The 72,089-nt window shown below is 38.4% G+C and overlaps 3 protein-coding genes across 3 annotated transcripts; 2 read left to right on the forward strand and 1 right to left on the reverse strand.

Moving 5' to 3' along the window:
* Positions 1 to 1,678: 1,678 nt before the first annotated feature.
* Positions 1,679 to 27,206, reverse strand: TMEM207 (transmembrane protein 207). Its single transcript, XM_053460373.1, has 7 exons — positions 27,159 to 27,206; positions 25,944 to 26,027; positions 10,203 to 10,358; positions 8,494 to 8,528; positions 8,357 to 8,401; positions 2,793 to 2,932; positions 1,679 to 1,816 (listed from the first exon to the last, which is right to left on the reverse strand). Exons 1-7 carry the CDS (start codon positions 27,204 to 27,206, stop codon positions 1,680 to 1,682), a joined length of 645 nt encoding a protein of 214 aa, XP_053316348.1. The 3' UTR covers position 1,679.
* An 8,168-nt stretch (positions 27,207 to 35,374) lies between these two features.
* On the forward strand, positions 35,375 to 37,005 carry LOC128484057 (sperm acrosome membrane-associated protein 6-like). Its single transcript, XM_053460374.1, has 2 exons — positions 35,375 to 35,554; positions 35,929 to 37,005. Exon 2 carries the CDS (start codon positions 35,938 to 35,940, stop codon positions 37,003 to 37,005), a length of 1,068 nt encoding a protein of 355 aa, XP_053316349.1. The 5' UTR covers positions 35,375 to 35,554; positions 35,929 to 35,937.
* Positions 37,006 to 38,182: 1,177 nt separating this feature from the next.
* LOC128484058 (sperm acrosome membrane-associated protein 6-like) lies at positions 38,183 to 39,741 on the forward strand. The gene is made up of 2 exons (XM_053460375.1): positions 38,183 to 38,292; positions 38,665 to 39,741. Exon 2 carries the CDS (start codon positions 38,674 to 38,676, stop codon positions 39,739 to 39,741), a length of 1,068 nt encoding a protein of 355 aa, XP_053316350.1. The 5' UTR covers positions 38,183 to 38,292; positions 38,665 to 38,673.
* Positions 39,742 to 72,089: the final 32,348 nt, after the last annotated feature.

Genomic DNA, 72,089 nt, shown 5'->3' on the forward strand with positions numbered 1-72,089 from the left:
AGGCGACGTCAACCCGTTGCCCCGGCTGGAAGCACCGGTAAGAGAGGGGGGAGAGCGGGGGAAGGGGGGTGAGAGAGGGGGGAGAGGGGGTGGGAGAGGGGGGAGAGGGGGTGGGAGAGGGGGGGAGAGAGAGAGAGAGAGAGAGAGAGAGTGTGTGTGTGTGTGTGTGTTAGTTAAATGGGGGTATAGGGTGTGTGTGTGTTAAATGGGGGTATAGGGCATTTCTGGAGTGGTGTTAAGGGGGCATTTAATAGAGCACTCTGCCTCCTGAAATGCCTTATACCTCCCTATATGCCACTCTGCCCCATAATATGCCTTTTAACCCTCTAAATGGCAGAGTGGCATATAGGGGTATAAGGCATTTCTGGAGGCAGAGTGCTCTATACAATGCCTTTTAACTCCCTTAATGCCACTCTGCCTCCTGAAATGCCTTATACCTCCCTATATGCCACTCTGCCCCATAATATGCATTTTAACCCCCTAAATGCCAGAATGGGATATAGGGGTATAAGGCATTTCTGGAGGCAGAGTGGCACATAGGGGGTCAAAAGGCATACCATGGGGCACAGTGGCATATAGAGGGTTAAAAGGCATATCATGGGCCACAGTGCCATATTGGAGTGGCAAGCCTGGGGGCAGATGTGCGTAACTGGGGGACAGGTTGGAAAATACAAGAAATAAAAACAAAAAAAATATTTTTCTCAATCATAGCTTTTATTAAAAAAAATAGTTTACATGAATTAACATTTACTGGTAAAACTTTTTTCCTTTGGGGTCGTCTTATATTCAGGCTTTTTCTTTTTTTCCTAAGTTAATATTCAGATTTTGGGAGGTCTTACAATCAGGGTCGTCTTATAATCGAGCAAATACGGTATGTGTTCTTATAAAACCTATTACTTCTCAGAATCTAAAGATTTTCTGACTTCCGTAGGTTGTATTCAGACAAGGGCTTCAGCTGTGCTGTACCACGAATTGGGATACTCAGGTATTATTAAATCAGAATATAAAATTAATTAGTCAGCTCCTTTAAGATTTCACCTTTTACTGTGAGCCCTCAAGACTGGAGAAAAATCCCAGTGGTATCCAGTGTGAACCTCGGATGGTAACCAGGCATAGTGTTCAACAATAATTGCTTGCCAGCAATTTGAACAAACAAGCAGAATCTCTCAGACTTTCTTAATTGACGTTTGGTTTGTAATACACAATGTAGCCAAGTATCCCCTAGGGATTGACTAGCTGATAAGCTAAATCATGACAAAAGTTTAGTTTTAGGCTTAATAAGAGAGTCCCATTTTTATCTGTATGTATGTATCCTATTCATACACAGTACTGTGCAAATGTCTTAGGCAGGTGTGAAAAAATGCTGTAAAGTGAGAATGCTTCCAAAATAGACACGTCAATAGTTTATTTTTTTTTTATCATTTAATAAAATGCAAATTGTGTGAACAGAAGAGAAATCTAAATCAAATCAATATTTGCTATGACCACCCTTTGCCTTTAAAACAGGCAATTAATTCTTCTAGGTACACTTGCACAAGGTCGGTGATTTTTTAGACATTACATTTCATTCATGCCAGTACATTCATTTTAATGCTGACTTGGCTATATTCCGTATAGAATATAATCTAATAATAGATAATAATTATATAATATAATATAATATATATCTCAAAAATGAGTTAGAATTTCCGTGTGCTAAACAGCTCTTCATAGGAAGGTGGAGCTCCTGATTCTAAGCCTCCCAAACACACAGTAGATGTCAAGGTCTCATTGTTTGGAGAAGGAATCCATGCATGGCACATAGGAGATTCAGTTACTGTAGAAAAAAAGTGGCAGTAATTCGGTTATGTTTTTGAGAGGATGATAAGTGCCACCTGCTGAAAAACCAGAGCATTACAACTGCTAATTCCACTTAAACTTAAAACAGTGAAAGTTATCTTCCCCCAAAGAAATGAGAAATAGCTTACTTATGTGTAAATGCATGCATCAATTCTTAATTATTTAATTAGCCCATTGAGCTGCCCTAGGGTGGTCATTCACCCCCTTGTAAAGTAGCTCTGGAGGTCTAGCCTGCCTAGGTCAGAATGTGTCACTCATGACTAGCAGGACATTGTATACAATATCCACAATGCAACTATATTACAAAATATGTTGTATGACGATATGGCTCAAAATGCAGCATTATCCTGTTTTCCCAGAGAATGCGTGATAATCTTTTAAATTTTTCTGTGCAGTATTGCAAAAACAGAAATGTGGCTGCAGTCTTTGTGGCAGACATCTTATTAAGTGACACATTGGCAGCAAATATTTCCAAACCCTTCTCAAGGGCATTAGTGACACAAATCAACAAGAAAGGACACATTTGCTTATTTGTGGCCACCCATTATGCTTCTGTGTGAATTTGAAGGTTTTGACCAAACCTTAGGGTTGAGTTGCCCCTTCTGCCACACAGGTGCCTCATTAATGGTGTCCAGAGAAGGCTTTAAATTCTGAGTTAACGTGCGGTTCAGTCCTACTCATTCAGCTCCTTGGTAAGCAATTTAAGCAGAAAAATTAGACAGGACTTGCCAAACTTGACGTACTTTGATGTGGTGGCGGGCTAAGCTATACATGACCATATAGTGTGACTGAATCCCCAATAATTATGCCTTATATATGTGTTTTCTGAATGGTATCCGCTGGGTATCTGATAGATTGTTGCTTTGTTTTGCTTCCCAACTCTTAGGACCTTGGACGAGGGAGAGCATGCACACAGATTTTAAAAAAATGTTTTAGCAATAAAAACCATTTACCGCATAAATCTGAACTGCTCAACGTGACTACCGTGACTGCATGCCTTGAAGAAAACCTTGTGCGTCTCTTCACCCAGCATTGTATGCAGCAAGCAACCATGCAACGCAAAACCAGAATCGCTACAATAAGTAAAAAGACCCTGAAAAAATCAAAGGCATATATGTTTAAACTGGTTTAAAACGTATGCAATTATAGCTTGGATATATACATATATATATATTGCATTTGGATTCGTACAATTTGCAAATTACCGGATTTATATGAAGCCCCAAAAACGAGGGTGGTCATTCACCCCCTTGTAAAGTAGCTCTGGAGGTCTAGTCTGCCCAGGCCTATGTGTCACTCGTGACTAGCAGGACATTGTATAAAATATCCACAATGCAAGTATAATACAAAATATGTTGTATGATGATATGGCTCAATATGCAGCATTATCCTGTTCAAATTCATGGGCCCACATACCCTCACGCTCTTTCCCTTTCCTTCTCCCGCTTTCTAAATGTTTCTCTGCCTATTTCTGCCAAGCACTTCCACTTTTGCCAAGCACTTCCACTTCTGCTGAGCACTTGCGCATCTTCTTCGTTCTCTTCTCTTTTCATCTTTTATCCTCTATCTTCAATTTGCTATCTTCTATTTTTCTCTACATCTCCGCGGACATAACCAGGTGGGAACTTAAGCCAAAATGGTGGATCTTGCGGAGATGTCCTCTCCCTGATCTTCCAATCAGGGGAGAGTACATCACATAAAGCGCCATCATTTTGCTCTCACTTGAACTCAGGGCAATATGGCGGCGTTTGCTGTGACGTCACTGCATGCACCCCATTTTGGCAAAAGTTCCTGATGGGTTATGCCCGTGGAGATGTGGACAAAGATAGAAGAGAGGAGATAAAAGATAGAAGATGGAGGTGCAGAAGCGGAAGTGGAAGCGGTGAGCAAACGTGGAGTGTGACAGTGAACAAGAATGGGACTGTGAGAGTGGTTGTGGGGACTGGGCAACGAATTTCATTCCCAAATTAAAGATGTGCCCAAGTACCTATGATCAAATATCTTTTTATCTTTCTCTTGTTAACAAAATATTCAGGGATACACACATTTTAATAGCCGAACATCATTCACATGTCTTGCCAAGATAAAGCTCATTTGGAGGGGGCTAGAGTTCAATTTTTATTTGCAAACTATTATTGGCAAAAATATCAATCTGTCCCACACTTGAGAAGGCCCGGTAATTGCAGAACAGTGTCAGCAAGTCTGCAATGTCTAACATAAAAGAACATGCAGCTCAGACTAAGAACATTGCATCTTCCATGCATCATTATTTTGAAGGAACAGACCCTCTATAGGACCCAAAACCATCTGTCCCTATTTTTTGGGATAACAGAATGTTTGCTAAATATGACACAGTGTATATTGTAGATTAAATATGATTTTCAAATGTTAGTTTTGTTCTAAATGATTTTCTCACTTCCAGAAAGTATAATTAATGAGTTATAAAGTCACCTAAAAATTCTCATGCACAAGCCGTGACCCCTATTTAGACTGTTGAAAATGTTAATGGGTATACAAGACCCTGTGGCGCTAGCATAATGAGGGGGACGATGAAAAACTACCAATAACATTAAAAATGACAATATACATATTTAAAGATTACATGAACACATATTAAGACATACTGCAAGCTTACAATATTTTAACTAAAACTTTAATGTTCTACAAATTTAGTCACTTACATTTTTTCCCCAGCAGATCAGAACTGTTTTAAAGTATGCCAGGGCCACTAATGTAACAGAGCTAGCAAACAGACTAGTTAAACTGATGATCTACCCTTTTTTCTAAAGAGTGTGTCATTATTCACACTTAAGGAATCAGTAAAACATTAAATTGTATCATTCTGTTACTAAGAAGTAACGTTCTGTTATTAAATTTCAGCGCCCCGTTACTACATGCACAGAAAGTGATAGAATACTCAGGTACACTGGAACCCAAACTTACACCTTATTTATAGCATCCTGCTGGTAGTGAATCAACACATAATTGGTTTATTGTTCCAGCGTGGCGTAATCCAATTTTGATTTAAATCACAATTTAAATCAACAATAGAACAAATCTGATTCAAATTGTTGCTTTAAATCAATTCCCATTGACAATAGAACTTATATTTCTGTCATAACAAAATGTGCCTGTCATAATAAATTTCTTCTAAAATACCAACATGCACATTTATTATTCACTAGTTGGCTCGGGCTTAGGCAGTCCAATGGCAACATGATCTTTTCAACGTTTCAATGGCAAGTGCAGTGACAAGTTCACTTACAAGTAAGCATACATCATGTCCAAAAGTAGGGGTGCGCTAAAATTCTCTTACTCCCTCATGCCTGGTTTTCCGCCTCTTTTGACAGTCATTGAACCACTGCTGGTGTCCTAGGGCGCCCCCATGAGAAAGTGTGGCTATATTCCAACCCTGCATCTTCCTGTCCTCTTTCTTGTCCCCAGAGGCTTTTATCTTTTCTGTCTTTTTTTCTGTTTTTCCCTCCCATGATTGTCTCCCTCTCTATTTTTAGCTTTTTTTACATTCTTCTCCATTTTCCCATCTTTTTTTTTTCTACCATGTTTCTATTTCTCCCTGTCTCACATTTACCATCCCCACAATCCCACTCTTTCTCTCTTCTTATATCTCCTGCATTGTCTTTTTCTTCTGCTTTTTTTATTTTCTTTGTTACACTCTGTTTTTACCCCCTTCTGCCCTTGTATGTGAAATATGTTTTTTTTTGCCAGTTTCCTCTCTTCCTTCTGTCTCTCTGTCTTTGGTCTGCACTCTCATGTAACCTTTTCTGTTTTGCTCTCTTTGCACCTCAACTAAATAAATTAAACAAACTCACTAAGGGCCCCTTGTGCTTTCCTACCTTGGTTTTTCCTCATCGTTGGTTTGCTCCACCTACTTTCACAAAAAGTCAAATGCAGTTCCGATTGGCCTCTACTAAAAACAGGAAGCATACTTAAGTATACTTCCTGTACATGCTCAGGAGCACTCTCATCACAGTTAATGGCAGACAAGCTCACAATTAAATCAATGGGAATAGAGGCAACCAATTACAAAAGCCGAACAGTTTTTAATTCTCTGCTTTAAGTAGAAACAGGAAGGACAAGAGTTAATAAAACAACAGTCTATTTTTCTAACTTCAATAACTAACCTGTGTCAATTTGCTTAGAGCATGTGACATGTGACATAAGAGCAGGCACTTATAAGTTGCAGCTACAGAAATCTAAAAAAGTCTTTAAAGTTTTTTATTGCTTTATTTAATTATGCCTTCAGAAGAATAAACAAAATTACAAACAATGCAATTAATGAGTTCCCTAAGGAACATCACCTTTAAAATTTTGTTTTCATTTTCATAATTTTCATAATTGTTTCGAAACAAAGTAGCTTTTTTAACTAACAGATAACGATATGATATGCCGTTCCCAGGCAATTCCCAGATCAGCAGACCAGGCCAGGTGTTCTGACCACATTTTTTTTGGATGCAGCACAAATTATTAAATGATTAGGTTTCATAGCGCCATCAGTAACTTTTCTGTATATACTAATAAAAAAGTGTGTGCATTTTATTTGTATACTAATTTTAAAATGTGCTGAAACTTAAATGTCTATAATTTCAGATACAGATGAAAATTCCGCAATCTATCCCACTGCCCGAGTTTGCTGCTTCAATCTCAGTTCTTCCACGTCTCCTTTGTTTCACTACTTCAATCTACTTTGAATACCTCTGCTAGACTCAAATAATTTCTTATTACGCCAGTCCCTCCACTGGCTTCATTATCCTTGAGGCTCACATTTTAAGTCCTATTGCAAAGCCCCGAACAATACTGCATCTGCTTATATTTCTGTTCTTATCTCCAAATTGTATCCCATCTATCCTCTTCTGTCTACGACCTGCATTAGTGTCTCCAGGAGTTCACCTACGCCGTGGAATTATTAACCATGTTTTGCTAAATCTACTGGTCCTCCATCTTTAATCACTCACTGACAATTCTTATGCCTGCACAACTTTTAAACCTGCTCCCTTGATACTTTGTAACTTGCATGTGGGAAGGAGATAACCTGTCCCTACTTCTTGAGCAATAACATGTCCTGCGGACTGAGCCATCTGCTTGTTTACTTGGCATTCTCTCAAATCAATTCATCCTTGTCCAGTAAGTGCCTTTGCATCCAGTTTCTATCATCCACCACCTGCTAATAGATTGAACGCAAACAATAGCTGGGTCCTATACATCATAGCGCATTATGTACATTTATGTACAACAATGTGATTTCTCTTTACCCTCTGTGTACTTCCTCTAGGCCTCACTCCTAGTACTATATGCTTGTCCTTGAGTCCATATTTTAATGTAATGTGAGATATGCCCAATCATCTATTTTTTATACTTTAAAAATGAATTTGGGGGAGATTTCATTTTTTGAAGAGCAGCAATTTAGAGATCTCTAGACATTTATTTTTATATACATATTGACATTGTTTCTACTCTAATCGGATAACTCATACTATATTTAATTATGATTCATTGTTCATAGTGACATTAGTGGTATTCCATTCAGGAAACCTTTTATATGTTTTGGGTTTTTTTTTTTTTTTTTTTTAAAGAATGTTCTTTTATATTAAAGAAATTCACTAGTTCCCTTTTAATGTAATCTTGGAGTTCTCCTTTTGATTTGTAGGTGCATACAGAGTCTCAATGTTCTGTAATATGAGACATGGGATGAAGCTGTAATACGTCATAATCCATGATGTCAGTGAGACTGACAGCGCAAATCTACATAGATCCACTTGGCAATTGAGTGTTGGCATAGAGAGTCATTTTTAAGGACATGTCATCCCCTGCCACTCCCTTGGTTTCTAGACCTGCTGACATATATTTACAATCTCTGAGACTGCATTTCTAGGCTTATAATGTTCCAGTATCAGGACACAACTGGAAAAGGCCTCTGGTAGGGACGTTTTAACGGCCCAGTCACTATCACCCAGGAATCCCATCTCTATCACTACTAGGACATGTACAGTAACAACATTTAGGAGCGGAAACAAGGCTCTCCACCTCTCTTGCACAAATTAAAATACTGAACTTGGGTCCTTAATTAGTCATTCCCTCAATATGGCCCCAATGTGGCCCCATCTTTGTCCCTATCCTTGGTTTACCACAACGGTCAGAATAAACAATAGTACGTCATTCTAGTTAAAAAACCCCATCTAGCATGTGGTATAATGAGGTTTTATTTGAGCCTCAGTTATTGCTACCTCTTCATTCTGTGCTTGATACCTTTTTAATTAAAAAGACAACTGGCACTCATCATCCCGATACATTCTTTTCAATCAGCCTGCTATATTATGTGGCTGTAACAACACACAATTCTCCATTTAAATGTAACAAGTGCGAGCTGAATTAACCGGTTCTGGAAATATAATAATCATTTGTTCCAGACAGATGCAGAGCAGAGCACTAAGTCTTTGTAACACAATCATATATTCTCAATAGGCATGAAAAATGCTTTAAGTGTGTAATTTTTACTCACCATACATACCACACGTTCAATGGCTGCTCGATATAACTAACACATCTGAAAGTTAAAAATAAAAAGGGATTGTGTTGCTGATGAAGGCAAAGAAGACCGCCGTGCAGACATTGCATTAAACCAAGGGCCGGACTTACATTTCTGTGAGGTCACACGGGCTGGGACAGGCTGTCTAAAATATAAAATTACAAGAACACCAACAATGAAAGATGATAAAAAGCATAAATAATGTTATACATAAAAAGATACTTAAACACAATATTATTAATTTGTTCGAAATTGCAAGAACTTGGGGTGTTGGAATCCTAAACATTTTAGTTAGTTTGACAGGTAAAGACCACTCAGTTATTGTATGATATATTACACATTTGCTGTGGGTAGTTCTACCGTACCAAACATAATAAAATAGGAGAACGAGCTGGATGAGGTGACAATGTCTATTTAAAGCACAGACTCCAGTAGTCCAATTTTAATGGTTACTGTATGGCAACCCAACAGATTTTCCTGCTTACTTTCCTGACCTTAATCTTTGCTTGGCCTCATCTTAGATTCAGGACCTGCCCATCCCATGCATGTTTAAATTACCTCACTGTATTAACCCCTACCTCTTCAGCTGGGAGTCTGTCCCGCTTACCTACCACCTTTGTTGATATGCATCAAATTATTCAACAAAATGCCCATCTAGAAATTATAATGTCATCCATCTAGCAGGGCTATGTATATAAAAACATAGATTGTGACAGCAGGTTAGAGCCATTTGGACAATATTTGTTCTGTCAGCTGTAAAACCTTGGTCCTAGGCATATCCTTATGCCTTATGTTCATTTTCTGCTTTAGTTTGAACGTATTTCGAGATTGCATCTTTAAAAAGCGGGTAGCCCTAGACAATACATATCTTGGAATGGTTATTAAAAGTAACATCTTTTGGGTATAATTTCTCCTTGGGTTTATGGAATTTGAGTTTTGATATATGAAAAAGAAGTTTTTTCCACTTTATACTTTGAGCTCTGTTTCATTTTATACACTCGCTAGTGATACTTGTACCTTGTCGCTGTTGATAGGTTTTATACAATGTAATTGGAAATATTTCTTTTTTTTTTTTTTTTTCTCCCTGAGAACTCAAAACAAAAGTTGCAACATCTAAAAGCCATATGAAGAATGGAGCGAAATAAAACAGATCGATACACAGAGATGTCTTGGCTGTTTCCAAATAACTTTCAATCAACAGCTCCGGGGACTGGCACCAAGATCTTATTTTAAAGCGTAGTCTGCTGACACCGTCACCTAACATTTTGGCTGCCACAGATGTGACCAACAAGCTTAAACTTTTTAAGGGCTTTGATGATATTCCAATAAATAGTGGAAATGGGTTGGAAAAATCGCTATATTTTTTTACTTTATTTTTTGTAATATACAGATATAACATTTTGTCGCCCATCCTCTTAGCCATTTGGAAGGAATTTCAGCAGATATTAGGCTATTATCAGCTAGACTCAGCCAGTAGTAAGCGAAGGTAATGTTCTAGCCTCATCTGTCACAGTCGCTTCCTTTTGATTTTAGTGAATGACTCTATCTTCCTTTGACACCGTTCAAGGTCACACCAGTTGTTCTCGGAGACAGGCCCCGACCTGAAGGCTTTTTTTTTTGCTCCGTCATATGTTAGGGAGTACAGCATTACAAAAGCTGCCGAAAAACAAACGCGTGGGTTTACAATTTATGAGGGGATAAACATTCTAAAAGAGCTGAAAATCTTAAAAAATGTATCAAATGCACTAATATACTAAAATGCGCATATAAATATATATTTACACACATCTTAAGGTAAAGATAAATAAAATTGTGTTACCTGAGGAAGTGTTAAATAAACCATTCCAGTTATAGGGCTCAGGAAGAAGGAGCGCAATGTTTTCATCCTTATTACCAGTGTGAAAATCCTATTTAGATATGATCTCACAGCTGGTAAGTTGGTCTCTTGCGTGTTTGAAGTTCTCTGCTCTGGCTGCTGAATTCATTAGGGAGTTTTTCTGTGTGACCAACTGATTATGGGAAGCAGCAAGTGCTGGTTTACAGGGTGTTAACAGTGAAATGAACATTTGTTTCACATCATTAGACTCTGCGGCAGCAAGAAAACTCCAGACATCCATATATATATATATTCAAGCTCTGGACAAGTAAATGTACACACAGGAAAAAAAATCATTATACTTTGGGTATTAAAATACTCCAATATGCAAGGCAAGTTATGAAAAAAATACATACCGTGTTGTATAGCTCTACAGAATACGTTGGATATTTACAAATGATAATCCAATTCTATGTGACATGCATTATTTAATATGCACTGGTGTGAATAGATTGGAAGCGTGCAATAGCAGGGCCCTCATTTTTTACCGGTATATCTTCATTTTATAATTCTGCTGTCATTGTAACAGTGCTACAGAACATTCTACAGCTCTAGAAACTGAAATAATAATATACAGTTCAGAACGCATTGATTATTACTTTGGTCCTTTAAAATAATAGTTGGCTTTCATTCTGATTAGAGGCTGCACTGGTTAACGAGGCCCATAAAATTATTAGGAGACTATGGGTGACATAGGTCAAGTTTCAAGGAGGGTCCCGTCTATAATGCATTTGAGCTGAGAATATTTAACGCTATGTCTCCAGACTTCACCGATGATTAAAAGATTTCCATAATTCATTCTACTGTATAAAATTAATTTCAGTACATGGGCAACATGCAAGATCCATTGGACCAAAATGGGCTATAAAGTATGAAGACATGGTTTGCTAAGATTCTCCACAGAAGTAACACCTCTTCAATCCACACTTGATCCAGTTATTGAACTAAAAGCATTAAGAGTTGACTTCTAACGACCTTCACCCATATTGCACAGCCAATTTTCATCACTTAGAAATGACAGAACATATTTACTTTTTTGGGTTAGTGTAATAGCCACATCATTATTCAAACAGACCATTTTTCACGATCCAGATTACAATGAAATGTACTTCAACCTTACTGTTTAAGTAACCTTGTCTGTCAAAGGACTAACTCCAGGAGTGCTTGACTGCACTTAAAATGAATAGGTACTGTACTAGATGTGCTACATCCTCAGCTTCATCTGTAAATTGACTGACAAGTATTTTTCATTTTTAATGATTATATTTCTTCTGGAGGCTTCCCAACGGAATGACGAAAACAAGTAAGTAGTATGCCTAAAGCGAATACAATCTGTGCCTTAAAACCACAGACCTCTATGCCTGACATCCATACAGGGAAATAATATTTAAAGGGATATATTTCAGGAATTAATATTTTTAGTAGACGTAACATCAAATCACAAGCTGTAGATCAGGCCAACTGAAGGCACCTGCTTTCCATAGAAGACAGATAAATGAGAAATATGCACTAAAAGTTGATGTGCTCAACTGTACTTTGAATTTTTAAAAGCCCTTCATAGAATTGCTATAAAATGCCAAATTTTCCAGATTTTTGACATCATTCTTCTGAATGTATATATCAATGCTTTTTATATATATATAAAAAAAAATCATTTGGACAAAATGGAAATCTAAAAAGATAAATTCCACATGCATGGTAATTGGGAAAGTAAGGTGTGAACAGACAACATATTAGTACTACTTTATTAGCGAACACCTAACTAATGAACCCTATTGGCAAGCCCAGATTGGCCTTCGACATTTGCACCCCTTACTTACCGAGGCAGCCAATCCAGCAGATCAGGTCCTGCAGCGTGCGGCTGCTGGCTATATATGTTCAGCTTTACGCTGCTAGATAATAAAGTTTACTATTTTCCCAAAAAAGGGACTCTTACAATATATGATGTTCTAGATATAACTGCTTTGTACCAGTAAATAAATTGTTATTATGAAAAATTAGGTTGTTAGAATAAAAATAAACTCATTACACAATAATGAAATTGTCTAGACTTATGTAGTATGCCCTCTAAGAACAATAGAAGAAGCTGTTTGAATTATGAACTCATTATTCTTACTAGATAAAGTGGACGTGTGGCTCTAGATAGAAATGGAACTCTGAGTACTCTTTCATTTTGCTTTTACCAATTGCTCACGAGGTAAAATTAGGCATTGTGTATACACATAAGAAGTCAAGTAAAATGAAGGAAATTAAATCATTTACTCTGATAAATGCCCTGTCTTAATGATAATGGGCCACACTAAACATACACAGGCTCTTATTGTGTAAGAAAGTTTAATACTGTGTCTACTTAATGTCCACGCTAAACTAATTTGATGGAGGCGATAACTAATATGCTTGCTAATTGGAGTATTTATTCAAAGTGATTTGCAGAAATCAAATTGGGCAAGGATTCTTCTCTGTGGTCACAAAGTTATAGGGAATAAAGTCTAGCTAGTTTTACATATATTTAACTTGTACATTTTACTTATAAATTCAGTACATTTGAGCTACCCACCCACTCAACTGGAGCAGCCATCTTATTCCTCTAGTACAGCTGATGAAACTTCAGGAGTAGGTTGACCACATTGACCACCAATTTTTTCCAGGACAAATAATAACGTGACCTGTTGCTGGCCAGCACATGTTAAGTTATATCCTTCAGTATGCGGGATGCATAAACTCACAGAAGAGAAACATTCCCCATACTGCATTGATTTTAGTCCAAAATCTGAGATTGGCGCTCTGTAAATCTGAAAAACATTGGTATATTGGGATATTGTCTATTTTAGCCCTGCTTATAATAACATTCACACTAATACCTTATAATTGCTTGTAACAAATATTTTCATACGAGGCCATGATGTCAAAATTGTACGTGTTCCTTTAAAACGATTTCACTGTTATGCTCTTCAATACAAGTTTTACCAGTCCATACTGGCCATTATCCAGGGTATGTAATGCTCCACTAATTAGGCGATGAATGAGTTCATAATTAACATTGAGAGTGTTACTCAGAATTAGTTACCTCAAACTAGAAGTTATACATTCACAACGAAAAGCAATGATAGTTATTAATTAATACAGGCAACAAGCAGATGTACAGGTGTTTCGCTTGTACAAATAATGTTCATGTTAAAGATGCTGTTCCACATACTCTGTTTAATTTTAATACTTGTAACTATATGCAGCATTCACCATTCTTAGTGGAGTTGAATGATCAGACCTTTCCCAGAAGTAATTATTTAATCAAGTAAAATTGTGCTACTTTAAAAAAAAATTAGTGCTGGGAACAGTTAATTGTCATACGACACAAAAAAACAGGCACAAAACTGTTTCTTTGTTGTTATACCAATATCCATAGAGTTACTAAAATGACAAACTGGTGAGAGTTGATTTTGTATTTAAACATTGGCAATTAGTGCTAGTTATAACTAATGTGTCTGGTAGAATTGAGTAGATCAAATTGAATATTACACATCATTTGTCCCTGGTGGATAAATTATTATGGGCCAGATGATCCTTATTCCCAAATTATCTATATGTAGGCCTTTCTTGTTCGCCTGTCATTGACTGTATGTGACAAACAATGTTTGGGTTCATGGGTGGACAGCTCCTTTCTTTCCCTAATCCTTTGGGAGCGATTGGAGGGTTCAACGTGGGACAGAAGTGTAGGAACAGCTTTAATGCTTGCTCTCACTTTTCTGTTTATTCCCATCTCACTTGTTGTACTTTCATTTCTTCCGGCTATTTCTTTTTTCTTTTGCGTGGGAACATACATATCTTGGTTTGGCAGAAGACATGCAGACCATATATGATGGAAGACATTTGAGATGTAGGAGGACAGAACACTGCAAATTCTGAAGAAAGAACATGTTAACAACATGCAAGGTGGCCAACTACATTAGTGGACTCAAAGGTCATGAGTGATTTTGAAAGAAGAGGTAAATTACTTTACCTGTGGACCTAAACATTAAGAGCCTAGTGAAGGGATTGAAGGACAGAAAAGGTGTTTGTGGACATTGCAGTAGTATAAAGGAAGGAGAGAGAAACAAATACACATTTTACTTAAAGAAGAAAATAAGAAATGAACGTAAGGTATCATTGTTTTTTTTTTTAATTTCTATTTATAATCTGTACTTTTAACTACATATAAACAGATGATTTGGGGCGCAGGTACATATAGGGGAAAAAATAATATAATATAGTGCAGAGTGTATAATCAATAATTGATGTGAATTGTGTTATAGTTGCACTCACAAACGATATAGATGCTTCAGACCCACGAGAATAAAGTGGAAAAGTTCCTTAACTACAAAAACAGAAAATTAACTTGCAAAGACAATACATAATTATATGATTTTAAATCACAAATTAGGTTTACTTTGTGAAATGCGAATGCCATATTATCTAAAGGTCTGATGCAAGAGGACCACTGAAGGTACCTTGGGAACATTTCTGCCAGTGTTAGTTAATACCCAGTTATGGTCCACAGGAATTATTGAATTCTTCAATGAGCGTGTACATAAATTTGTAACAGTTGATCTGTTGCAAGTGACTTCTTGGGGGCCTTTGGGAACTTTTCCAATTAGATGTCTCTAGCAGCGAGCACCAAAACGTTTTCCTTCTCCCCCTTGGACATTTCTTCCTCTTCTCTCTCCCATTCACTGTATGAACCCCTGGCGCACCCGTTTTCTTATTGAAACATTCTATTACTACAGTGTAGACTAAGCCCTGGATACACTACATTCTTGTTCCAGATGGGCAGTAGTTTATCACACAGAAATGGTTAAGGTAGACTGTAAATTTTGACTGACAACTGCAAGGGGAAAAAATGTTATTTTTCTGCAGGTTTTCAATGCGATATGTAGTGTAAGAATATTTTTTTTATAGAATTTGCCTAAGCCTTAGTCTAGCCAGCTGCAGCCTGGAAATAATCACAATAATTACATTGTTCTTTCTTTCTTTTGAAACCTAGAAAACAATGTAGAATGTTATTTGTGCAGCGGTAACCGTACACCCACGCCGCTGTTTCTGCATGTCTTACGCAGGAAAATAAATGAATGAAGGTTATATTAAATTTATGCTTAAAATTTAAGGCTGGGCAGTAACTCAGTGCTATATACAGCTGCTCATGGCCAAAGTACTAACCAAATCATATCACAGTAGGAAGCACCAAGAGATGATCAGAAAACGCAGTCCTGTGTGCCTCTCAGCAAAAGCCATAATCAGAAAAAAAATGCTTTATGATGTTTTTCTTTCCTGGAATCTTAACACAAACACAAAGGTACCATAAGAAAATGTATCACAAAAAATAGGAATGTTTTTATGGGATGGTAAATATAACAATACACAGTGGAACTCACATACTAACAAATACATTAAATTATGATTTGCCTCATATGTACTGTTTAGGATACCTCCATCACGATGATGTTTTGATAATCTTTAAAAATACTTGATATCTTAGGGCTGCCCAGAATCTGGACCGTTATGCTACAATATCTCCTTCGGAGTAGATATATTGTAGTATCACGGATAACGGAGTATATGTTATATATCTACAATGGAGGCTTCTGGTGTTAGATGAGAGATATGTATCCCATCATTGAGGGCCACAAACCTGCCAGAGCTTAGAGATTACAATGCCTTTGTTGTATTTATAGCCTAAACAATTGGAGTGGGATTGACCAGTAGAAGAAGCGGTTGACATACTGTATGGACAAAGTGTATGAATGAACATTTTCTGTTATACAGTATATGAGAACATGGTACTGTTATGGATCCCATTGTGATTAGGGGTATAAATATTTTGGTATTACATTGCATGTCCAGGAATGTTAGATAAACTATATGAGCCACTGATGGTTGCCATACTTATGTTCAGCTCTTCAGGTAGAGTAGTGTCTCATTTGATTTTCTTTATTGTTTTGGATATTAAACATTTTCTGTTGTTTATTATGTGTTAAAACTACATGAAAAATTATTTTAATAACAACATTTGTATTGTTCCAAATGCTTTGATTTGTTACTAAATCATCTCACACTAACATGAAGATGTAACCTATTTGTCTTTGTAGAAATCTACAAGCATATTCATCACGCTCTAAAAAAAAATCTAGGAGCAGCAGGGAGCATGGAATTAACTCTCACACCCATGGAATCTGTCCAAAGTCATTTCTATAGCAGAAGCTAGATGAACACAAACACTAATAAATCACTGAGCTGCGTGCCCTCCAGATTCTTTGTACAATTTGGTACAATCTGGATTGAGAAATGGTGACACTATGTGGCTGTGGAAAGTAACACATATTTAGTCCGCATTCAAATGTAAACAGGTCACACCTTTTGGTGCAGTGGTTTACAGTTTACACATTGCTATGAATAAAACATGTCAGTTCTGACCTACAGCATTATAACAGATGTACATGAAAGGGAGTTCTAGGATGTCCATAGGTATGACATAGATATGTGAGAAAACTCTGACAAATCTTGTGTTATCCAATATATTTTTTGTCCTGACTTTTTATCCCTTCTCATCCCTTTTCTATTGCAAAACTTGCATGAACCAATCAACAACAATCAGCAACTTAACAATAGGGGAGGAATGATTATGTACAGCCTGACAAGTTAACATGGCTGCTCCCATGATATACACATACAATGGTGTTTATTTTAATAGAGATATTGCTTATGCTAATCTGTAAACACAATGACTTGGGTTTAATTAGTGTATTTAAAGGTAAGAGTGGAATGATCATCTGACTTCTGCAACAGTAAGGCCCATTAGTAGGGGTTGCCATATCACCAATTTTGAAGGGGAACATATAGATACATACAGATACATTTCACATGTTCATGACCAGCACATGCCATGCACTATGTGGGTTTCCTGTAGGTTTAAATTTTCATAGGGTTTGACAAGACATTCAATTGACTAGGTTTTGATTGATCTCCTTATAGCAGTTGCATGGTTCATGTTCCTGTGCTAGGAAGAAATGTGCTTAAATATGGCTTTACAGTGCAAAAGTTTTAAAATCAGCTCATAAGATATGTAATGATGTGTCTGTCTCACAAGATAAACTTCAAGACAGATGGAAAGAAAATGCATGCCATGTTTTGTGCTCTGAATGTGTTCCCTTATTGCGGCCAATTAGCTGGAGGGTTTTTATCATGGATGTCTGTCTGCCAGACAAACCTATAGGATGTATTGCTTTACGTAATTAATTTAATGTTCACCACCAAAGCCAATGTTTCCAAATAGTATATAGACGGCTACATAGAAGAATTCTGGTCAATGCTGCGCTAAATGGTTGGGGAAACCCCTTTGGGTCTAAGAGCAGCATAAAGCAGCCTCTTTGGCTAGAAAAGTAATAATTGCCATGGTGCAGTGAGGCGCATAACTCTACATATAAAAAATATTTGGGTTTGGGCTAGAAAAAGTAAAACTATAAAGGAATTTTATGTTCAAGCTAAGCCTACGTGAATGTACACCAATAGCTTCGTTCCCACTATTGTTATTTGCCAAAAAAAAAATATCAAGAGTAGTTTGAATCATCTTCTAACATATGACTTATAAGAGCTACAACATGTGTAGTTTTTTTGGCTGTACTGAGGTTTTTGATGGAGAGTTCATAAGTGGATACCTACATCTGTAGTGGTGGTACAGAAGTCCTTCAAAGGCAAACCAGAGTTCCTGGTTTAAATTATTGATAACACTCATAACTGCATATTATAAATCTGTCCTTTTGTACATAGTTTGCAGAATAACTATCATCATCTCCAGGTCAATGCAACAATTATTAAAGACAAGGATGTTACTCTGATATCTCAATGTATTACATGCTTAATTGCTGCAGGGATACAATAATAAATTACATGATCCCTTCTATCAAGAACAGAGCCAGTTATTCAAATTAAGAGCAAAGTAAGTTGCCACTTGTGCTGCCAGCGGGTTCAAAACCATTAAAAAACAATGATGGCGCCATGTCTGTTGGCAGGGAAGAGTTAAGAAATCAATACTTAAGGATGTGACTAAGTTAAATAAAAAAAGATTGATCCCAGAAGAAATATATTAGTAATGTCAAAAACTCCCTGAGGAGTTACGCTTTGTTATTATATCTTTATTTACTTTACTTCCCTTGTTTAGATTAATGATACTGTAAGTATGTGATGTTTCCAATAATATAACAAAGCTTGTGTTTGTGGGGTAACAAAGGGGCTTCTTACCTTTGCCATTAATTAGCACCAGCACTGGTTAGCTGTACACAACATGAGAGTGCTCCAAAAATCCTCCATTGTATGATCAATAACATTAAAAAAATAACATAAAAATCATAATATTTTTTAAATTTGACATTGCTGACATTTCATGGTCTGTTCTGTTATCATTATGTAGTCAGTGCTGTGTACCATATCAGTACATAGCAGCACCGACAATCTGTGTCTGCTTTCATGTTATCTTTTACCTTGTTTATCATATTGAACATCTTGTTTTAATGCTTAGAGGTTAACACAGTAGGAGAGTTTAAACATGCATGAAATAGGAAAATGGCTTTACTGAATCTAATACGAGGCCGAAGACTGATTTGAGTCTTTACAGTAGGAAAACAGACAGAGTAGATGGGCCTAGTGGTTTTTATCTGCTGTCTAATAATTATCTATGTATCAAGTTGACTTGGTTTTTTGTTCAGAACAGAAGTTTCAAGATCTAGTAGTAGCCATTCATCTGTAAAAGTGTAATCTATAACCTTACACTGTTCAACAGAGTATATATCAGCTTTCAATAAAAAAAGCTCCAAATTAGTGAGCAAAAAGGTAAATATTGTACTTGGTATATACCATTAAACATTGGTTACCTGCTGCCCTTTGTCCATAAAGTGCTATCCTTAAGGTGCCATCTAATCTTTTTTTTCCTTAAAAGAATTCCCATGTTGGCAGTTTTGTAAAGGAGGTTTCATAATTTACACTTGAAGAAGAATGCCTGGCATCCTAAATTAGTGAAGTGATTTTAGATGACACTCTCTAAAGGACGTTCTTGCCTTTTGCATTTGCTGGTTCATAACAGCAGTAACTGTGGGCAAAGGAGAAGTCATATACAGACATTCACTGACTAGGGGATATTCCACAAAAAAGAGCCTCTTCAATGAATAAGTTCAATGATCTCTCCTAGTAATTCACCTCTGGCTGTAGATCAAACCTTAACACTTGATATTCCCCTCATAGACATACAGAAAAGTAAAAACAGGGGATATAAGAAGGGTTCCAAGGGTTACTAGTTTGTCACATACACACATCTGACATGTCTTCATTGACTATTTATATGATCAAGTAGCACAACTGTCATAAATTACAAATCTCATGGTCTAGGACGTTTTTTAAAACACTCTTTTTTTATGAGATCCCTCCATTCCTGTGGATTCACCGGACTGTTCTTAGGATCATTAAAATAATCAGATCTGAGCTTTTACACTCCAGGGAACTGAATCCAAAAAGAAATCAAGTATTTATAAAATGAATCTCCAGCACTAAACAAGGTAATAGTGTATAGATGTCAGGGCTCATAAAGTTTATAAAAAATCTATATGTCTGATGCAGCGGTGTCCTGCCACTGTCTGCAAGCAGATATAATGAAGGTAGATGGTTACAGTCTAGTAATTCTAAACAGCAGATTTGTTTTATGTATACTTCCTATGGACTGGGTTTGCTTACATGAACTCGTTTTTCCTGAAGCCGGTGGTATCCCAGCATAAACTCAGTCATGTACTGCAGTTCTGACATGGTATATACAGAAATAAGTCTGAAGACAATCCTTAATTAAATCCCATTCTTAGGTTTTCAAAGTGGTGAAGGCCAACACATCTACACATGAATTATGGCGCAAAGGCCAGTCTGCCCCAGTAATTGATAATAACTCTGGGAGTAATGGGGCCAGAAAGAGCAGATTAGATTACATTTTAGTTTAACCTATAGCTCCATATAAAACTGGTTTGTTAAGGTTCTCTTTAAAGAAAATTATTGCAGAATTGCAAAGGAAGTAAGTCTGCCTAACATAAATCTGTCACTGGTTGATGGTGACATTAATCTTCCAGTCCTGCTGTTCAGAGGATAACATGTCAGATGACATAGGAGTCTCTCAGTAGGTAACCCTTTTCTGGGCATGTCTGATATAGCTATAGTTCCATCTTTTGTAAGATAAAGGAAAAGGTGTACTGTTGGGCAGGTTTCTTCATGTTGGGTAAAAAAAGGTAGAAAGAAAGATTCAGAAATGTAATATTGGGTAACTACTGGAGGGCTCAAAAGTGTACAGTTAAGACCAGAAGCCACCTGATATAAGCGTAGACTACAGCTATTTTTATGCTAGAGCAGTAGATCTGGTCAGCATGGGGTACTTTGTCTGCTGTGCCAGATGGGCCGTATGTGTGTGTATGACTTTTTATTTGACCTACATTTTTTGATCAGTCTTTTTTAAAAAAGGGGTAAATATTATTTTATGATATATCCACTGCCTGCATGCTGGACCATTTCGCACACAGCATGGAGGAAGAGAGACAAACCACTCTCGCAGGTAAGTGGTGTAGGCATGCCCCCCGGGCAGGTTGTTTGAGGGCAAACATGGCACAGGCAGGCTATTTGGGGGGCAAAGATATCACAGACATGCTGTTTGGAGGTCAAATATTACACAAGCAGGCTTTTTGGGGCATTGACAAGCTGGTGTCAAAAATTGCACAGGGGCACTGACAAGCTGCTTGGTGGTAAAGATGGCACTGACAAGCTGTTTGTGGATAAATATGGCATCAACAAGCTGTTTGGGGGCACTGACAAGCTGTCTGAGGCAAAAGATGGCACAGACAAGCTGTATGGGGCAAATGGCACAGACAAGTTGTATGGGAGGAAAGGATGGAACAGACAAGCTGTTTGGGGGCAAAGGTGGCTGTAACAGCTCGCAAAACTGTTACATTCTCCCTGTTACATTCTCTCTCCATCCTACATGCAGATCAAGGCTCTTAAGGGTTATATATAGTGTAGTAAGAAATCATCTCTGCTTCTTTGGGACAGGTCTGGAGCTACACACTGTGGGACACCATGTCCCGATGCTTCATTGCACTCCTAAGTGTGAGAAGTGCCCAGATGTCTACAGTCGACCTGCTACCCCTTTGCTGTTGCCCTAGGCTGCTGTGCACATGTCCTTGTAAGCAGAAATCCAAGTTAGTTCAGTGCCAGCTTGCAGCCAGCAGAGGGAGAAATATGCTATATTCCAATAAACATAAAGGATTATCATCTCAGTAATTATTTCAAGGTCATTGCATCTGCATGAGCAAATTCACAACTGTGCTTTAGAGATTATCCTACCACCAGGTGACATTGACCACACTTTTTCTCTGAGCCCCTGATGTTCGCCTCTTCCTAACTAAATCTTCATCATTAACCCATTAATAAAATAGGGCCTTTAGACATCCAGCAACAGCAGGACATGAGCTAATTCTCTTTGCTGCTACCCTTGGCTTAAGCAGAGGCAACATATATTTCCTACATCTCTTATAACAATAAAGTTCGGAAATAGAATCCATGTTTCATTTTCTCCCGAAGCAAAACTAAAATGCAGCGTCTGAAAGAAAACAAAAGAAGGGACATGATTGCATAGAAACACCTGTAGACGTTAATGAGAAATTCACTTTGATAAAGCACTTATCAGCTTTTAATAAATAAAACCCCTTTGTCACACTTGCCAACTATGTCCAGTCAAAACCGCATGGAGGAGATTAATATTTGTTCCTAACCATGCTTAAACCATTATTGCAAAATTGGCCATGACCCAGTAAAGTGGTGTATGAGACAGGGGATCTATCATTTTCACGCAGGATACCGATACCTGAGATCCAGTGCCAGGAAGGGGTATTTCATATATTTCAAATCGCTGGCAGGGAAATAATTGAATTAATGTTTCTCTGCAAATATCCAATAAAGGAATACTTGGCCATTGGTTCTATAAACTGCAATACAGATTTAAATATGTTTGTATGCCAAATGGTATTACAACTTATTACATAAATAAAGAGCCAATATCTTACAGAAGATATTGGCATGACTTCCAAACCCTTAGATCAGAAGAGATACAGCTATGTTAATGAGTGTCCAACATATTAATAGGTAGAGCCATAAATCTGGCTTCTTAGTTAATATATAGGCCAAATATATATATATTTTATCTCCTTTGTTCATATGTCTCCCATCTCTCTTTGTCGTATAGTTTACCTTCTTCTTTCTAGAACAAAGTCTTTGTTTTACCTCATTCTGATTTTCCCCTTTATCTTATCTCCTGGGTATCTCTTGTCCCAGTGCCCTTTCCCTTTTCCCCCTTGCTCCCAAATCATCTTTCCCCTCTGTGTCTTGCACACTTTACCATAGTCTCCTTTATTAGATTGTTCTTTTTTTGTCATTTTGATGTCTTCTAAGTGTTCCTACTCTAATTATTCTCCCTTCTGATGTGGATCCCAGTCTTTTTAATACTACTCTTTCTCTGTCCTTCATTTCCATCTCCTGTCCCCATTGCATTCCCTTTCTACAACATGTATTTGACAATCCTAGTCTTCCTCCTGATTTCTTGCAATCCAAGGCACTGGAGGAATCACTGGATTAAGAGGTTCATGGGCCTGGAGCTTCTTGTGTGACTATGACATCATACTATGCAAAAAAGAAGTCAAGCAGGCAAGTACACAATAGTGGCAGAAAAGCCTATTAAAATAAGTATGACCGTGACAGGTACTTTGGCAATATTCCATATTCCTCAGTACAGTACAATATGAGACCCAATCGTGTTCAAACTGAAAACATATTAGTGGAATGGAAGGATAATCTTCAAAGTTCACAGTCTAAGGAATTCCACAATGTTGCATTTATTTTTGCATGTTATAAATTAATGGTTGTGGTAGTAAAATATATAGAAGAGCTTCCGTTAACATTATTATTTCCAAAGAGGGGGTATATTTATACCCAGTGCACAGACTGTTGCTCTAAAGTGTAAGTATGATAGTATGTATCATTGTGATTCAAAGAGATCAGGGAGGTGAGATGCATTCCTTCCCACCACATCACCCCCCACTAATGCTGTTGACACCATGCAATTTCCCCACGCATCTAATAAATATGTGTCATGGTGTGTGTTAGACAGGACCCTGCATTAAAAGGATAACTCGCCGTCAGGCTGCCTCATTAAAATACATCGTTTTAAGCTTTCATTGTCTGCTGAAAAATCACATCAATATGGCAACTTAGGAAACAAAAAAGTAGTTTTATCGTCCCTCACTTATTTATGAATTACCAGTTCATTTAAATACATATTAAGTGAGGATTTGCATTATATTTCCAGGAGCTGCAGCTTCCCTGTTAATTTACAGTCACATAAATGTATGATGTAGTATGTAATTGTATGTGTGGCTCAGCTGTGAAAGTGTTAAAACAGACTTATGTATTAAAGTGTAAAGTTCTGTGTTGAAAAGACCAGTTTCACTGGAATCTGACGTCACAGTTTAACAGCATTTGGGTCAATGGTAGATTTTAGTGCTGATCGATCCTGGTTAAATTCTGTATGATCACTCGCAGCAATTTAACTCTTTGTCTTTTTGAGGCATGAGGTATTTTACATGCCGTTAATTAGTCTGAATTATTTAGTTTACTTAACAATGACATTATTTTAGGCAGATTCAAGTCAGTTTACATCCAGACATAGTGCTATGAGACTCACACAGCTATCTGGGCCATCTTGTAAGAGCCCCAAAGAGTTGTGTTTTGAGAGGGAGCCCAATATGCAGAATGGCCGCAGTCATATGCATGACAATTGCACGCATCATTGCCTTCAAACCCCCCCCCATTCAAATGCCTAAAATAAAGACACAACGCATGACAGGTTTGAATGTAATGGCCACAGGGTTCGTTAACAAATGTAAAACACAAGGCATCAACCAGAGACCCCCTCCCCGGGACCCACCCCTTCTTAAATTAGGACATCATTTGTGGCCAATCCGGCCCGCTCCCGCCACATTTGTGGCCAATCCCGCCCGCTCCCGCCACATTTGTGGCCAATCATGCCCGCCTCCTTACCTGATTTCCCGCGCAGTCCCGCGCGGCTGCCCTCGAGTTGTTCCCTTACGGCGTCCCTTCTCTTGCTCCGCCCAGGAACAAGGCGGAGTCACAGGAAGTGACGCCACATCACGTGACTCCGTTTTGTTCCTGGGCGGAGCAAGCTAGGAGACGCTGTAAGGGAGCAGCAAGAAGGCAGCCTTGCGGGACTGCGCGGGATTACCTGGACCCGCAGGTACAGTGCCTGACCGCCCACTCCCGCCCGCAGCCCCAGCAAGACCGCCCGCGCCCGCAAGTTTTTTGGCGGGTCCCGCGGGACCCGCAGCACCCGCCTCCCAGTGCAGTCCTCTACTACACACCTTAACACGCCACATGCATTACTCTAAACGCCCTGCAAATTGCTTTGACAAAGCTATGGCTATCAAAATATTGCACTAGTGCGGAAAAATCATTCGGCCCAAATCTAACTGCATCAACCTTATATTTTTCCTAACTTACCCATAATGTGAACCCCCTCCTAAATCGACCCAGCTTCACACACCACTCGTCCAACCCCCATATCCTGAGTAATTAACCCCCTTCTATGCCTACGGTGAGACTTGCACTGTCATGGAGCCCTTGCGCCTCCCCTGTGCTTCGTCTTCAGTGCTTACTTCCAGTACCAAAACAAGGACAAGTCCAACTCATACCTGCAGGATCCATGTTCAAGCCTAGTCCAATAGTTCAGGTGCCAATGCAGATCCAGATGGCAAGCAGGCGTGAGAAGAACCCAAAGTAAAGGACAGGGATATAGGCAAGCATAAAACAAAAAAAGAAACAAAACATACACGTAAGCTCTAATTATATTATATGGGAAAAGCAATCAAAGATATGTTACAACTACATGGGACTTAAATATCAAAAATATCTGTGCAGAAGAATGTGTTCAAACAAACTATATCATTTAAAGTGATATTAAAACAGAACGTGTCCATTCTCTTGGTCTGAGCTCTTTCGTCTTTCTGTGTTGGAGAACTCTTCGGCGTTCAGAAATGTTATCACTAATGATAACTGACATTGAACTAAAAACCATTTTCCCCATTTTCCAGCAAAATATCCCAAAACAAACTCTAATCCCTCTGGCTGAGAACCAATTAAAGAACTACTTGGTATAGGCTATTAGCATTTTAAAATTAATTGGAATTTTGCTATAGATAAGACATACTGCTACAAGAATGCAATATGTATCTGATTAGAATTCTGCAACACGCTCAGAAGATTTCATTCAAAGAAACAGTAATTATAATTCTTGTTTTTGCATTAGGATAGACAGATTAGGATAATACACATGGCATAATGTAAAGCGGTTACACAAGAGTAAGACTATTGGACACACCTTCGAGCAAGGAGTTAAATAGTAGTCATACATTTTTGGGGAAGCGACTAATCTTCCACTGGCCAAGGCATTTCTTCAACTGGGAATTAGCCTTGAAATAATTCATGTAGAATCTATCTTTACAAGGACAACTATCAATTGACTACCTTTCAATGAGCTACTGATGAAGACATTAGGTGGATCTACTTTACCTTTCCTATAGCAAAGCCTATTGTTTCCAGAGCAGTCAAAATCAATGGCACAGCCAGAACACTGCTAGATTTATTGCTGTAAACCTGGGAAATACATTGGAAGCACATGAATACTGTTTATACATTTATATTATGTTTATCTATTTATATTATATTATGTTTATATATTTGTTGCCAACTTTATTAGGGTGAGAAGCGCAGACAGTATTTTTGTTTTTTGTATACATTGTACAGCCAACACACTGTATTTGCAGCATGCTCACACTGTTTGGTAGGCCTCATATTATACATTTGTATTATTTGAGCCTGAGACTAGCTTAGCGCACCGACATTTTTTCTTTTCTCATAATGTATGTGAGTCCATGGCATTGGTATGAGTCTAGTGCAACTATTAGAGATGCTGAAAAGGATTAGCCCTTTATCCTCAGATGTTGAGCTTTTGGATACTTTGCAGCCTCTGGGACATGGAAACCAAGGTGAAGTATAAAGGCAAGGGATAGTCTCGTAAACTAAGACTACCAAAGGGTCAAGGCATGCAGATAATGATCTGGCCATCTGGCAAACCAGGCCTGGAGCGCTGATGGCTGACAGCAGCACTCACTCACCTGATCTGCTGCAACGTGTGGCCAGGCATATCCAGGTGCGGCCAGGCATATCCAGCCGTCAGCGGCACTTAAATCATCATACGGCCGCTGGTCTTAAAGTGCCAGGGCCAACTCATCATCGCCATTGCCCATTTATATCATTCCATCCACCTTGATCACTTGAAGAATGGACGATGATGCTGAATACGCTGTCCAATGCCAATATTCACAGTATATGGAAAGGGAGCGCTAAGATAAAAGAAGGTAGATATTAGACTTATGCATGGCAAGCAAAATAGATTCAGACCAAATTTTATGATAAGTTAGAAAGGTAATACAAAATACATTGGTGTAAAGGTATCTTTAATATAAATTAAAAATATAAATAGAGTAAAAAGAGTCAATCTGACCAGCAAAAAAGAACTTACATTAAGTCCAAGCACCCAAAGTGCATCAGTGCGTGAATGTAAACAAACCACTGATTCTGGAATGAAAATAAAGTTCAAATGAGTCCTTCCAAACGCGTTTCGCCAACTTGGCTTCTTCAGTAGAAGTATTCTCAATTCGGTGAGTAGTTTTCTTCTGTTTCTGTAGTATTTTTATAAATATTTCCGTATAGGTGTTGTCCCACGTCATCCCTCTCTCGTCCAATGGTTTCGTTGCGTGCTGTGTACGTCATCGCGTCTTGTTGCGTATGGATGTATTATGTGCTGTCCGTTTTTTCTTTCTTTAAAGGTGGTCGTATTCCGTATATGTCTGAATTTCCGTGTACGTCATCACGCTCTGTTGCACGTTGTGTGCGTCATCGCGCACCACTCGTCCCTCCTCTTTAATGACTATCGCGTCTCGTGTATCTTTAAACCCCGAGATCGACCAGAAGTTTCAGCCTTCGTTTGGGGAGATCATGCCGCGATTCTCCCAATACATGGGAAATGAAAGAATACAAATGGTTAGAATTAATCTAACAGGTAAGTGAACTTGTAATCGACCGCTATATCTGAAAAAATGGACCGGACGGGAGGAAGACGGGACAGGAGGAAGACTTGGAGAATACAGAAGAAGGCAAATACCCCGAGTGTGTTACAACCCTTTCTAAAGTGTCTATGCAAATATTAAATCATTTGTGTTATGAAAACTACGTGTATAATATTTATGACTATTATTCAAAAGAAATGTGCTTAGATAATTAATTTAATTAATTTAATTTATTCATGTAAGAATATCATAGAGTGTGATATGTTAATTTATTTAAATTATTACTGTTACATGTGGCTGTGTTTTTAATACATTTATGTGAATAAAGTGAAGAAAAATTCAAATAAATAAAAATAAAATAAATAAAATAAAGTGTCTGAATTTATTTTTGTGTATTTATATAAATGAAATGTATTCCATCTTTTACAATAGAGATTAAATAAACCAGATAATTATCCATGATAGATTATATGTTAAATATCATGGAAAAATAGTGAGATAAAAATAAAACATATTTTTAGGATAATAAAGATACTAAAAAGAGTGAAAATAGAAGAAGTGTCATATGAATATAGAGATCAAGGTGATGGGGATCTAGTTCTATTATTACTAAGAAAATTAGTGTTAATTTACTTGTATAAAATCGATAAAGGAAGTGGTTCTGTCTGTATAATATATTGCAAATCTATATGTACAAAGTACTACGATATTAAAATAAAATATTATAGTTAATACAGTATATTGTAAATACATATGTAAAAATGGCTAAGATATAATAGAAAAATAAGATAAAATACTATATTTTATTATGATGTGTGTTGAATATATATCGGAGATATTAAGATAAAATGTTATAATATATAATATATGTATTTTAGATGTAAAAATTTATAAATAAATATTACCCCAATATAAAATATAATATATTATACATCTATATAAATGTAATATTATACTAAATAGAGAGAAAAAAAACAATTTTAAAAGGTAAAATATAAATCTATTTAAAATATATATATAATATAAATAAGAAATGAAAGATAAGGGATAGAGTGGAGCTATAATGCAGCAAAAAAGGAGAAATTTTGTAATCGACTTTGAACTAGACACAGTGAGACAAAAACAGATATCAAAAAAGCACAATCAGATGGCAAAAACTGCTACATTATGCTCCAAGTAACTCTTTGAGAATGGGCTTTATGATAGTTGGAGAGTGACTCATGATGATACTAGAGACTACACATATTACTCCACACCCCACAATATGTACTCAAGAATTGATAGATTTCTGGTAGAGGAAAACATGCTACAACACATTGTAAAATCAGAAATTAAAACAATAGATTGGTCCGACCATGCCCCTATCACTTTACAAATTAAAGAACATTTCAACTCTCACACCCCCATATCATGGAGACTTGGAGATCATCTCCTAATAGGAGAAGAGAACACACGGTTAGTTGAGACGAATTTGAAAAACTACTTTAAAGAAAATAACACAGAAGATATTTCAAAGGAAACCCTGTGGAACGCCCATAAGGCTACCCTCAGGTTATTTCATACAAAGAGCATCCTTCCTAAAAAAGAAAGCTAGATCTTCTTCAATATCCCTTGAAAGGGAACTATATAACTTACAACAGGCGAACAAATTTGGTCCTTCAGAGTCGTTGTCTAAAATAATAAAAGACACAAAGGAAAAAATTGAAATCATAAGACTAGAACACACAGCTAGAATGATTAGGCAATTAAAAATCACATACTACTCAAAAGGTAACAAAGCCTCGTCTCTTCTAGCTTCCAAGCTTAAAAATATGTCGACACAAACTCGTATAGCATACCTAAAAAATGAAGATCGCACAAAAATCACACACCCCTCTAAGATAGGTCAAAAATTCGCTACATACTATAAAGGCCTTTATAATCTGAAAGATGATCCTCATACTTTTCAACCATCTATAGCAGACATACAAGGTTTCTTAGAAACAATAACTCATAAAAAAGTGAAGCAAAAGGATATATCCACCTTGACTGACCCAATATCAGAGGAGGAAGTAGGAACAGCTATTAAAAGTTTCCCATCTGGAAAAGCACCTGGCCCAGATGGGTTCACTATGCTTTACTACAAGACACATGCACCCCTACTAACACCACATATGACATCCATGTTCAACGAATACAAATCAAAAGGGCAGATGTCACAAGAATCTCTGACGGCAAAAATTATCACTATTCCCAAGCCAGGAAAAACACCAGACACATGTGCCAATTTCAGGCCCATTTCATTAATAAATAATGACTCAAAAATTTACGCCAAAGTAATAGCAAAAACACTATCTAATATTGTGCCTTACCTCATTGATAACGACCAGGTGGGATTTATGAAAGATAGACAACCATCTGACAACACAAGAAAATTTATTGATCTCACTTACTGGATGTCTTCAAAACAGATGCCTTCTCTGCTCCTTTCTTTGGATGCAGAGAAGGCGTTTGATAGAGTGCACTGGAAATATTTAGAACAGGTCTTAATTTACAAAGGTTTCCCCATAGAATTTATTAAAATGGTGATGGCCCTCTATAGTCACCCTGCTGCAGTCGTCTCCACCTCAAGTACAATCTCCACACCTTTCCATTTATCAAATGGTACTAGACAAGGATGCCCATTATCACCTATCTTGTTCATACTAGCCTTAGAACCATTGGCAGATAAAATAAGAGAAGCCGATAACATACATGGTGTCAGATTAGGTGACAATACCTACAAGCTAGGTCTATATGCCGACGATATAATGCTGTCTTTAACCCGCCCTGAAGAATCTCTAGATGCACTTTTTTCAATATTGCATGATTTCGGAAATATATCATATTATAAATTAAACATCACAAAGACACAAGCTCTTCCATATTATATACCTTCTGACACATTGAATTCACTTAAACAAAAGTACAGTTTTATCTGGCAAACTAAGGACATATCATTTCTGGGGATACAGTTAACTAAAAATTTGTTTAATCTTTATGAATATAATTTTAAAAAGATTTGGCCTTTGCTAAGAGAAGAACTCCGGTCATGGGGAAAATATGAGCTGTCCTGGCTAGGCAGAGTTGCCGCCCTTAAAATGTCTTTGTTTCCAAAACTCCTATATATAATCCGCACAGTTCCAATAATACTTCCCTCAACATTCTTTAAAATGATAAAAACAGATATCAGAAGATATATATGGGGAAAATCTTTCCCAAGAATAAAACTGGAAGTTCTACAGAGAAACAAGATACATGGTGGATTAGGCATCCCTGATTTCCATAAATATTAGTTAGCCACAAACACAGCCACCAATATAAAATTTTATATTCACTCTGACAAGCCAAAGTGGGTATACATAGAAAAATTTATATTAGGCTCACTTTCCCCATTAGATGCCTTATGGTACAACCTTGACAATAAAATAAACCAGGTGAAATGGCCTCCACCTCTTAGAGCAACAACTTACTCTTGGAATGCTTTATGTAACACACTCCAGCTCAAAAGAGGCTCTAGAGCCACCCCACTTACAGCTATAGCCCCGATTAAAACACCTGAAAATATTGACACAGATACATGGAACTCTTATGGATTTCATTATGTAAACGATCTTTTCTTGGGCAACACTATTAAGGCATTTGACACTCTACAGGCAGAATACAATTTACCAGAAACAATGCGGATTCAATATGACATCATACTAAATGTTATTAGAAGTTCCATTGATTGCCCTGCAGAAGACATGAAGGACTGGTCAATACCCCTCACAAACCTAGAGAACATCTGCTTAAACCATCCCAATAAAGCACACATGATCACCAAGTGCTATAGTTACTTCTCATCTAGTCTTTCTAATAAACATTCTCATATGATTAGTTGGGAAAAAGAACTAGGTTTTGAAATGGATCTGTCTGAATGGTTTAGGATTAGAAATGGTCTACAAGGGGTCACTCAGTGTGCTTCGCATTGGGAAAACCATCTTAAGATATTTTATAGATGGTATTTATATCCTTCTAAACTCAATATTATGAAATCATCTCAGTCCCCACTTTGTTGGAGAGGCTGTGGAGCAGTAGGACATATGGAACATATATGGTGGTCCTGTACCAAACTGACCCCCTTCTGGTCACATATTCTCACAATGGTCAAATTAATAACAACTTCTATTAACTCTCTGACCCCAAAGATGGTTTTATTCAAAGTGATTCCCAATGTTATTCCCAAAGTACAGAGAATTATCCTTTCCCATTTATTAATTGCTGTCACTTCTATTCTCCCTAGACACTGGGGTAAACAAACTGTCCCAAATACACAAGAATTGTTGACACTTTATAAAGAAAATAAATCTTTAGAACTCAGTGTACGTCATTTGACGATAGAATACCCTACATTAAAGTACCATTGGGATGAATTTGATAGGAAGCTTCGTAACAAATTTAGGTCAGAATGGGACTCTACTTGGGAAAAAAAGAAAAAAAGAGAAGTGTACTGTGTCATTTTCTAAGTTCAACTGTGATATATTAAGATTGTACCTTGTGATTGTACATCTCATTATACTCTCATATGGATGTACTACAGTATATATGAAAAATTTACATTAACTATTGTAAGTAGCTGAACCCCTCCCTTTTTTTTCTCTTTTTCTGTATTCCTATCTTAAAAGTTATACTTATCTGTTATTTGAAAAACCTTTCAATAAAAATTAATTGGAAAAAAAAAAAAATGTTATCTGTAACATAGTCTGTCGAATGTTTGTAATTCTTTTGCTACAAATTATATAAATAAAGTAACGTAAAATAAAAATAATTTTTTTTTATGGTTTAATTATTTTTGGATTAATATTTTTTGGGGAAGGAAAATATTTTGGGTTAAAGTGCACCATCCTAGGGGTAATTAGAGCTTGACATCTTTAGAACCTTGGGATTATAGCTTTGTGCAGTAAGATAAGACCATATTGGGTTTATTTTATGGAGTTAAGGTGAAAATAATAACAATAATAAATAATAATAATACAAATAGTAATAATAATAATTCGTGTGCATTCAGGTCCATACAAACTCTATTTTTAAGTAATTTGCTGCTTCAATGCCTTGTGGGTGATGTTAATAACCCCACAGGGTGCAAAAACCAGGAATGGATGTTTGGCTCGCTAATAAGTCTAAAGTTTTGTTTCAAATAAACCGAAAACGCAAAAGCCATATAAAATCTGATTCCTGAAAGCCTAGTAATAAGTCTCGTCATAGGAGTGATGCATTTATTGATTTTTCTTTTGAAATAGTAGTTACTACATAGTATAGCTTTCCAGCAGAGGTGGTAATTGGAATATACAAGGAGGGTTCACTACAGGAATGGCAGACTACAGAAGGAGCATCAGAATCTATTTCTGAATATTTCTTCATTTGTCCTTTAAAACGGGGAATCAGCTGGCAGCCGCTGTTCTAAAGCTGCCGTTCCTGGGACCGCGCACGCCGCCCTTTTTACGGCGGGCACCAAATATTCCTAAATCAGAATATTTCCCCAATTCCCCATTGTTGTTTTCTATAATAAATGCTACTTATACATGAGAAAATGATAATGCGGTTTGTTTCCCTCACCTGGTGGATGAAGCTGCATTCTATGCAGATAAAAAATGAAGTCATGGTCTGGATCCCAGGTGCCGATCGCATCATAATGAGGTCATTAGTGTCAAATGACATTAGTGCCCAGCCAGATGCAACACTTGGGAAAGTATCAGGTGCTGTCGGCCAGCGGCCCACCTGTATATCAGGCCATTGGTTACTTCATCGACACTTCCAGACCTCCAGGGAAAAAAAGCAACAAGGAGCAGAAATCTTAGAACCAAAGTTCATCAACTGAAACTAGAGGGTCAGAAGCTCAGATGGAATGTAATGAATTTTTATGTTACTGAGAGGGCAGTGGATAAGCGGAGCAGCCACGCAGAAGAAGTGGTAGAGGCTAATACAATGAGGGAATTTAAACACGCGAGACAGATGAAACACAATTAACTCTTTCAGCTCTAGACTGCTTTGCAGGTAGACATTAACACTTTACATTCACTGATCATTCCCAAAATACCCGAGGGGGAAAAAAAAGGGTGTTAGTTAAGTGACACTTTAACGCTTCCGGAGCTAGAAGGACTTCACCTCACTAACAATTTCATTTTGTAACCAAAACACATTAAAGGAGTTAAATGACATTTATACGTGCCCCCCCCCCCACAAACCCCTCTCTTCTAAGTTCCTGGAATCTATTTCCTATACATTTTAATTTATTTGGGATTTTATTTTGGGGAAAAAATATTCAACCAGAGCGGTGTCCTCATTTACCCCTAGCTGGAAACGCAGCAAAAGGATATATATATATATATATATATATATATATATATATATATATGTGTGTGTGTGTGTGTGTATATATGTGTGTGTGTATATATGTGTGTATATATGTGTGTGTGTATATATGTGTGTATATATGTGTGTGTGTGTATATATGGGTATGTATATATATATGTATATGTGTGTGTGTATATGTATATGTATATATATATCTATATATGTGTGTGTATTATATATATTTATGTATATGTATGTATGTGTATACACACACACATATATGTATACAAAGTACTGCGCAGAAATGTTTTAGACAGGTGAAAAAACATACAGTAAAGTAAGAATATTTTAAAAAATGTATGGTTTATTTTTATCATTTAACAAAATATTTTTGCTTGGACAGCCTGTGTGGGAAAACCAAACTTCATTTCTCAGGTAAACGCACAAAAGCTGGAAAAATATCAGAAAAAATATATGAACGATTAAAATAAAAACTGCAAAAAAAACCCAACATATATGTAAAAATGTAGCAAAAAACATACCTTTGTTTATTGAAGTAAACCATAATAATAGTAATAACAAAATTAGGAATATTACCCCCCTTATATAAAAAAATAAATGGTGAAATGTTAAATCACAATATACAAGATACAAATTATATAATTGCAATACATTCATTTTTATTTTTTTTACTTTACTAAGAGGGTGGTAGATAACTGGAACAGCCTCCCAGCAGAGGTGGTAGAGGGTAATAGAGTGAGGGGTATTAAACATGCATGGGATAGACATACGGCTCCTTAATCTGAGACGAGACAAGCGACTGATTGAGGTTTGAGTCTTTACAGCGGGAGAAACGGTTAGACTGGACGGGGGCCGAATGGGGCCGATCTGCCGGTCTCAACGACAATCAGACCAGCAGAAGAAAGACAATAATAACCCGTGAAAATAAGCTGTAAGTTATTTCATTACTGCCCTTCACTCGGCGGTAATAAGGAGGAGCTGTCCGTATTCACATTCATATCAATCACATCATTAACCCTTGGGTTCTATCATAAGACGTCTCCTCGTGTCCTCGGTGATCAGTGAAACTCCAGCGAAGTCTCCCGGACAGGGTCAGATATTCGCATATCCATAACTGCAAACAGGTCAAGCCAAATGACTAAAACTGATGAAATCACACAGAGACATCCAGAAAAACCTCGTCTTTGGGGGACAAATTTAGAATCAATGGCCTTAAAACAGCTTATCTGCGATCCCATAGGCATGTACTGAAAGGGTTAAATGACCCAGTAACGTCATCGAATGTTACAGTCTGTGTTAGTGACCATTATGATGTCAGCCCTCTGTGTTCTGCATCAACATTCTATTGTAGACAGTAAAGGCTGCAGCGTCACCGCTTCTCCCAAGGACCGGTTAGCAGCTTCAGAAGACTTTTTACATAAATCTGCTGGTTTGGGACCAAAAGTCAGAGAGATCCAGAGATCTTGGGATTTTGATTAAAAATGTAGAATGAATAATCTGAAATAGTCTGTAACACGCATGCTACTGAAAGGATGGAAGTATCTTGTAACGTCACGAAATGATGCAACCTGTCTTGCTGCTCATTGTGATGTCATCATCGCCTGCTCCACGAACATTCTATCCTAGACTGTAAATGCTGCCGCGTCACAGACGGCTCTCAGTCTCTTTCGAGGACAGGTGAGTACAGACGTGTTTAGATATCTCTGCTGTTTCAGAACCAAAGTCCTAGCGACGAGTCCATCTTGGAGACGATCAACCCTGATGACAACCAACTCATGCAGCATTACAACGCGCTATTCACCACAGACCAAGCAGGCCAAAAATAACATCAACCTGATACTTTATAACCAATCTTTGATTAAGAGGCCAGCTTGGACTCCAGTGACTAGACATCAAACTATGTTGCTGGTTCTCATCTTAAGCATCTTTAGGGTTTAGGGACTTAAACTACTTAAACATTGCAGGGTTGGGGGGGGGAGAGGGGCATTTACCGGCCCCAAGATAATTAACATGGTGGCCCCTGAGCTCAATCCTATTTTTTCTTTATACAGGATTTGCGAATGAAGCAAATGATCAGGCACGAGATGCCAGCTCTTTATTTTGGATGCGGACGCGGCTGCGTCTCGCTGTGGCTCATAGTCATGTGCTTAGCGCCATCACTGAGTCGCTGTTGCTACACGTGTTTCACCACGCCACAAGATCAGGTAGATGTCTGCACCTTCATCAGTGAGAGGACATCATGGAAGGTTAAACAGTGTCAAGACAAAGTGAAGGGCTTTTTCCAGAATGCCAGTGAGATCCTGATCCCATACTCCCAAAAAGACAAAGTGAAGGAACTTCTTCAAGGCTATACCAAGAGCATCAAGAAGGAGGACTCTGATAATTGGTTTATAAGCCTTGAACGTCTTGCCACGGAGTACACGGCACGGATAAAGGACATGGCAGCAAAGCACAAACCCGATGCGTGCAAGCCTCCTTGTGGGTTGCAGAAAGCGGCTCAAGTGTTCAGCTGCAAGGAGTGTCTGGACGTGGAGTGCGACCTCCCTGTGGATTGTCCCCTTGAAGACGTCCACATCAGAGAACCGGCAAGGACATCCGTCGACTGCAACACCGCGTTTACCATCCCGGAGGATATTTCGGTGACGTGGAAATTTGCAGAAAGAGTCCGGACAAAAGACCTCTCCTACTTTAAGAACATTCATACTGGAGAAGACCTGACTCTTTTGATTCAGCCGACGAGGGCCTACCACCAGGGCACCTACGCCTGTGAAATCACAGACGAGGACGATGATGTCATTGCCATAAAATTCTTTTTTGTAAACGTATCCCGGATCGAGTACACGGCAGACAGCCAGCTGGGAGAAATATTTGACGCCGTTGTGAGGTCACCTGTGTCGCTGGATATAGCGCTTCCTGCCCCTCCTGCCCCTCCATCGCGTTTCTCCGATTCCATCATGAAGACCATCTTTGGGTCGGAGAAATCACTGAGCAGTAAAGCCACTATTTACCTGACCGTGGCCTTTGCGCTTGTCGTCCTGCTGGTCATCCTGGCATGCGGAGCCGTCTGCTACTATGCCAATGACGTGGACTTCTCATCGATGGAAGACAGGATGAGGGGAATTCCGTAAGAACATCTCACCGGAATACGTCACGTTTACATTCTGTATATAGTTATAGGTTCATTGTAGAATTAATGTAGTATGATAAGTAAAAAAGTAGTACTAGAATTCAGTATTGTGTGTTTTTTATTTCATTATTTTAATTATTTAGTTTATTCATTAAAAACTGTTTACGTGTGATTGGCCTGAGAAGACCCCCCTTATATAAAAAAATAAATGGTGAAATGTTAAATCACAATATACAAGATACAAATTATATAATTGCAATACATTCATTTTTATTTTTTTTACTTTACTAAGAGGGTGGTAGATAACTGGAACAGCCTCCCAGCAGAGGTGGTAGAGGGTAATAGAGTGAGGGGTATTAAACATGCATGGGATAGACATACGGCTCCTTAATCTGAGACGAGACCAGCGACTGATTGAGGTTTGAGTCTTTACAGCGGGAGAAACGGTTAGACTGGACGGGGGCCGAATGGGGCCGATCTGCCGGTCTCAACGACAATCAGACCAGCAGAAGAAAGACAATAATAACCCGTGAAAATAAGCTGTAAGTTATTTCATTACTGCCCTTCACTCGGCGGTAATAAGGAGGAGCTGTCCGTATTCACATTCATATCAATCACATCATTAACCCTTGGGTTCTATCATAAGACGTCTCCTCGTGTCCTCGGTGATCAGTGAAACTCCAGCGAAGTCTCCCGGACAGGGTCAGATATTCGCATATCCATAACTGCAAACAGGTCAAGCCAAATGACTAAAACTGATGAAATCACACAGAGACATCCAGAAAAACCTCGTCTTTGGGGGACAAATTTAGAATCAATGGCCTTAAAACAGCTTATCTGCGATCCCATAGGCATGTACTGAAAGGGTTAAATGACCCAGTAACGTCATCGAATGTTACAGCCTGTGTTAGTGACCATTATGATGTCAGCCCTCTGTCTTCTGCATCAACATTCTATTGTAGACAGTAAAGGCTGCAGCGTCACCGCTTCTCCCAAGGACCGGTTAGCAGCTTCAGAAGACTTTTTACATAAATCTGCTGGTTTGGGACCAAAAGTCAGAGAGATCCAGAGATCTTGGGATTTTGATTAAAAATGTAGAATGAATAATCTGAAATAGTCTGTAACACGCATGCTACTGAAAGGATGGAAGTGTCTTGTAACGTCACGAAATGATGCAACCTGTCTTGCTGCTCATTGTGATGTCATCATCGCCTGCTCCACGAACATTCTATCCTAGACTGTAAATGCTGCCGCGTCACAGACGGCTCTCAGTCTCTTTCGAGGACAGGTGAGTACAGACGTGTTTAGATATCTCTGCTGTTTCAGAACCAAAGTCCTAGCGACGAGTCCATCTTGGAGACGATCAACCCTGATGACAACCAACTCATGCAGCATTACAACGCGCTATTCACCACAGACCAAGCAGGCCAAAAATAACATCAACCTGATACTTTATAACCAATCTTTGATTAAGAGGCCAGCTTGGACTCCAGTGACTAGACATCAAACTATGTTGCTGGTTCTCATCTTTAGCATCTTTAGGGTTTAGGGACTTAAACTACTTAAACATTGCAGGGTTGGGGGGGAGAGGGGCATTTACCAGCCCCAAGATAATTAACATGGTGGCCCCTGAGCTCAATCCTATTTTTTCTTTATACAGGATTTGCGAATGAAGCAAATGATCAGGCACGAGATGCCAGCTCTTTATTTTGGATGCGGACGCGGCTGCGTCTCGCTGTGGCTCATAGTCATGTGCTTAGCGCCATCACTGAGTCGCTGTTGCTACACGTGTTTCACCACGCCACAAGATCAGGTAGATGTCTGCACCTTCATCAGTGAGAGGACATCATGGAAGGTTAAACAGTGTCAAGACAAAGTGAAGGGCTTTTTCCAGAATGCCAGTGAGATCCTGATCCCATACTCCCAAAAAGACAAAGTGAAGGAACTTCTTCAAGGCTATACCAAGAGCATCAAGAAGGAGGACTCTGATAATTGGTTTATAAGCCTTGAACGTCTTGCCACGGAGTACACGGCACGGATAAAGGACATGGCAGCAAAGCACAAACCCGATGCGTGCAAGCCTCCTTGTGGGTTGCAGAAAGCGGCTCAAGTGTTCAGCTGCAAGGAGTGTCTGGACGTGGAGTGCGACCTCCCTGTGGATTGTCCCCTTGAAGACGTCCACATCAGAGAACCGGCAAGGACATCCGTCGACTGCAACACCGCGTTTACCATCCCGGAGGATATTTCGGTGACGTGGAAATTTGCAGAAAGAGTCCGGACAAAAGACCTCTCCTACTTTAAGAACATTCATACTGGAGAAGACCTGACTCTTTTGATTCAGCCGACGAGGGCCTACCACCAGGGCACCTACGCCTGTGAAATCACAGACGAGGACGATGATGTCATTGCCATAAAATTCTTTTTTGTAAACGTATCCCGGATCGAGTACACGGCAGACAGCCATCTGGGAGAAATATTTGACGCCGTTGTGAGGTCACCTGTGTCGCTGGATATAGCGCTTCCTGCCCCTCCTGCCCCTCCATCGCGTTTCTCCGATTCCATCATGAAGACCATCTTTGGGTCGGAGAAATCACTGAGCAGTAAAGCCACTATTTACCTGACCGTGGCCTTTGCGCTTGTCGTCCTGCTGGTCATCCTGGCATGCGGAGCCGTCTGCTACTATGCCAATGACGTGGACTTCTCATCGATGGAAGACAGGATGAGGGGAATTCCGTAAGAACATCTCACCGGAATACGTCACGTTTACATTCTGTATATAGTTATAGGTTCATTGTAGAATTAATGTAGTATGATAAGTAAAAAAGTAGTACTAGAATTCAGTATTGTGTGTTTTTTTATTTCATTATTTTAATTATTTAGTTTATTCATTAAAAACTGTTTACGTGTGATTGGCCTGAGAAGACAAACTGATTACTGGACACCTACAGCATCAAAAAGAAACAACTTTATATCGTATTTATATTAAATAGTATTTCCATTAGTAAAAAAAAAAAAAAAAAAAAAAAAAATTGATTTCTTAATCAACTAAACTCTACTCAGGAGAAGAACAGTATTTAATAAAGAACTAAAACACACTACAGTAGCACACTACAGCTTCTCCAATCCACCCCACACCAGTAAATTTTCTGCAAAAAAATTATTTAGTTGCAATATGGTAAGTGTGTACTGTTATACAAAGGAATGGCAGGAGCATGAGGGCCCTGCTCGAGAGCCTTCAGTCTAAACTCAATCTGTAGAAAAGTTTTCCGGGTCTCCATTATACCTGAGTTTTTGATTTTTTGCTGAGCTAGAAAAAAAAATGGTGTTACGTTGCTGTCCCCAGGGAGCCCTCCAAGGTTTATTATAAGTGATACATGTTATTGTTCACTTGTATCATTCTCAGGGCTATTTATCATTCCAAGTGTATTGTTACCTCAACCACTTGCTACATGTTCCTAAGTATTCTCACGAGGGATGGCGTTTTGAGCAACCTTGCCAGGAGCACATTGAAATTCTCCATCAGTCTCCCTGCCGCAGGAATGCATCAAGTGAGCGTGATTAGATTACAGTGTCCTACAAGCAGTGTTTACCATACAGCTGATGCTTTAACTCGGCGGTAAAAAGGCCATTACTTCCCAAATTATGAAGTCAATTCAAGAGCTGACTTATGATCTGCCTATAAACTTTTATCAGTATAAAATGGCAACATAAAAGAGAAACTACTACAATCTTTTGCAAAACGCGGTCCTCGCTCCTGTGCACCCATGGTTTATTTTTTAATTGAAAATTTCGTAAGGTGGAAAAGTTTATTTCCCCCTTGAGCTGAAGATGTTTTCTGCTGCATATTCATGACAGCACGGACAGGTGTTTTAGAAATCAGAATTTAAAATTTAAAGATTATGTTGTAATGAAGTATAGGAACACCACATACTTTATTTAAATTACAGAACTCATCAACTGCAAGATTGTAATTTAAAAAAAAAGTGATTCAAGTTATTTATTCATTGCTTTTTTGGCTTGAATATAGTTTTGCTCTGACAGATATCTAATGTTAAAGATATTAGTACTAATAGATTATTCATGAGTAGCTGTCACTGTTTCATTCATAAACAAAGCTATATAGTTTTAGTAAAAAGGTTTGCAAACAGAATACATTTTGCACAATTGTATAATACTCCAAGTTTCCCATGTTGAGTGGGATAGTCCTAATTTCCCACAATTGTATGTCCACCACAGTAAGGCCTTCTGGTATCTTACTTTACTTCAATACCAGACCTAGCATTCTAACTGTTGTTCATGTGCAAGAAAGTGCCAAGTCTCATACAATAAGAAACTAGTGCAAAGGGAGAAGAGGGTCCTGGGGAACTTACAATCTCTGGTCGTGTGCACACAACTCAACATTCTAGATGTGATGTGTCCACAGTCCGTGCATTGAAAAAGCATAATGACACAGACCCAGGCTGTATCCCATTCTATTTTTTAGCATTCTCTGGCAATGTCCTATCTGTTGCTGACATCTTTTCCTCAATTTCCTCAATTTTTTCTAGCTTCTGTTCTGCTCCACCCTACATATCCACACGCACATGCACACATACAGTATACTTATACACACCCACAGATATTCATATACTCTGTGTGTATATATAGCACTGGGCGTCTGGTTAGATATTGCAGGGCATTCCGTTCACACTCCCAGGGCATCTTGTTTACTCTTCCAGCGTCTTGTTGCTCACGTTTGTGCATTTGGCTGCACCTCGCCTAGTCCCTCACCTCCCTGGGTATCCCTCTCTGTTCCCCCTGACATTCTCACTCAGCATCCACCCCCTCTCCACCATCTTGAGACTGGGGAGGCACTTTCATTTCCTTTTCATCTGCTATTCTCAGCACGGACAGCAGCCGTGCAGGGAGGGGGGCTTATTTAGACAGAGCTGCTCAGCAGCTCTACTCGTTTCATGTGCAGGGAGGGCACAAGCCAGGCTTTCTTCACTGTGTTAGACCTAGTCACCGGGTATGGAAACTCTGGATGAATGCAAGGAAGGGGAGATGGCTTTTAAAGCTCCTTTTCACACGCAACCTCTCCTGACAAACCAGTCTCTACATCCAGCCTTCCAAAGCAATGAATGATGACCCACTAATTGATCACTCACCAAAGCTTCGGAGGAGGTCTCACTGCTCTCACCCACTACACTACCAGCCTCTTCGGGCCCAGCAGCTATGAAAATAACACAAAACAGCGAGGGACCTGAATTTATTGAGGCATAAGGCTCTCTGCTGCCTAATTTGTCTACTGACATCACATCACTTACTAGAAACCTGAAAAGGTATATATTGCACTGCTAGAGTTTGTAAAATAACCATGTTTTTGGACTATAACTCTAATTAATCACAAAATATGGACAATTTGGACAAATTACAACAGTTTTTCAAAAGTTCTCATGTGTTTAAATTAATGAGAGTTTGAGTTTGACAATAACTAAATTATTACTAACTAATAACTCTATTAACTAGCTAGCAATCCAATATTCACATTCACCATTCTAGGTATTTTAAGCTACCTTTCACTACTACAGCCAACCCCCTGGGTCTAAAGCCTCCTATATAATGGTTATATAGCAGTGCCAGGGAGATCTTTGTTGAAGGTGAAACAAATCTTGTTCTCCATGAACTAGTCTACTAGCTAGGAGAAAGGGGTAGGGTCCAAAAATAGCTGGAGCAATGTCTCTTGGTGTTTTTTTAGTATTTATGATTTCCCCTGCCAGTCCACAGGAATTAGAAAAAAATGGCTGAAAGAAATACTAGAATACCTTATTTATTGGAAAAACCTCCTAATGGTTTTCGGGTTGGTCTTTTAGGTGATGTAACTAACACCATGGACAGTGAACTTCCCCATTGCTTGGACCACTCAAAGATTAAGCCCTTGCAAGTCCTTGGAACAAAAATTGTCTTAGCAGCTGGGTTTCTGCCCCCACTTCTTGCCTTATGTGACCCCATGTCTCTTTGCTACTGTTGTTTGGACCACTACTGCTGCTATACAACCTGTGACGGGCCAGTGGCTGGATTATCCAGCAAAGCATATGCCTAGCATGTTTAATGGAGAATACCAAAATTACTCTACAAGAGTTCTATAATTCTGGTATTACATTTAAAGGATATTTGAGAAAATGTGTTAATGCCCAGAATAATAGTTTATTTGAAATCTGAAAGGCATTAAAAGAGTGTTAAACATGTAACTAATTTTTCTTTGAAAAAGACTGTTGCTTTTCAGAAACTCCCCCCTCTAATTTTTATACCTAGTACATCCTCACTAGAATGGAAAGAATAGAAAATTCATTTTCCCATAGAACCCATCATCTAGAAAGTCAGAGTTATTTTCTCATTTTAATTCATCCCCAAACTCCAGCAGTCAAAGTCCGTAGCTCTAATTGGCTGCCCCACTGAGATCCACGACCACTTTGCCTTAAAAATTGCACACAATTGGTCCACCACAAGGGCATAATTTGTCATTGAAATAGGTCCTGAGAGTGAATATAGATGTAATTATGACTCAGCATGGAGGAAAAATAACATTCATCATTTTTTTTCACACGGAATAATCATGTTGTTTTTACATTAGAATCGGACCAGTCAGTGTTGAATGGAGATATCCAAAACGGCATAAATAATTACAGCACCAACGTCTGCAATTAGCTGTCCAGATAGATTTTTGCTGTTGGCATTAGATTTTGATTCTATAACGCTCTGATCCGTCTAGCTACACAGAGACCTCATGCATAAAGGAATAATTAACCCTTTCCCAAAGGGATACCTTTAGTGTATTAGAAAGCAGAGATCATGACTATATTACATATATATATATATATATATATATATATATATATATATATATATATATATATGTTTCATATATTTCATATGTTAAATTGCCAGGGCTGTCTCGATATTCCAAGTCCGCCCCTCACTATACACAATACAGTTTTTTATGCTCAATGAGGAAAATGTGTTCTTTCCATTGCAAGGGCTCCTGGAGGGGCCTGAGGGCCAGCCTCTTTCCTACTATGGGCCCTGGCCTTGAAAGGTGTTCTGTTTTTGGGGAGGTGGGTACAGGGGGTCCATTAGGAATACTTCTTCCCCCTGGTACAGACTGTGGAGCTCGGACAGATTTGGGGTTCCTCTATTTTGGGAGGGGGTTTATGAGTGGTGTTACACTCCATTGGGTGAGGACTTACAGGACAGAGACCTCTATGCCCAATATTTGCACCTGGATCTGATATCCAGCAGGTTTCAGCCAGAAGTCAGGGAAATGCTGTGTTTACCAGACTACAATAGCGACCCCCTACTGGGCTGAGTGCAAATACTGAGCCATGTGCGAAGGAGGACCCGATGAAGAAGTTTGTGTGGTTTGTAGTATTTGTTGTATGTAAATTACCCCTTGTACTGTTTAAATACCCCTGTTTTCACATCAAGATGAGTGTTGTCTGATGCTTGGGGTGGGCTGCTATGATCCTATATTGCCCTTTCCAGGACAAAAGCCACACTGTGTAGCTAAGCTTCGGCTAGCCACAGTGCCAGCACAGCTCCAGAGCAGCGGCGTCCCCCCTTCTTTCTACAACGCTGGTTCTGGCGCTGAAGGGGTTAATCGCTGTTGTCCTGGCAGGAGGAAGCAACGTTTGACGGGAGTACCCAGACAGGACCTCTCGTCACATTCCCCATTAAGCAATATGGAATTGAACAATACATTTTAGCCACATATTAAAACTGGTTGCAAAAGGTCCAATATTCACCAGTGTTGTGTAAGAAGGCTTTTTCAGTAGTATCACTTTGCTAAGCTGGCACAGGGAAAATCTCCTTTCTGTGGAAATATACCCAATATTTTTATTTGTTGATATATACACAATTTATTGTACTATTTGAAGAATCATGTCCCTTAAGATGACTTCTGTCCCTACTACATAGTAACGTAATTTTAAAAAAATTTGGTCCATATTTTATTTGCACATTTCTTGAAGCACCTTATTGACCAAACAGTTTAGAAATTACCCATACCCATTCTGTCACATATAAAAAAAGTGTGATCAGTGACTACCATTAGGAAAAATGGGCAGACTAGATGGGCCAAATAGTTCAGATGTTATGTTTCTATATATACCATTACTTAACCCAGCATTGGCTGCTTAAAATCAGTGGGAGCACTTTGTTTGGTTCCAGTTCGGACAACCAAATTGGAAACAAAAATGTTGTTTCATCATGAATCTTCACTGATCATGTGCAAGGCATCAGCCTACATGTAGTCAGTGACAGTCAATTGGTAATGTCTAAAAGGGACCTATTTGTCATACTTGAAACAGATGTGGGGACAGCAACATATGTGGGGAAAGCATGACAGTCCTCTTCAGAAGAATCTGGAGGGATAACATTTTATTTAGGTCATTTAAGTGCATTTAGGGGGCTTTATATATATGCTATTTATAAAAAATGGTGTCCCTTTGGTATGTCCCATTCCACCTCAGGAACTGGCAGACATTTAGATCTGATCATCAGAAGCGTTGCCACTGACACAAATATATTACCTTTTACTAAGCTGACACACATTTTTATTTTGCTATGACACATAAACCCAGAGATATATTTTGGTTTTTGAATGAGAAATGCTTTGAGACTATCATCTGAAGGTAAAATTATAGTGAATTATGATTGACATAATTTAACATAATAAAAAGCTTCTAGTGGAAAACTTGTAATCACATCTGCACAGCAAGCTATTAGCATGGAATATTCTCATCCTGAGACAGGTGCTCTTCCAAATGTACACACTTGAACTATTTTGACAGTTTTGAATATCACATAATCAAATCTCCATCTCCTTTCACAGACTAAAATGTTTCAAACATTTATTGCAACTTATATTCAACAAAGCATAATGTTTTACATTAAATCTGCACAGTATATTTGCCAAATACTGATTTTTTTCACACCATAAGCACAATTTTAGTATCACTTGCTAATGTTATTAATAGAGGGTTAAGTATTATTACAAAGAGATGACAAGGGTGTGATGCCCACAGTCTATTGGGAATAGCCCTCAGTCAGAAAGATAAAGCACTATATATAAGAGTACACATCAGGGAGAATTTATTTTGTGTCATTATCTGGACACATGACAAAGGGGGGTGTGAATGCTGGCCGGCAGACTTTGTTTAGCAATTGGCAGGTTGATGATGTGATAATATTAAGAGTTTGACTTATTGTGATGATATAGCTATAGTGATGGACAGTAGCGTATTTGGTTGGGCTGTCCCATCTGCCATTCATCGAGGGATCTTCATCCAGGGGTTTAACAATTTAATCATAGGATCACTTGTCCTCCCCCTTTAAATCCGCTTGGTGGGGGGTAATACCCGCGCATATCAGTTACACTCTCTTGCTGCACATCCACTTCTTGTACGCTCAATTAGTATGCACACAGTACAGATGAGAGACAGACTACTAGTGCAGATAAGTGGTGTGGGCATGAAGGGTATTTGGGGCAAAGATGGCACAGGCAGGCTTGTGACACAGACAAGCTGTTTGGTGGCACTGACAAGCTGTTTGGGGATAAAGATGGCACAGATGTGTAGAAAAAAAGGAATCTCTTCCTAAAACAATCAGATGTTATCACACATTTTATATTGATAAGGTAATTATTAGGAAAGGCTGATAAATTGATGATTCAAATAAAAGCCCTGAAAACATAAAGTAATGCATACTACAAAATCCAGACACACTGTCCAGGGTTAGCATTAGATCCAGGCGTCTCATGGAGTCATCTGAGCTTAATTCGGGGTCAGGGATAAGGATACTGGTCAATTGGCTGAAGTCAATCCACAGGAGGACATTAGTTCAAATGCTATACATAATTTAAACTTCCCACCTTCCATAGCTGTATCCCAAAGTAATTTTACTTGGTCAATGGGACCTGATGTAAATTAACTGCTTTAACTGCTGCTGACTGGCTGGTATCCTGGGTGCAGAGGACTCCCTGGTCTACATGGCCCAGAATCTTGAAGCACTATGGTCAGCTGAACCATGATGATTTTGTGCAGGGATCTCCACTCCTTATTTCTAGGCACTAACTTGCTATTGTACCGTATTTGCTCGATTATAAGACGACCCTGATTATAAGACGACCCCCCAAAATCTGAATATTAACTTAAGAAAAAAAGAAAAAGCCTGAATATAAGACGACCCCAAAGGAAAAAAGTTTTACCAGTAAATGTTAATTCATGTAAACTATTTTTTTTAATAAAAGCTATGATTGAGAAAAAGATTTTTTTTGTTTTTATTTCTTGTATTTTCCAACCTGCCCCCCTGTTACGCACATCTGCCCCCAGGCTTGCCACTCCAATATGGCACTGTGGCCCATGATATGCCTTTTAACCCTCTATATGCCACTGTGCCCCATGGTATGCCTTTTGACCCCCTATGTGCCACTCTGCCTCCAGAAATGCCTTATACCCCTATATCCCATTCTGGCATTTAGGGGGTTAAAATGCATATTATGGGGCAGAGTGGCATATAGGGAGGTATAAGGCATTCCAGGAGGCAGAGTGGCATTAAGGGAGTTAAAAGGCATTGTATAGAGCACTCTGCCTCCAGAAATGCCTTATACCCCTATATGCCACTCTGCCATTTAGGGGGTTAAAAGTCATATTATGGGGCAGAGTGGCATATAGGGAGGTATAAGGCATTTCAGGAGGCAGAGTGCTCTATTAAATGCCCACTTAACGCCACTCCAGAAATGCCCTATGCCCCCATTTAACACACACACACACCCTATACCCCCATTTAACTAACTAACACACACACACACACACACTCTCTCATCCCCCTTCCCCCGCTCTCCCCCCTCTCTTACCGGTGCTTCCAGCCGGGGCAGCGGGTTGACGTCGCCTTCTGCTGCAGCCGGAAGGAGGTGTGGCTAGCAGCGGGGGTTTGTATGCGTCCGTCGCGTATACTTTCCCCGGCTGTCAGAGATCAGCTCTCTGATCTCTGACAGTCGGGGAAGGTCTATGCGACGGACGCAGACAACCCCCGCTGCTAGCCACACCTCCTTCCGGCTGCAGCGGACGTTGTCTACGCGGATCGTGTAGACGTCAACCCGCTGCCCCGGCAACACAGAGGAAGCAAGGAAGCACCGGTAAGTGTGTGTATGATGGGGGGGGGGAGACAGGAGGATCCAGGTCCCCTGCAGCGGTGCGGGGGATCTGGATCTTAGTCTCCTAATCAGACCTCTATTTGAGGTCTGATTAGAAGACGACCCCGATTAGAAGACGAGGGGTATTTTTCAGAGCATTTGCTCTGAAAAAAACCTCGTCTTATAATCGAGCAAATACGGTATTTCATAGCTGATGTGATATCCAGTGATGCACATAAGCTGTTGTGGATGCCCCCTGAGTAGTAATTCTCTGGAATAGTTGCTACCCTCCTGCTGCTTCTGTGAACCTCCATCAACTACCTGCATGGTTTGGCCCAAGGTTTGTAGTCACAGACCCAGTCCCAGAGGCCTATGGGGGTGTGTTTATAGAAATATTCCAGCAGTAACAGTTGACTACAGTCAGGGGTGCACACAGATGGCTGCAGCAGGTGTTCAGCACCCAATTACCTCAGGAACCAAAGCACCCAGCAGGGTCACATAATATGCAATACATGACCATGCGGCAGTAGTGCGGCATCTCACTGCACTGAAGATAAGGGTTCTCCAGGCAGGATAAGAGCCGCACTGTAGATGCAAGATAAAGAGAGAGAGAGAGAAAGAGAATGAGAAAGAGGTAGAGCATGATAAAGTGAGAGAGAGAGAGAGAGAGAGAGGGGAAGGATTGGTGTATTATTTTATAGTATTAGCATGTCTGTGCATTAGTGTATGGTGTTCAAATGTTTTTGTTACTCCTTTGTGAAGGACATTTGACTAAATGGTATTACTTGCGTGTTAGTATGTGTGCATGTTAATCTGTGTGTTAATTGCCAGGATTTCACCCTGTTAGCCCGGAATTTATTTATGTATAGGTGTCATATCAGTTGTATAGATCACATATCAGTTGTCAGATCACAGTACTGTGTATGCTAGCAACCTGACCAGCTGCATTTGCTTACCTGGATGCAACCCTGGCCTTAAATACCTGCTTATTCCACCATTCAGGGCCTTTGCATTGTGGCGGATCTGCCTAGCCCTGTTCTCCTGTTAGCAGCATTTTGTTTTGGATTAACCCGTTGTGACCTGGCTTGCTTTTGACTTTGGAGCCAGGAATCTAACTTGAGCAATCCCCATCAATTATGTAGGTCCACTCGGAGTAAAAATCCTGATCTCCCCTTTGGGTTTCTCCAAACTCACAGTAGTAAGCACCAGGGGTTCACTAATAGTGTCTGTTTCCATAGTGCATAAAGGTGCTCATCTGGACCCGATCATCTCACAAGAGCAGGAACCTTCTTCTTTTGTACCAGTTTGTTATTTTGTGTGACTTAAAATTATCCCACTGATTGTAACAGTGCTATGGAATCTGCTGGGGCTTAATAAATAAATGTAATGTAATGCAGCCCTCCTGCTAAATGTCCTGACTAGCAGATTCGCTCAATCACAATGTCATCTAGATCTCAAAATCCTGTATATACACCTATCAATGTACTTGATTGTGTAATCTAAACTGTTGAAGTCTTAGTGGGGCAATGATGGACTACCACAGGTAGAGATGTTCTGGAGCCCCTTACATTGCTGAAAATGCAGTCTACAGGCTCCCTCTCTTTGTGTTCATCCAGGGAGACTCTGCCCATGAACTGATGAACAATGGAATAAGTGCTTTGGAGAATTGGACCAAGGAGAGATGTAACTATTTGGCCCAAAGTTGTTTAATAACTTAATTCTGGGTCAGGGATAAGGATACTGGTCAATTGGCTGAAGTCAATCCACACCTCTACAAGGTGAGATATAGAACGCTTTACAAAAATATTTCTGCATAGGACAGTATCTCAATCCACTTGTGACGTCTTATATATATATATATATATATATATATATATATATATATATATATATATATATATATATATATATATATATATATATATATATATATATATATATATATATATATATATATACACACACACATATACTATATTTCAAAGACAATATTCTCATCAAATTTCTCATTTAGACCCCATGAGGTCGTTGATTGGAGTACATTGATCTGTCTGAATTCTTACTGCAATGATTTTTTTCTCACTTGTTTCGCTGAAGAACACATTGTAACCGACAAATTGAGAGTTTAGATAATGGGCCCATACCTGAAGGAAAATGGAATACATGACGATCATAGCAAATAATGTGGCATGAACTAAGTCTGGGTTTTACCCAAAGAAAGCAGATATTCTTTTATGTGATTTACTGTGCTGTAAAGGGACTTTTTGGCAAGTGGTATTGACTGTGTTTATATTGGAAAGAATGATATATATATATATATATATATATATATATATATATATATATATCAGTATTAGACTTGTGCATGAAAAGCAAAATAGTTTTGGTCAACATTTTTGTTTACTAAAGACCGGACGAAATTCGGAGGCTTCTTTTGATTTGAAAACAAAAAGGAGGTCCCTGCCACCTTCTGGACTCACCTTTCACGTACAGCAGCCATTTTAGGTTTAGGAAGAGATCCAGGCTCACTTTTACATTGCAGGACCAGCAACATCAGCACTACACCAGTGGATACACACATCCAGCATCCAACGCACTAGAACTTGCCCACTCTGCGTCCTTAGAAGTGACAAAAATTGCTAGGTGGGGCGGATAATATTTTACCACTACTACAGCCGAAACGTTCTCTAGTTCTTCTGCTGCTGCATTGGCTGATAGTATTTCTGACATCAAGCAAGAAAGCTTCAGCCTACCTGGGGACATCGGACTACTTTTTTGTGCACGCCTGCTGTGCTTCAGCCCAACTCACAAAAATGAGAAAAAAAGCTAGGGGGCTACTGGGGCTGAAGCCCTGAGCCTCAACATCATAGTTTATCCCTAGAGTTTCTATTCAGGGCTATGGGCCAGCTGGTGAGATCATAGATCTCCCACTAACCGGCCCCAAACTAATGCTGATCGGCTGGATATAATGCCATATCCCAGTACTCAGAACCAGTGTATCAGCTTGTATATGAAAGTGTGTGTGAGCATGTATGTGTAAGTGTGTGAGCATGTATGTGTAAGTGTGTGAGCATGGATGTGTGTGAGCACGGATGGGTGTGTGAGAGCATTAATGTGTGAGTGTCTGTGGAAATTTGAGAGTGTGTGTAAAAATATGTACCACTGCGTATGTAAGTTAATGGGGGAGGGCAAAGGGAAAATATACAGAATATACTAATGAACAAGGGTAGAGATGGGGAGAAAAGAAAGAGATAATGAAATGGAGAAAAATAGTACAAAGGGGAAATATAAGAAAAAAATATTGAGATAAATGGGAGGAGAGCCATAATGAGAGATGAGGAGAAAGGAGAGGAAAAAGAGAGGAGACAATGACAAGTAAAAGGAATAATAAGGAGGTGAGATAGTGAGAAGTGGAGAAAATAGGAAGAAAGGGGAGAAATAATGTGAAATCAAAGGAGAGATAAATAGAAATGGAAGAGATAAATAAAAAGGAGATATAATGAGAAAGGAGGATCAAAGGAAGGGGGAGAGATAAAGAGAGATAGGGAGAAAATGGAAAGGAAAACAAAAAAGAAGTGGAGAGCCGAACAGCAAAAGGAGGACTGAGATAAAGAGAAATAGAAGAGATAATGAGAAAGGGGAGGCTCAAAAAGGAGACCTGAGACTCTGAGAGGAGACCAATGCAAGCCCTATGGATGATATCTGGGCAATTCCTGTGGGTGCAATCTGGGTGCTGGGCGAGTCCTTATGTACATGTTATTGAGTTAAAATTGGATGCCTAAAGCAGATAGACTTGGTTGCATATTTCACAGAGGTTGCTGAAAATAAAGAAATCAAGATTTTGTTAATTTATGTTTTGCAGATTTATGTGTGTGTGTGTATATCCCAATGCGGACTCCATAATTATATTTCCAATACTGCATTTATGTTCAGCTAAAGAGTGCCTTTCATTCGTAATATTTATTGGCTATAAGAAAGCTGTTTTGTTCAAATCATTTAGTGTGTGTATATTGTTGTATTTTCACTCAGATCAATACATAACAATGTATCCTAAACAATACATTTTCAGATACATTTGCAGAATTGTTAATCTATTTGTTAGTTATATATAATAAATACATTATTAGTTTACTTTTCCTACACTGAAATGCCTAGATTAATACACATGAGTGGTACATATGGACAAATTTGCCCCTGAGATGTACACTGTTCATAATAAAGCATTATACCACACACAGGTCACACTATATGAGGATTTATATGAATAATTAGTTGTCAGGATTTCATTTTGAAAATATACTGATGTGCACAGTTTTATTTTAGCCACACAGTTCTCTGCAATTAATGGAAGATACAAAGCTATGCATTTTCACACATTCCTTCTCCAGTACTCAGACACTTCATAAAACCTCTTAAATGCCATACTTGCAAGTTGCCATAGACTGTTCCAGGGTACCTTAATTAATGTATTTATAATAGAATTCTTCTTTTTTCATGACTTTCAATGTTTTTTTTTTATAATGACATCTGACCCTACTTAGCCATTCTCACTAGGTTAATAGGAATGTTACATTAAAGTAAAGAAATAATAAATAATTTGTATTGGAGGAGACAGTGTAAATGCACTACATAGCCTTTATGTTCATTTGCTACTGAGTATATAAGAGAAGCTGCTCCCTCATATCCTTTGTTACCAAGCCACAAGAGAGTAGTGATAAATGCAGCTTCGGTTGGGAGAAGTCATAGTCCCATTGCTACTTCTAGTAGGTTGAGTGATATCATATCCCCACTCTTCCATTCTGAAGGCAAGAGATTCACTGAAGTGCAGGATAGTGATCTGTGCACATATTGTTGCTTTGTTGCTAGATCACATAGAAAGAGCCTTACTCCAGGTTAAAACATGTGGATTATAAAAAAAATGCATCATACGTCGTTAAGTGGTGGTGGTTAGAAAATGGGTTGCTTATTAGATCAGAAATTAGGAAAAAGGCAGAGAAAGGAGGTAAGCGGCAGGGAGACAGAATAAAGGTCCACAGGTAAGAGAGAGGTAAGGGCAGCAAGATAAAACAATTCCATGTGGTTTGAGAGTTCAAAGAAATAAGTGATGTTCCCACTTCATCTGAAGAATGTAAAAGTCCTGCCATGGTCTTGTACTGTTAAGTACATTTAAGCATACATTGGGTGACCTGGTTATGTGTATGTCTATTGCTCCCCATTAAGTTAGATCAGTGAAATGACTGCTCTAATCAGTGTTAATAAATCTATTTTAAGTACGATACTAAGGCAAATAAGGAGAATGAGAAAGTGATTAGACATGACCATACATAATCTATTTCTGTGGATGTATTGTTTACTATACTGAGAGCAATGCATCTCTCCAAGCCACAGGTGCTGAGCAGATCATATATGTCTTCTGAGTCATCATTTCCTGGATGGCTGATTTGAAATTACAACCTTAGAGAAGATCAATTCAATACTTATGTTAATTTTCAGATACAGATAAAACAGACCCAAACGTGCAATGATATTGCCAAGGAAATAGCCCAACATTGTGTCGATAGTATGAGTATAATATTACGTGAGACATAGTGAGCTACATGAAGGGGCCCACAAGCTCAGGGATTGTCTACTTAAAAATCGCTATAAAACCAATTTTGTATCCCTTAACAAGGGAGTGAATCTAGTAACTTACTTAGAAATAAAGGTCAAATCTGCAGCTGAATGTGAAAATCCACTTACAGCCAAGAATTATAGTGGAGCTTTAACTTTAAGTACCTAAAACGATAAGGGAACATATTATCTCCTTTTCTCAAAAGTGCCCCGTGCAACCATTAGAAGCCAATGAAAATCCATCCAATGTGTGAGGCTGATAAGGTTTGACCGATTATTGACTATATTCCAGCCTTTTCAAACACTGAAATGAAAAAGGAAAAAAGTGATCAATATATCCATCCCCCATTATTTTTATGAATACGAGTAGCATGTTATGCTTTTATTAAACAGTAAGGTAAGTGTACATTTTTGTTCTTCTAAATTCAGTGCTTTTGTATTTTCTTAATTTCCAGATTTTATAATATACAGCTTTATTCCTGAATCCTTGCATCTGTCTTCCTTACCATAATGTCCCTCTTTTGTAGCTGCTCAAAATGTGTGGTACCTATGAGTGTATATAGGCGTTCTAAATAATTAAAATTCACAATAACGTGTATAGAAAGTTGGGTTTATACGTTACACTATGTACATTAAATTATCATCATAATTGTCTTAAATAGCAATCAATATGAGATAAATATAAATAGTCTCAGTCACGCTCTCTCTCTCTCTCTCTCTCTCTCTCTATATATATATATATATATATATATATATATGAAGTTCTAGAGCAAATAGCACACTATTTTTCAGATAAAGTGACCCTGGCTGGAAGGTCTGTATGAGACTTTTTCTCATCTCAATCTTTACTGCTTCTCTGCCATCAAATACACACATTAAGGTCTCTGCGTCTTTCTTGATAAAGTCTTTAGAGCTTAATAGCAAATATAACAGGAAAATAGGCTAACCTTAAATGTTTAGAGAGGTGAACAAATACCCAAAGTAATTATACGTACTCATTTCAGTACTGTCTGTTTTTCACGCTGCAGAACACACATTTATTTACCTTTTTTTTGTTTTTTTTTTTAACAGATCTATTACCTTTGGAGAAAATAACAGGTGATGCTTCCCGTTGAAAATGACATTTTTGATATCTTATGATCAAATATAAATTAAGTGATTTCCAAGGACATATCTTGTGAGATTGAAGTTCAGTAAAACTATAGTTCTATAGAAGAACAAGAAGAACAATTGTTTTGTGTTTCTTTCCAAGGTCTCCCTGCGGCATAGCCATCAAAACATTACACTGTAAAACCAAAAAGAAATACAGATTTTGCTACTACACACTATTAACATTAGTAATAATTGTCTGCTTTCTCTTTATGCTACAATTGCTTCTTCTTTTCTTGCAGCGGTTAGAATTTGAACTCCTTGTCTGAAATGAGACACAATTAAAATAATTAATCCTTTATCACACAGTAGAGATTTCTAAACGTTTGGTGTGAGATGAGAATTAGTATGAATTTGTCTGAAACATACCATTTCAAGCAAAAGATAGTTGATGGAGTAAAAAAATATGATTTAAGCCCAAAGGTTGAGAATACAAAACAACAATAAAAAACAGGAATTACTGAAGCATATATTATATTTTTTATTTATTTATATTTATTTTATTTTATTTTTTATATTTATATTCCACTGTGCAGTGAGTTACCAGGACCTAGCGGGTAGTGCATCACAAAACAATTTGGACTTGCAGAAACAAAAGCTGAAGCGGGTCCTGCTCAAATGAGCTTACATTCTATCGTAAGAAGAAAAATATCTATGATATAATGTAATGCAAAATTCCTTACGTTATATCTCTGATCCCCATTGTTGGGGAGAAAGTGGGACGATGGAAGGAGAATAGAAAACACAATCAGGGTTTAGCTTGGTGGAGAGCGAGCAGAATGTTAAACTCTAGCATTAGATGTTTGATACATATCAAGTGATGGGAAAAGATCATGCTGGGTGTTGGGATACATGATCTTGATGGGATAAGAGGGAGATAGTTCTAGCACTGTTTGCTGGTATGGCTGCCTAGATAAAACTATTGTTTCTTGAAATTGTGCATTACCTGAGACAGCCAGTGGCAAGATTTTTTTTTATTTTACCTGAAGTCTTAAGGCTAGTTGTTTAACACACATTATTAAAGTGACAATTTAAATAATATTTTAAAGAATAGACTAGAAAGCCTATTTGCCTCCTCCCCAACAGGGATTAACAGCAATTCCCTTTATCTATTAAATTTAGCCAGCTTTTAAGACACTTTAGCTGCTGTGGACAATAGCTTTCATCTCACTCAGCCAGCCTATGGCTGAACTCTGTTTGAGATGTTTTGAGGGTAGTGTAATGGGGCTAATAATTATTTGGATAAAAAAATGAAAACATAATCATATTTGTCCCCTTCAGCTTTGCAATACATTTTGGACAATGTTATGCCTCCAACTTTGTGGGAACAGTGTGGGGAAGACCATTTTCTCTTCCAACATGACTGTGTACCAGTGCCAAAGCAAGGTACGTAAAGACATGGTTGGATGAGTTTGGTGTGAAAGAACTTGACTGGCCCGCACACAGCCCTGACATCAATCCAATCAAATACCTTTTGGGATGAACTGGAACAAAGATTGCGAGTCAGGCCTTCTCATCCAACATCAGTGCCTGAGCTCACAAATGCTTTACTGGATGGGCAAGTTCCCACATAAACACTCCTCAATCTTGTGGAAATAGCTGCAAATGGGGGGGGGGGACCTTCATATTAATGTATATGTAATTAGAATGCAATGTAATCAAACTGCCTGTTGGTGTAATGATCAGGTGTCCCAATACTCTTGTCCATAAAGTGCATGTCTATGCCATCTTGGTATGAGGGTAGATCAATGTGAAAGATGGTGGCACTATATAGATCAATAACTAATAATGTTCATGAAGATCACTAAATATCATTAGCAAAGATCATTGCAATGGTTGTCTTTGAGTGCCTAATCAGGTTGCAAAAAGACTATTATGCATTGCTTGTTAGCACCTCTAGGAAACTGCCCTATCAAAATGTGGATGCTACACATCCCAAACACTATCCTTATGAGAGTGTGTCAAACATTTTTCTTAACAGTATCCACAGTGAAAAAAGGTATTTTTGTTTGAAAATAAAGGTAAGGTAACAGAGTAACAGCAACTACAGAGATATGAATGTGTTGGTGTATACAATAGCACTTCTGGTGGAATATTATGTATTGTAAAGGAATAGTTCTGCATTCGGTTTTCCTAATCACTCATGCCTGCAGTTTTAAAGAATAGGAAGATGAGCACCATAGGAAACAAAAAAAAAATGACTAGTCTTTGCTTGGCTCGATGTAAATTGATCAAGTCCAAATAAATTAGCAGATGTGATTTAGAAGGGTTTTTAGAGTTATATTAATGGGCACCATTATAATCCATGGAATGTTCTGACAACAAAAGTATATCATTTGTCTGGACAAGTCACAGGGAAATTGAGGTCAACGAGGCTTGATTAATAATAATAGCTTTAAATAATGCAAACTAGATCCAGTGGTAAAGGTTACAATAGTCATATAATTAAATATGACTCCACATTATCCTGCGACTAGAATGTAATAGGAATCTCCTATGTTATGAAACAGCTGACTGCTCAAATACAGTTGCCATCAAAAAGTTGACATCAATAAGTCATTCATGATTGTAAAAATTGCACCAATAAGCCTCAATTTATCGAAGAATTTAGATTCAGTATATCTCAAAAAATATTAAGCTCACTCTCCTGAAAAAAATGTGTTTAGTGGGGTTCTCCTTAAAGCTGATTTACTTGCTTTCTCAAAACCCTTAAGCACCATTTTAAGCGATCAACCATTTGAATCTTCAGTACTGTTTTATGATCAGTACAGCAACTAGTAGACCATTATTTATTAAAGCCGAAATAAAAATGGGGTGTAGAAAGGGGGGAGGGGGTGATGTCAGATTGAGTGTGTCAGTAGTCCAGGATGAGCTACTAAAAATATTTTGTTAAGTCTTCAAAATGGACAAAATCTAGCCTCTAAAATCAAGTAGCTTATTCACTGTCGGGAGAGTAGGCAGGAGAATGATGGTTTAATTCCCTCACTTCATTATTTAGTACAAAAGGCCAATACTGGTAGGTTTTTCCAGCAATAAGGGCTGGTTTTGCTCTGTATGATGCATAATTCAATGGGTGAGAAGACTGTAAAGGAGATGTCACTAATTTAAATATGCATTATAAAGGGCCAGTCACCCTCTTCTTGCATCAGATGCATATTGGGACTGGACCTTCAAGATGTATAGTGAATATAAAGAGTTGAAGCCACAACTCTCTTGCAAACTATCCTGGCAACTCTGCCTATATTGACTAAACCCCAAAATGTTGAAAGCATTTTACCCTGTTTATCCACTTTCACAGATAAGAGTGGGCACGTGAGATTTGGCCACATTGGATATCTTATGATTAAGCGCTAGTATAAGTGCAAAACGCATTAAGTCTCATTTGACCTGTTCCTGTAAGAATGGATTTACTATATTAAAAACTTAAACAAGTGAGTGTGGATTCTAGTTCTATTTATTTGCTTTACATAAATGATAGCAAGTATGCAGTCTAAATGCATGGGTCCAGGCAAGCTAAATTCAGAGAAATAAGCACATACACACCAGAACAAGTGAGCACTGTGTAGCTTCTATTAGGGGTCTAAGTCATGCATGCGCTTCAGGTTGGTTGGTAACATCAACATTTTGACAAGGATTTATTTATTTATTTGTCTTAATTTGTCTAGAAGATACAGTATGGATAGAAAGCTTAAGATGACCATGAATAATTATAGCTTGTTGATCCGATTTTTTTTTTTTTTTTTTTTACAGAAAATTAAATTTTCTTCTTGATCTCCTTAGGGATCTCCACTGAAATATGTGTTAGCCCATCACAATGATTTCTCTGTGTTTTAGCCAAACTTATATTCAGAAGCTATCAGATACTCACAAATGTTTATATGGTGATCAATATTTTCAAAACACATCAGTTTCCCTTTAAATCCACTGCATATATCAGTTTACCAAATATTCAATCCGCCTGAAATAGGTCTGCTTTGATGCAAGCCCCTTTCTGCTCATTAAACTTTGCCCTTACATCTCCCTGACATCTGGGGACTAAATGATATGTTAAAAAAAGAGCTGTGATGCTCAGCTGCATGAACTGCAAAGCACATTAAATTGCAAGCTTACATTACTCACATTTGAGTTAAGGACACATCCGTTTACGCCCCACACATTATAAAATTCCTGGTTACACACTGTGAGGACACTTGCAGGCACACAACACACTTTGCTAGATCTCAGTGTACTGGGCTGGAAGCTTTATTGTCAATTGATGCCTTGGTTTATGTTTGCTGTTGGCCCACAGTAGGGGTACAGGCATTCTATCATCAGTACGTCTCTAGACTGAGCTCAATCAGCCAACACCAATCTTTCTTGCTGTGACATTTCTCAAGCAATCGCTCCTCTTAGATACATATTTCTAATTCCTTGTATTGCAAAATAAAAAAAAGAATGTTATGAGGTTTATATTTTGGACCATAAAGAAGTTTCAGCTGGAAGAGAGGTGTTTTTGTGGCATTTATCTATCCGTACACAGTGTTTGCCAGTTTCTAATATTAACATCAAACATGTTCTGGAAGCCACGCTTACATTTCCAATGTCTGGGTGTTATTGTGTATGGGATTACATGAGGGGTACATGGAGCTGCGTGTTTTACCATCTCATCCCCAGCCAACTAGCACTCTCCTTCCACTCAAGTGATAAAATGTGGTCTTGTTATGTGTTTTGATCAAATTAATTGAAAGAGTAATTATTTTCTTAAGCTTACAATGAATAAATATTTGTTAGTGCCTGAATTCCCTGGCAATAATGTTTATTTGATCATTTATTTGAAAATCATGACACGTAACTGACTGCAACTGACTTCTCCTCCAACCTTAGAAGACGCCAAATGTTGTTTTTAAATTTATGTGAATGAAAAGATCCAACACACAGGTCTTTGTACTATCCATGAACAAACAGGTATATGGTAATCACACCCAAGGTAAGCCCAGCTCAGCTCCATCATACCTTTATTATGAACTGGTAGCCTAAACGTACAGGGTATTCACAGTGAGGTCATACAAACAATATATAAAGTTAAAAAGTAAAAACTAAGCAGGTCATATGATAATAAAAACCAAGTGCATGTATGTTTGAACAGTCCACTTGTCCATACCTGGACTTCAAATGCCCTATGGACCCATGCTCGACAGCACCTCATACATACATTTTTGGCTGTACTCTGTTAACGTGTAGAGTGTAGATGCCTATGATTTATTGGTCCCTGGTCATAAAGTTTCAGGGATTATGTGACTGCATTTGTTCATTTCTACAACATTTAGTGTGGAAAACATAGCACAACATATTTTTACTATGGTCCAAGCATACTCTTCAGCTCTAATGTAAAGAAATAAGTAAGACGTAATGAAATAATTTGCATTGCTCTATATAGGAAGCAGAATGTTTTTTTTTTAGTAAAATTATATATATATATATATATATATATATATATATATATATATATATATATATATATATATATATATATATATATATATATATATATCTTCGGTTATATTTGTGAAACCCTACATATTTCATATCTGTTTGGTACATTTTCTTCGCCAGAAGATTATATGTGGGTTACCCTGGAAGTTGGATCTGTGTATTCTTCTATTCCTTACACTCCGGCTCTAATGTATCCAATACCTCTCGAAGTGACTATGGTGAAAAATGTTAATGCTTTCTTAAGAGGCGGTACCGAATATTTACTTACCCATAATAACGTTTTGTTCAGCTCCAGAGATGTGGGGCATTTATGAGGAAGGTTTGTCCCCTTTAATGCAAACCTTATGTTCACAGCTGCTCACACAGTAACAACATTACCTGATTAGACTTAAGTGTACGATGTTCGGTGTCCTGTACGCACCAAAATACATTGTAAAGAATGTTCTCTGACGCTCAATCACCCCTTTCACATTGTTAAGGGTAGTACTGTCATGTAATATAATGTCAACTGAAAAAAAGACTTCTAGTGTGGGGATATCCATGTTGGGTTCTATGAAGGAGTTATGTGCTTTGATGGACAGGGTTTTAGTAAGATTCTCTAGGTTTTGACACTAACTGTATATGAACTTAGCAAAAAATAAGAATGCACATAAACACATGTGATACAAATGTATTGTTTGTGGGAGAGGTCTACATATGGGAACTCCACAGCTGAATGCTGAACTTGGACAGCCTCTCATTCACATTCGTGTTTGGACAAGAGAGTCCACACATCCTCTGCTTTGACAAGATTGCTATTAAGTAGTGGGGCACCAGCTGTAATAAAAATGTAGTAAATGACTAAAACAACACTAAATAGCGAAATGATTCCACAAAGTGGTTTTTCAATCTCTTTGTGACAAACAGGAAAAGAGCAATGTCTTAGTAACTAGAAAAGAAAAATAGCTCAGTTGGAAGATATACATTAATAACTACAATTACTTTATAAAATGGTATCCAGAAAACCTTATTTGTTTGATCCAACATAGTGTTTATGAGTGCAAATTATTACCAGAGACGACTTCAGTAGGTCCGAACTCTCCAAATGGAAGCCATACACCTATCACCCTTCTAAAATATTAGAAGGCACCAAAGACTGAAGAGTCACCAAGGGTCTACTGTCCATATCCATGTGCATGGTTGGGGGGTGTTTGGATATGGGTGTTTTTTTTGCAATTGATGGCAAATGGCAGGGGAGTTGTCCCATTAACTAGTTTAGTATTGTCCTATTAGCATGATGGCTTCAGTTTACATAAATGATTTAGCTCATATTAGTCCACTGGCAACGGGATGGACAGTTGTTATTGTAATTGTAATAAAAGCAACCTAGACAATTTCCTAATGCTTATTGTAGTGCTGAATCTTGTTGATATAGATTGAGAACATAAACTGGTGAATAAATTGGGTCCTATGACTGCAATTAGTTAAGAAAGTCCAAAGAAGGTTAATGAACGGTATCATTTAGAATATTGTTTTCAGTATTATCTTGATTACATCATGATTCTGAGTATGTTGATTGCATCAATGTAATAAACACCTCTCTGGCACTTTAACATACATTGTATAGTACTGTTCTATTAACTCAACAATCCCTACACGTTCAGGTTTATTTAAATGTACTTTAAATCGATTTTTTTTTTGGAAGCGCCTAAATCTCTACAATTGATATATTGCTCTTTAACATACCATTTCTTTGGAAGCTGTTCACGGTGAAGAAATCAATTTCATATCTGGGTCCCATTATTTTAACATGCCTCAGAAAAACGAGTAGCAGTGGAGGAATGTTCTGCAGCAAGGATCTCCTTTAAATTTATAGAAATCGAGCAGCTGAAATTTCCTAAGAGAATTGTTGCTATATTTTCTTGTGTTTAAACCATGGTTGTTAAGGAGATACCCACTGCCGATGGAGCAACGGTTCTGGCATCGTTCCCAACCACCTATATTAAAGATTTTCCAGTAAGTACATTTTCTTATGAAGCAATCTTTAAGAGACTTTAGCACTGAATAATTGTCATCACTTAAAACACTGGCATTCGTAGGCGATCTCTGGTGCATTATAACGAAGCAGAAATTTAGCCCTGGCCTTTTATATGAAATGCTGCAGACATTAGTTTACATCACTACTTAAGACTGTCTCCAACAAAGCTTCATGCAGAGCAAGACCGATTACTGAGATAACAGAATAAAGGGAACAAGAAAAAAAATATGAGAGAGAGAGAGATACACATACATACATACACACACAAAACAGCAAGAAATTTCAGGCATACATATTTGGGATTTGGTCACACTATATGGCCATATATTGCTTAGCCTACCACCACGTCAAAGTACCCAAATGTCCACAGGCCCTATATAATTTGACATGGCTATCTTGCTTACCAAGGAGATCAATCTGTAGGAGTCTCTCATGAAATGTAAAGCCTTCTCTGGACACAATTAATCAGGCATATCTCTCTCTCTCTCTCTCTCTCTCTCTCTCTCTCTCTCTCTATAAAACAGCATGAATTCTTCTAGATATACTTGCACAAAGTGAAGGATTTTGTAGGACTATTATAAGGTATATTTAAGTGTTTATGATCAAATTAATAGGTAAGTTGAAACAATAATTAACTAAAACAGAAACAGCTGTGTAAGAGGAATAAAACTGGGTGAGGAACAGCCAAACTCACTAACAATGTTGCTGAAGACAGTTTAATGTCAAAAGTCATATACCATAGCAAGGCTGAGTACAGCAACACAGCACATGGTATTTATAGTGCAGCAATGTCTCTCCGAGGCAGAAATGTCAAGGATGACAAGGGTTTCCAGACGTCATGTCCAAGTTCTTTTGAAGAAGCACAAAGAAAAAGGCAAAGTGGTCAATCAAGGAAACTCAGTGCAGCAGATAAAAGACACATCATGCTTACATCCCTTAATAATCAGAAGATGTCCAACAGTTCCATCAGCTTGGTATTGGCAGAAAATAGTAGGACCCTGGTGCATCCATCTACTGTTCAGAGAAATCTAGTCAGAAGTGGTCTTCATGGAAGACTTGTGGCCAAAAAGCCATACGTGGAAACAAGGCCAAACGACTCAACTATTCACAAAAACATAGAAACTGGGGTACAGAGAAATGACAGCATGTGCTCTGGACTGGTCAACTTCTTAAATATTTGGTTGTAGCAGAAGGCAGTTTTTTTGCCAAAGGACTAGAGAGCAGTACTAGAATAAGTGTTTGTAGGCAACAGTGAAGCATGGTGGAAATTCCTTGCAAGTTTGGGACTGCATATCTGCACATGGTGTTGGGGATTTGGTCAGAATGAATGGTCTCCTCAATGCTGAGAAGTAAATACTTATCCATCATGTAATACCATCAGGGAGGCATCTGATTAGCCCCAAATTTGTTCTGCAGCATGACGACGACTCCCAAAATCATTAAGAACTATCTTCAGCGTAAAGAAAGACAAGGAATCCTAACATAATTGAGTCTGCCTATTATATGATCATCTAGCATGCCTTGCCATATTCTGTGTATGGCAAGAATTGAAAATTTAACGTTTGGAAAAGTGGAGACGCAACTGAATGACGAGTTTATCTGCAGTTGCATGTAATCTGTCTAAGGAACTCTTAAACAATAACATAGAAAATTAATGTTACGGCTCCTTTTGTCAGGGATTGGTGACCAATTGGTTGCATGATAAGTGTCCAAATGCTCCTAGTGAAATTCCCTGGCTTATTTTGAACTGTTGGGGTGCTAAACAGTCCTAAATGAAACATAGATTCAGAAAATAAAATTAGAAAATTTCAAGTTTGGAAAGTTCAATTTTATGGCCAGTAACTTCCACACAAAAAAAACCCATACGCATTTCTTTTTTTCTTTCAAGCTCAAGACATTTACATTAAAATATATTTTGTGGTATTTTGGTCAACTGAACTGGTTTGGTGTCACGCTTTAGTAGATGGAGCCCAGAATGCAAGGCTAGAGACGTGGGAGAGCAGAAGCGAGGTTCCGGTAGGGATTACGCATAGGCAATACTAGCAGAGGTCGGTTCAGGCAGCATAGGTTCATAAACAATTAGGCAAGCAAAGGGTCAAAATCCAAGGAGACAATATAGACGATGCAGATAATCACTGAAGTGAATACACAGAAAGCACAGTAGATCTAAGCACTGTGAATAGAAAAAGACACAGATTTATAGGGAGTAGGGAGACGTCATGATTGAGCCTGTTGGGACGGCCCTCCCCTCGTGTTCCAGCCTTCCTGAGGACCATGGTGTGTGCAGGGATCCCGCGGCAGCGCCATCGCCTGGGAGCAAGCGGGTCCACTGCGCCGGATCTGAGTACCGCGGCGGGGACCTGACATTTGGGGATCACTTTACCTCTAACAAATAGCACAAAAAAACACTCTATCCATCTTTGAAAATCAATATATAATTTGTGTGGGAGCATGGAAAATTGTAAGAATGTGCAAATTTTTGGGCACAAAGCACCCTTGGTAAAGAAGGGGTTAAAATCAGTTGGCTGATCTGAAACATTTAAATGTGACAAATAAGCAAATAGAAGAAATTAGGAAGGGGGCAAACACTTTTTCACAGCACTGTAAGCTCACCTGCAATGTCAAGGCACCCAATGGATATAAGCAGGGAGATGGCTGCCTCTTCTTGCCAGATACACGCACATTTACTCATGCATACTAATGAACTTACACACATACTCATACTAATACACATACCGTATTTGCCCGAATATAGGCCGCACTTTTTCCCCCCACTTTAAGTCTTTAAAGTGGGGGTGCGGCCTATATTCGGGGTCTAGCGCAGGAATGCACAATTCGTATCGCCCGACGCCCGGGACATGCGGTTCCAGGCGCCGGGCAGGCAGCAGGGTTAGGATGCAGATCCCCCGCAGTGCTGCAGGGGACCTGCATCCTACTCTCCGATACGCTGAGACAGCCTCCACTGCCAGCACTTTGGGAAGTGCTGGCACCGGAAGTTGTATACGCGTACTGCGTAGATGTCCCCCGCCGGCCCCGCAAGACCCCGGGGGGTCTGCATTGGTAAGTCTAGGGTGGGGCACATCTTGGGGGCAGAGTGGCAGCATATCTCGGGGGGGGGGCAGAGTGGCAGCATATCTATTCCACTAAGTGTTTTTTTTTTACTAAGACTTTTTTCTTTAAAAAAGCACCTAACTCTTAGAGTGCGGCCTATATTCGGGTGTGGCCTATAATCGAGCCAATACAGTATACCCACTCACATTCATGCATATTCACACCACATAAAGTACTCACATTCATGCACACACACTTATACTCACAGACGCATGACTGCCCCTAGCGCCAGCGTCGAGTTTTATACTCATCAGTGTGGTATGGTCCTCAGATTATAAACAGAGAGATGACATTAAGCGTGTTATGCTCTGTTTATTAACCATTATATGCGTATAACCCAGTTTATATGCAAAAAACTACACAGTACTTTTGCTGCCAATTATTTTGAAATGTGTGTTAGATGTTGTCAAACCACTAGAGAGATTTTATCTCTGTCTTGCAATGTGTTCGAGTGCTTGAGGAGAAGGCGAAGGCCAATTGTAATCAGTGAGACATGACAAGGCAGTACCTGCTGGATCTATCTATGATGAACAAGGAGTTTTACTTAGCAAGCCTTGTGATGCAGGTCCCGGTATGGTGTGATAAAAAGTCAAGATACTATCTGTGGTATTTTATCTTTGCTGCCAGGGAACAAGTGTTTAATTTAGTAGAGTCTGGATTGTTATTTAAGGGTAGCATGATCCCAGTCCACTTGTATATTTGCTACAGAATTTTTGATTGTGAGCCTGTTATTGATAAATACATATTAGTGGAAAGCTCTGCAGGAAACAATCACATGCAGAAAAACTAAAAGTACTGAGTTAAACAACATTATACCATGCAGTCGTTCAATAAATTGATCCTTGTTGCAACCCTAAGATTGTATATGTAAACCAATCTTAGGTCAGGTTGATGAACTACAATTTGCATAATCCATGACGGGAATGACAATAGTTGGCGTCTACTGAGAGTCTGTGGGTTAAATACACTTTGCAGCTTCATTGGACAGGTCTTATGTGAAAATAAGCTATTTTACTAAACAAAACTGTACATGGCTGTAATTTTCTCAACAGCTCTGGAGTACATGGCAACATCAATGCAACGACAACAGAACGTAAACCAAAGAGCTTTCTGTTGGGTAAGTATGAATGGAATTCATCCAATATGTAATCCAACAGTCCAGACAGCTCACTTTGAGCAATGTCACATTTCATAATAAAAAAACAAAGAACTACATTGATCACAATCAGGATCTAGAGAATAAGCATCACTTAAGCAGAAGATTAAAGTCCATTTGTGAGGAAGGAAGACAAATCTTACATTTCATCTCATTTTTAATGTTACATTTCCTCTCTATCACCATCAACAGCACAAACAAGGCTTGACAAGCCTAACATTTTGCAGTATGTAATTTGGATATTGCTACATATATTTGGGAGGGGGAATCTTAGTTTTGAGCGGTTTGACCTTAATCTCCCCTTGGCAGTTTTTACTCCTGACAAAACATTTACATTACTTGTAGAGCTTGACTTAATCTGCGTGTTGATAAGCAGAGTGCAGATTAAACTGTTATCTTCACTTGAATTTTCAAAATAAAAACACAAAACCACTGCATCATTGTGGAACAATCAAGACATTAACAAAGGCACCTGGCAAAAAGCATGACTTAGAGTTTAACTTGTTCATAGCTCTGAAACACAGAGGGGTAGCATAAGAGCAATACTTTTAAGGAACCTATTTAGGTAGATCGTGTCTGTAAGTATGAACATTAATGTATATAACGCCTCACTTTTATTTATGATGGTATAGCTATTGAGAGGTGTGCATATATGTTTAACAATCCTAGTGCTCCAGCTATTGGGCTGATAATATGAGTATAGGTATTAAATGGGTATCTCCATCAATATGTATTGTCAGTACCATGCACTCCATTCAACAATGTGTACCAACAATATCGCTTTATTACTGCATAATGCTGATTGCCATTAGAAAAGGTTTCGGGGCAAAAAACTAAACCCTGTGGTGAGTGCTCTCATCTCTTTATTATAAGTATAAAATGGTAATTATGCTTTTTAATTAAGGTTTTAATTTTGAAAGATGGTTTTAATTTTCAGTGGAGCAACAAGCTACAAATAACTCTGTGGAGAATTTAATATAAACAGGTAGTGATTTGAAGGATAGTTTTTCTGCTATATTAAGTAATAACAGCAGGTGTTTTTCATGAGCTGTAAAATAGAGACTGTGTGGCTATCCTTTTCCTTTAATATGATAATACGGCATACAGTTGAAGCTAGCAGTATGGTTATTAGTTCTTTCTTTGATTAAATTTAGGGTTCCCACCCTTCTTAGTAATATATATGGCAAGTAGAACCACAAGCAAATTAGATAAAGAGGAACACATATCAAGATTATTGCTCAGGTACCAAGTAAACCAATTACTTAGATCCATCTTACACTGGTGAGGCCCTGGTATTATGTATGACAAGTAACACTAACCATGCAAATATGTGATGGAAAAACAGAGGGGTTGGGTAGTTCTGCCCTTAATACACTTCATTTGCACACAGTGTCAGTGGAAATGTATTATACAATATATACAACGTATATGTTTGGTTGCAAATATTGATTTATAAGTAACAAATTACTTATCTTTACTAGCAGGGTTTAACAGGAACATCAAAATATCATTTGTTTAGTTCTGGTTTTGTAATGTTGCTACGCTATTTTGCTTACATTTTTGTAAATGCTTTTCTCCTGAAGTATAGGACTGATAAAGTACACTCAACCCTAGGGATAGGTAAGAGGGGCTAATAAAATTCGATAGTGGTGCAGCTTTAGAAATATAGATACTACATAATACGACCTGAAATTGGTTGCTCAGTGCCCACATTCACACTCTCTAAATGTTTCCACTTCCGCACCTTCTGTCTCCTCCCTTCTCTTTTGTATTCTATCTTCAATCCTTAATCTACTCCTTTCTTTGTCCACATCTCTGCAGACATAACGCGGCGGCAACTTTCCCCAAATGGCGGCGTTGTGGTGATGACCTCCCCAATCAGGGGAGAGTACGTCACTGCAAATGACAGAATTTTGCCCTCAGCGGAGATGCGACCAAAGAAAGAAGATAGCAAATTGAGGATAGCACAGAGAAGAGAAGGGAGATGTAGAAGAAGATGCGGAAATAGAAGTGGTCGGCGGAGAAGGTAGAAAAACATTTAGAGATTGTGAGAGAGTGAAAGAGCATGAGAGTGTGTTACTGAATGTGGACCCAAGAATTTGGGATGAAAATTATTTTTTTGCTTAGTTTTTGTCTGTTTCGTGTGTGGGGGGGTGCTGGTCTGGTCTACTTTTCTGGAAATTTGCAATTCATAGGAATGTGAATGTACAAGTCTAATAGACTGGTCATTTTTTTTGTCTTTTGAAGAAATCAGAAAAAGCCTTTGGCAGATTTCTTAAAATTTTCTTAAAAAGCACGATGTTAAACAATAAGCCTTTGCAACTTACTGTGTAAATATGAAGAAAGGGGGTTTCCGAGGTACTGAAAATCAATTAAAATAATAATGAAAAAATCACTAACCTTTGTAATGCTTTTGTAGTTTATTATCAGTTATTACACATTATATTGATGCTTAATAATTACACAGAATAATTAAAGGTAAGCCATAGTTTCAGTAACATTTCCCACTCTAATGTTCACTTCCTGCTGTGTTATACAATATTTAGCATACTTAAGTTCTGCTAAAGATTAATAATTTATGTCTTAAAATATATTTTGAGACTCATCATTTAGATTTATTTCTATGTTGCTATTAATAAAACTATATGGTAAAATTATGCAATTAAGTGGAATTCTTGGGTGTTGGGTTTGATTAGCAATTTTTTTTCTAGTTCATGAAACTGCAAAGCAATTGTCCTAGATATTATTTCTCTGAGGCAATTTCTATAGCCTTAAGCAAAAATGAGGTGCTTAAGCTGCTTCATTCCTGTAATTATTTGTACCATTTACTCCAGGTAACTGACCAGACCTGTGCATTCTAAAACATATCAGATATTGCAAATAACATATATATAAAATGTAGTTCTAGTACAAATATGATTTTATTACTACCGCAACCCATAGAAACACCAGGAACACTCCATTGGTTGCTAGGGTGATAAGATAACCTTACAAACACTACACCAGAATAACTCCCATTATATTGTACGATAAAGACTCAAGATCCGAAACTATAGTTGAATTGCTACCAGGATTGACCCAGATTCTCCAGGTAAAGCGCTGCTTTCTTGGATCTCAGGTTTCCTCTTTCTCTTTTCCTCTTTCTAGCAGCATTTAGCACGTTCACACCCTGCTCACTACCTCTCCTACTTCCATCCTATTAAAGTCTACGGCTAGCCCAGTAACCACACAAAGCCACCCACCCAGATGAAGGAGAACTCCAGGTGTCCTGATAAGTTCCCAGGAATGCTTGTTTCCCATGAAGAAACTAGATTGCAGAATAATGTTCATTGTATGATAGGCTTATGCTTATACTTGCCATATTGTGCCTCGGTTTCCTCCAAACATTTTATATTTTATATTCAATACCACTAGTAAGAGGTAGCATTCCAATTTTAATGAAACATATAACACAACAGTGAACCAAAATGAAGAATTGAATATTTATTTTGAAAGTTTGTTTATCCCTGTGAACTCTCTCAAAAAAATGTATATATAATAAAGCTTAAATAAAAAAAGAAAAATCGCATAGAGAATGGATGGCAAATATGGCCCTCAAGAGATGTTATTCTGAGTTCTAGAGGTTGTCTAATTAAGGTGTAATCAAACAGTTAATATTGTATATAACAAAATTTCACTGCAAATGTGACATTTTTTGCTGCTTTCAAAGACTGGTAGTTAATATTTCTGTTTGAAGGTGCCTATAAATTTAAAACAGACGCAGGAAGAACCTTCAGAACATATTTTTTTTTCCTGCAAATTATCAATAGCCACACATACTGCACTATTAATTTATGCTGACGGGTAGCACAGAGTTAAGGAAAAAGAAAATTACAAAACTGACATTAGCTTTGCCCTATAAATCTAAATGCTATGTTACCCTCTGTTGCATAGATTCATTATTTTAGAGATGCATACGTGCATAGGAATGAGGTATGTAAACTATTTAAAATATACCTCTGCTATCTTTATTTCTCCTCTCTCACACCCTTCCTCTTCTTGTTTCCCTTTCTCCCTCTTTAAATATTCTTTCTATGTAACGGTGTTCAGTAACAGCACTGCCACGTTCAACCTTACAACTGGCCACAAATGTCCCCTTTGTCTCTTTTCTTTTTTTTTCCCTCTCTCTCTCTCTCCTAAAACTCTTTCTTCATCTCCCTCTTTTTCCCTCTTCTTCTTTACCGGCTCACCTTTTGTTTAATCCCCTCCTATTTGTTTCCCACTTTTTTTCTACCTCTCTCCCTTCTCTATCAATGACTTTTTCTTCATTCCTTTCTCTACTTACTCTTCTTTCATAATTTTGTTTTCCTGTGTCCTACTCTAGTTTTTATTTCCTGTTTTCTATGTCTCTCCAGTTCCCTTTTTTTCTTCTCATTTCTCTATTTTTTTGACCCTCTCTGGTCACTTTTTGGGAGATTCTCTGGGGAGCACTCTAATTGCTGTCTGCATCCCCATGGCAGCTCTGTCATAGGGCCCGCAGCATACACACACACACTGCCTAATTGCACATTGTGACATCAGTCAGTAAGGTATTATGGCAGCAGACCTATAGGTCTCTATAGACTCTGTAAGTCCCTGCCGCATGAAGGCGAATACCTGGAGACATGAGTGTTGATGTGAACGACGTGAAATGCCAAAACAGAGGGAGCAGGAAGGGGTGGGTCATATTAGAGGGCACGGGAAGGAGTAGGTCAGAGAAGAGGGGCAAGAAGTGACAGTGTCACGTCCTACCCAGGCTGCAGAGCTGCATATCTGTTTTGCTTCAGTTTCTGTTTTGCTTCGATCCATTCCTGGATTTCCTTTTGCTCTGTTCTGATCTTCCGTTCCTTGCTTCAGCTCTGCTTCCTTTATAAGGTGTGCCCACCCGTGTGTTCTGTTTGTCTCAGTCTTTAGTCTAAAGGTATGTCTCAGTGCTATGTGTTTGGTTTACATGTTTGGTTTACATGTTTGGTTTGTTTCGTACCACTGTCAGCAGGGATTAGCGTTAGGACCCACCATCATTGGAGTACTTTGGCGTAGTGGTGGGCTAAGCATACTATGGCCATAAGATGTGACGGAATCTCCAATAGTTATCAAACAGTCCTAGGCTAGTTTCTGTATTTATGTGTGTCAGTCTGTCCTGTACCCCCGGCAGCGGGGTGTCCTGTCCTGTATCCCCGGCAGCGGGGTGTCCTGTCTTGTTCCCTGTTGTGCTCAGTAACATGTATATCTTGTCTGGTTATGTTTCGTGCTTGGTCCCTTGCTTGTTATGTTTCTGCTATATCCTTTGCTTAGCTTCCATACTCCCAGCCTGCAGCATCCTGCACGTGATTCTAGTGATATGTTTCATGCCTGCTCCAGGGTGCCTGCAGGATATCACTT

Source organism: Spea bombifrons, chromosome 3, assembly GCF_027358695.1.
Source record: "Spea bombifrons isolate aSpeBom1 chromosome 3, aSpeBom1.2.pri, whole genome shotgun sequence".
In the NCBI taxonomy this organism is placed as follows: Eukaryota; Metazoa; Chordata; class Amphibia; order Anura; family Pelobatidae; genus Spea; species Spea bombifrons.

Excerpts from the sequence above, each read along its gene's own strand:
- TMEM207 (XM_053460373.1), bottom strand. The coding sequence starts at position 27,206 with ATGACGTACACAGCACGCAACGAAACCATTGGACGAGAGAGGGATGAC. Across the intron at positions 26,028-27,158 it reads TTGGACGAGAGAGGGATGAC|GTTTACAGCAATAAATCTAG; the intron begins GTGGGACAACAC and ends TGTATTTCCCAG. Across the intron at positions 10,359-25,943 it reads TAGGCTTTGCTATAGGAAAG|CAGCCAGAGCAGAGAACTTC; the intron begins GTAAAGTAGATC and ends TAATGAATTCAG.
- LOC128484057 (XM_053460374.1), top strand. The coding sequence starts at position 35,938 with ATGAAGCAAATGATCAGGCACGAGATGCCAGCTCTTTATTTTGGATGC.
- LOC128484058 (XM_053460375.1), top strand. The coding sequence starts at position 38,674 with ATGAAGCAAATGATCAGGCACGAGATGCCAGCTCTTTATTTTGGATGC.